At 48.7% G+C, this 70,553-nt stretch overlaps 3 protein-coding genes across 7 annotated transcripts; all 3 read right to left on the reverse strand.

The window, feature by feature from the left end:
- Positions 1-5,247: 5,247 nt before the first annotated feature.
- LOC114225770 (keratin, type II cytoskeletal 1) lies at positions 5,248-10,417 on the reverse strand. 5 transcript variants are annotated; one of them, XM_088025609.1, is made up of 11 exons: positions 10,138-10,417; positions 9,791-10,095; positions 8,529-8,743; positions 8,139-8,199; positions 7,628-7,723; positions 7,294-7,458; positions 7,036-7,161; positions 6,247-6,467; positions 5,752-5,786; positions 5,541-5,648; positions 5,248-5,471 (listed from the first exon to the last, which is right to left on the reverse strand). In XM_088025609.1, exons 1-11 carry the CDS (start codon positions 10,415-10,417, stop codon positions 5,248-5,250), a joined length of 1,836 nt encoding a protein of 611 aa, XP_087881735.1. The 5 variants fall into 5 exon arrangements, with proteins under 5 accessions (XP_087881735.1, XP_087881734.1, XP_027981322.1 ...); XM_088025608.1 differs by having other exon boundaries at positions 5,248-5,429; positions 5,490-5,648; positions 9,791-10,035; positions 10,081-10,417; XM_028125521.2 differs by having other exon boundaries at positions 5,248-5,648; positions 9,791-10,080; positions 10,123-10,417.
- A 9,667-nt stretch (positions 10,418-20,084) lies between these two features.
- On the reverse strand, positions 20,085-31,626 carry KRT77 (keratin 77). The gene is made up of 9 exons (XM_028125531.2): positions 31,063-31,626; positions 26,065-26,279; positions 24,998-25,058; positions 24,380-24,475; positions 23,255-23,419; positions 21,770-21,895; positions 21,430-21,650; positions 20,974-21,008; positions 20,085-20,395 (listed from the first exon to the last, which is right to left on the reverse strand). Exons 1-9 carry the CDS (start codon positions 31,624-31,626, stop codon positions 20,085-20,087), a joined length of 1,794 nt encoding a protein of 597 aa, XP_027981332.2.
- A 7,657-nt stretch (positions 31,627-39,283) lies between these two features.
- Positions 39,284-65,008, reverse strand: LOC114225723 (keratin, type II cytoskeletal 2 oral-like). The gene is given in 14 exon segments (XM_028125445.2): positions 39,284-39,378; positions 39,687-39,721; positions 40,405-40,520; positions 40,522-40,626; positions 41,250-41,375; positions 42,888-43,052; positions 43,297-43,389; positions 44,247-44,307; positions 45,358-45,581; positions 47,266-47,354; positions 47,357-47,668; positions 62,441-62,548; positions 63,657-63,864; positions 64,877-65,008. Coding segments are annotated over 14 exon segments (1,869 nt in total).
- Positions 65,009-70,553: the final 5,545 nt, after the last annotated feature.

Raw genomic sequence — 70,553 nt, forward strand, 5'->3', positions numbered from 1 at the left:
GCTAAAGGCTAAAATTGGTTCATAGGCTGTGGCATGTAGGCAGAAGCCACAGCCAGATTCCAAAAGGCTTATCTGCTGAAGAACATGCAGTTCAAATCCCAATGGAGACAGTCAAGTCTGGTGGCAGGCTTGGGGGAGGCTGGGGTGGCAAGACCTCTGAGAAAAGAGAATAAATATATAAGTGTATTTTTACTTGCATGTGCATATGCACATACCTTTGGAAGGATACCCAAGAAACTACAGTTGCCACAGAGAAAGGGAACTCAGTGGTAGGGGATGGGAGAATTTATATCATACGGTTTTACTTGTAGATTTCCACCCTTCTGAATATTATTATTTGGATAAGCACCAAGCCTCAAATTCACACTGGACTTACCCAAGGATGAAATAAGGGAATCTAAGGGACTCCTGAGTGGCTCAGTCTTTAAGCGTCTGCCTTTGGCTCAGGTCATGCATCCAGGGTCCTGGGATCGAGCCCCGCTGCCTGCCTCTCCCTTGCTTGTGTGCTCTCTCTCGCTCTCTCTCTCTCTCTCTCTCTCTGACAAATAAATAAAATCATAAAAAAAGAAAGAAATATGGGAGTCTAAGATTTTGAGAGGTTATCACTAGATCTGTGGGACCCCACTGTCTTGGCTGGAGAGCCCCCGAAGAATTGTGTCTGGTCTCATGGCCTTTAAATTTTCTCCTTTTGAGCAAGCTCCTTCCATGTCTGTTTTACTTTCCTACTGCGTGTTCTCTGCAATTCTCCCTCTACTCCTTCTTCCTGAGTTATCTCATAGTTTAACTTTCAGATTTTGATGAAGTTCAGTTTACACCTCTAGCCCCCATAATTATATGGATAGAATAGAGGCACCTCAAAAGACCTAACGCATCATTTCTCCACACTAGCCCTCTTGCTACATTATCTGTTATTACCCAAGCCAGAAACGTGGAGAATTCCTCAACTCTTCCCTTTGTGTCACCCATCCCCAACCCACATACCAATCCATCACAAAGTCCTGATAATTTGAATCCTAACTACCTGTGGAATGCAGATGTGCACCCTCATTTCTGGCCACCCACCCACCCCTAAGGACCTGAACTTAAGGTGTGAGACTTTATCGTCTTTGGCCTGCACCTTTGTGATTATTCCCTATCAAGTCTTCCCACTCCACTATGGTCCCCTCCAATCTAGCCTGAGTGATTCCTTTGAAACACCCATCTGACCATGCCAGTCTCCTATTAAATCCCTTCACTGGCTCCTTCTCACCTATAATAGCTGTTTTAGCCCCTAGATACCTGGGGTGGGGGGAGGCATTTCCATGAACAGATCTCCCATAAGTAGGCCAGATTTCTTATGGGATACTCATGTACAAGACAAACTGTGGTCCATGCTCAATTTTTATTCCACCAGCAGTAAAACAATGCCTTTGTCTTCCATTGTCCCAGTACATAGTAGGTTGCAATAAGCCCATAGGTCCAAAACCACACCTGAGAACTTCTGACCCACAAACTAGAGTCCAGACTCATTTGATGCCTACAAGGAAGGTCCTTTCTGAGTGGATCTAATGAACTCTTCACCCTTATTTCTTTTTTTCTGTTTTTATTTTATTTTATTATGTTATGTTAATCACCATACTTGACATCATTAGTTTTTGATGTAGTGTTCCACGATTCATTGTTTGCATATAACACCCAGTTGTCTATTCAATACGTGCCCTCCTTAATACCCATCACCAGGCTAACCCATCCTCCCACCCCTCTTCCCTCTAAAACCCCCAGTTTGTTTCTCAGAGTCCATAGTCTCTCATGGTTCTTCTCCCCCTCCGATTTCCCCCCTTCATTTTTCCCTTCCTACTATCTTCTTTTTTTTTTTAATGTATAATGTATTATTTGTTTCAGAGATACAGGTCTGTGATTCAACAGTCTTGCACAATTCACAGCACTCACCATAGCACATACCTTCCCCAATGTCTATCACCCAGCCACCCCATCCCTCCCACCTCCCACCACTCCAGCAACCCTCAGTTTGTTTCCTGAGATTAAGAATTCCTCATATCAGTGAGATCATATAATACTTGTCTTTCTCTGATTGACTTATTTCGCTCAGCATAATACCCTCTAGTTCCATCCGCGTCATTACAAATGGCAAGATTTCAGGGCTTTTTGATGGCTGCATAATATTCCATTGTGTGTGTGTGTGTGTGTGTGTGTGTGTGTGTGTGTGTGTGTGTGTGTGTATCTCACATCTTCTTTATGCATTCATCTGTCGATGGACATCTTGGCTCTTTCCATAGTTTGGCTATTGTGGACATTGCTGCTATAAACATCGTTCACCCTTATTTCTTGTCACTAACTTCATGCTCCTTCAGATGATCAAACACTTCATGTAATTTCATTCTTTCATGTCTTTACCCATATTATTCCTTCTGTCTGGAGTGTCCTTCTCTGCCTTGTATGCCCAACAAATTCCTGTTTATCCTCTAAAACCCTGCACGCATCCCTTTTGTATGTATCATTTCTACACCTTATGTGTGTGTTTATCATCGCCTGGGTTGGGTGCATTGTAACAGCACATTTGCCTACACCCCATCACCCAAGCCTCTGAGCTCTTTGACAGCAAGAGCCATGTCTTGCTCATCATAGTATCCCCGAACATGTGGACTTGTCCCTGACACATAGTATGTGTGCAGGAACTGTTTGTCGAACTGAATGGAATCCCAGATTTTTCCTCGCTGTCTCTCTAGTACTAATGCACTTCATATTAGTCAATTTAGTTCTTCAACTAATTATATACTGACCTACACATGGTTTTCATTTAGTCCTGTGACCTGACAGGTTTTGATAAGTTTCACTGTAAATTATAGGGTCTGTGTTTTATGTCTGACCTTACCAAGAAAACCCAAGTCCAAACAAGATGAACAAGGGTATCTCCAATGTAAAATATAACTAAAGAAAGTTGTAACGCAAGAAAGAAGTTAGAAAATGTGTGCCAGAGTACTAGAACATTCTCATTGGTTCATTCACTCAGTAGTATCCCAGGTGTCGTATCTAGTGGCCCCAGAAGTCTTCTCTCCCGTGGAGGAAAGTAAACCATCTCCCTCAAGGCCACTCAACTCCCATTGTTCTAAATCAACAATCACCATGCCACCTATTCTGACTAACTCAGTTTAGTCAGGTATCTTGCTAACAGGATGGGGAGCTCTGGTATTTCAGTCACTGAATATGTCATGAACTAATACATGGGCATTATGGTTCACACATCCATCACTTATGTGTTTAGTTCACAAATATTAGTCCTCAGGAGCAGATTTAAATTGGGTGCACTACCAAAATCAATTCTACATCACTACAGAGTTGTCTCTGGGCCACAGTGACCATGCCAAGGCACTTCCCTCCTCAGTGCCCTCGACAGCCAGCTGTCTTCTACTTCTTTGTCACTCCCTTTTAATTTCATGCAACTACTTCTGTATAACTTATTCACAATTCACAAAGCATTTCACATTATGTATTTTATCCTCTTGATGTCCAGAGGCAAATAGTCTCATCCCCATTTTATCTACAAGACAAGTGAAGCTCAGAAAGGCCAACTGATTTGTCTAAGGATCCACACATCCAGTGAGCTGTGGATTATTTTCCTTAGCCCGCCCCTTAAATACCACAGTAGCTTAAACCCAGTTTCTCTGAATTGAAGTTTGTTCTTTTTCACATCAGTCCAGACAGGATTGGAGAGGAGAGATATAGCTCACCAAGTTGTATGTACCTTATACTCTTGTTGATCTATACTCTCTTTATTCCCTTCAGTTCTGGTTGACACTAGAGCTAGGAAGACTTTTCCTAATTGGAGGTCATGAAAATTAATCTTCAGGAAAGTTGACTAACATTTTCATGGTCATAGAACCCCTTGGAAGCTGATGTTCATTGGTCTTTAGAGCAAGCATCTACTGAGCTGTCTAGAGACCAACAAGCAATGTTACAATAGCCAGATCAGCAGCAGCATTACTATCAAAAATGGCAATATCAAAAATACCAGTGTTAATCCTTACAATAATTCCCACAAGGAAGGCATGTTATTCCCATTTTAAAGATAATAAAACTGAGGTACAGAGAGGTCTGTAACTTGCGCATTATCACAGAGCTAGCAAATAGGGTAGTAAGATCCAAACCCAAGCATATCTGAGTTCAAATGCCCATGCTTCTGATCACTATGCTTTCCCGTTGAACTACTTCACAAGTAAGAGCTATATGTGCACAACTGAACTTCTTAGATTGAACAGAGCCTTGGGTAGGGGCCTGAAAGAGGGGAAATGGATACACTACCACTCTTGGTTCTTGAACTCCCAAGCCAAAGTCTGTATTCTGGCTGTAGCACCTGCAGTACCCATGCCCTTCTCATCACTGACTGTTCCACATGACCAATTACTATTCCACACCATACTTTGCTTTCTTCTCAATACCAAACTCCTCCTTCCCAAACTCCTTACTCACTGCCCTTTCCAAGAAAGACTTCTCAGACGAATAAAAGTTTCTCGGATGAATACTCCAGTCTCTCCATTTCTCCATGATATCTGCACACTCTGGGAAAGAGTGTGTTGTATTTAACTATTAAACGCTTAAAGATGAATGGTGCCTGACCAAGGTCCCCATCTTGCCCATCATTTTCATGTGTCCCAACTCCCCCATACGCCACATGGCTCCAAGGTCTTCTTTCCCTCCCACAAAGCACCCACGCAGGACAGAGAATGCCATGAGCAACGCAGATTGAGACTCAGAGAGAATTTTAAAATGCAGTTTATTGCAGCAATACAAGGAAGGGGGCAGTTTAAGACCTCTCCACAAAAGACAATCAACTTGCTCACACCTTATATACAAAATCAAAGCAGCACAGAGCTTGCTCCAAGAAAGAGGATATTAAGGAGTGTCCAGAGCACGTGCTCCATGCACAGCAAAGAAGCTGTGGTTCTAACCAGCCTTCATCTGGCTGACTTAAGGAAGTGCTTTGAAATGTAATGTGTGTAGTGGTCATTGCTGAACAGTTTCTTGGGTAAAGCACAAAGCAGGGTCATAGCCAGAGGGACTGAGAGTGCCACTGATCTAAAAGCTTCTTTGGGAAGCAGAGAAGATAGGAAAGAGCTGGGAAACTGGGGTGAACTGGTGTAACTAATGAAAGCTCTTTTCTCCAGTGAGGCTGGGGCAACTGACCTTGGTCTTGCCAAGCATATTTGGTAGTGATGGTGAGGGAGAGCTAACAGGATGGAGGACACCTCTTTATCTGACTGCTCTGGAATAGCTGGTGGAAACAAACTTCACGCTGGAACTGCCACTAGAGGTTTTGTTACCCCCAGAGCTGGATCCCCGGCCTCCGGAGCTCCCTCCGGAACCCCAGTTGCCCCCTCCAGAGCCGCCTCTGTGGCCCCCACTGCTGCTACCGGAGCCGTAGCCGCCGCCACCTCCAGAGCCGTAGCCGCCGCCACCTCCAGAGCCGTAGCCGCCTCCAGAGCCGTAGCTGCCGCCACCTCCAGAGCCGTAGCCGCCACTGCCCCCGCCTCCGGAGCCGTAACTGCCGCCTCCGGAACCATAGCCGCCGCCGCTGCCGCCGCCTCCGGAACCGAAACCCCCGCCTCCTCGGCCACCACCTCCACTGATGGTGGTGTGGCTGGTGTTCACAGCTGCAAGGGGACACTCAGTTATCGTCAGCCCACCTCCCTTTCCAGCCCAGCAAAACCTGCACGTGCCCCCCCCCCCCCCCCCGAGAAAGCGGCTTGTACTTACACACGCTCACGTTCGGGGTACACTCTCCAGACATCCTGTAGGAGGAAGAAAAGCAAATCCCTCTTGACTCTCCAGCTGCCGAGGCAGAGATTCTCCTCATTTGGGGCTCCTCCTACCCACTTGATCTGAAACCCGATCCAGTCCCCTCGGCCTCCCAAACTTCTTCTCAGTGCAAACACAGCGAGAAATCTCCATGGAAGATAGACAAGAGTCTTGAAGCGAGTGCCATTGACCTTTAGGCCAGCTGACATCTGAGCCAGCCCAGATGGAGGATAAATGATTCCTTCTCAAAGCACTTCATAGAGATGCGATAGCCCTCCAAACAAAGTTCGGGACCCAAAATGAGACCAAGTCTTTCCTCCTGCGCCCTGCACCTCTCCTCTCCCCCTTCCCAGGACAAGCTGCAGCCCCTTGGCTGCATGCTGGATAGCAGTCAGCCTACAAGGGAAGAAGCACCATAAGAAATGGCCAAACTGCCCAGGGTTCTGTCCTCACCTGCTTTCCTCTCCTTCCAGAAGGGTTCTGTAGGTGGCGATCTCCATGTCCAAGGCCAGTTTGGTGTTCATCAGCTCCTGGTAGTCACGCAGCAGGCGGGCCATGTCCTCCTTGGCCTTCTGCAGGGCATCCTCTAGCTCAGCCAGCTTGCCCTGGGCATCTTTGAGGGCATTCTCACCACGCTGCTCGGCATCACTGATGGACTGTTGCAGCGTGGAGATCTAAGAGAGGAGAAGCTCCTATGTTACACATTGTCCTATCGCCTAATCCACCCTTGCCTTCTTATCTCAGATTCCTCTGTCCACCTCAGTGAGGCTGCTACCCTGGGTCCAACAGAATCACAACAGTTTTAAGTCAACTCATGGCTCTGGATAGCACATCATTGCCTCTGGATAGCTCGTCACTGCGTTACTTCCTTAAAAGCCCTTAAAGGGAAGGCAACAGCCTCTCCTGGCCCTGACTTGAAGCTTCTCTACCCCTTACACACCTGACATTCTTCCAAACTCCTACCCTGAAACCTCCTGGCCGCCTTTCCTCTCATTCACCATGTCTTTGCATCATGAGCTAGATCACTCATGACCATCACATCCATTTCTCTGCCAGGTCATTTTCACAAGCTTCCCTAAAGAGAACCCAGCACAAAAGCTCAATTGTGGAAACCAGAATGATCACCAAAGGCTTGGAGTGGATTGCAAGATTCAACACTAGAAAAGTGTCCTCCAGTTACCTGAGCCTCCTTCCCCAATGCCATATAGCTATAGCTGAGCAGTAGAAGGAGGGAACAAGTACCTGCTTCTTGACACTATCAATTTCAGATCGCAGTCTCTGGGCCACCCGATTCAGCTCTGAAATCTCCATCTTTGTACTTTTCAGACTGTCCCCATGCTTGCCAGCGGTTATCTGGAGCTCTTCATACTAAAGATGGTGGATAAAGTCAATTAGATGTGGCAGAGCATACCGTGGCTCACACATACAAATATAAGAGAAAACACAGGACAGCAAGACAAGACATTTCAGGAAAACTGACTAGACATTTGGCTCATTCACCTTGGTCTGGTACAGCGCCTCAGCCTCAGCCTTGCTCTTCTGGGCGATCTCCTCATACTGAGCTTTGACCTCAGCGATGATGCTGTCCAGGTCCAGGCTGCGGTTGTTGTCCATGGACAGGATGACATTGGTTTCACTGATTTGAGTCTGCATCTGGGACAGCTCCTGCAAGACATAATAGTTCAGTGACTCTTACAGTGTTAAAATAAAACACAACTTAGACAGAGGGAGGAGTCAGGAGATGGAAGATATATCTTTGTTCTTCTGGATAGTGATGGGTGCAGGCTCAGAGGCTCTTCATTTGGGTAAACATGGTCGGAAGCAGAGGACTTACTGCCTGGTAGAGCACTGTGAGGAAATCAATTTCCTGCTGCAAGTTGTCAACTTTGGCCTGAAGGTCCACCTTAGTCATATAAGCAGCATCCACATCCTAGAGGAACAATGGACATCGTGAAGTCATGTTCTTCCCAGGGCAAGTCCTTCTCACTAGGTGCAAGGGGCCTCTCCAAGTAGAACAAGCATTTGGAGTCTCCTCCACACCTTCCTACTCCAGGCGGATCACAATCCCTAGACTGCCCCACCCCTTAGAATCACAATTACAGGACAGCTCGCCTGAGTCGCTGAGAACTTGCCTCCCTACCTCCTCCATGAAGGCCTGAGAGAGCTGGAGAAGCAAATAGCCTGGATAAGCCCAGGTCCATGATAATGTCAGGGGCAAACTCTATTCGGCTATTCATCAGGCCCCCACCAGGTTCTCCACATCATGACTTCCTTCTGCTTAGTAATTGGAGTCCCTCTTGCATTCTTTATTTCAGATGTGAGGTCCATTCTACAGATTTGCTCACCTTCTTGATGGTAACAAATTCATTTTCTGCATTTGTCCGCTTGTTGATCTCGTCCTCATACCTACAAGGAAATCAGAGGGATTTCGATATTTGGAGAAGGTGAGACCTGAAGTTCAGCTTCCCCCACTGAGATTGGTATTAGCTGTCATTGCCTCCCGTTATTAGCCTAGGACAGCTTGGCCACCCCTTCCTCCTGAGCAACAAAACTACTAAGCTGTTTCCAGCTTCTAAGAAGAGGAAGAATTCTGAAAATGCCAAATTAGTTGGCTTCTAACCTAAGAAAAGATATCACTACATATTGTCTTAGCTTAAGACTCATAACCTTAGCTTGCCACTTTCAGGAAATATTTTAGAACACAAGTCAGGGATTGCCTGGCCAGTCTTCCTTACTTGTGCCGGTAATCTTCCACCAGGTCTTGCATGTTCTTCAATTCCGAATCCATCCTAGACTGGTCATTCTTCAGTTGGTCCACTCTCCTTCTAAGATTGTTGATGTAGGACTCAAAGTAGGGTTCTAAGCTGTGGGTCCGAGTGGAGGTGTCTACCTGCTGCAGCAGCTCCCATTTTGTTTGCAGCACCTGGTTCTGCTGCTCCAAGAACCGCACCTGAGAACACAAGCCGCCATTACTGACTGATGCAGAAATGGAGTCCACTGGCCACTGAGTGCCATAAGCTACCCCACAGTGAGACCCATGCCTCATTTGGAAAAGAATTTGTTCCTTCAAGTCCTGTTTTCCTGGCCATGGCAGAGAAATAGGAAGATCAAGTTAGCATCATTTTTTTATAACAAAATCTAACTCACTATGAATTCACAGAAGCTTTAATTTCCTGAGAAGGGTAATTATTATACTGTTGCAGCTAGAACTTTCAAAGGAAGTAACTAGACAAATACCAAACAGCAAAGCCCTATATAAAATTACTGCAATTACACTTGAAGTGGTTACATGATACTTAAGAGATTTGCCTTTCAACCTTTTTTTTAGGTAGATTGCCATAAACATTGGTATGCATTCTGTAAGCATTCACACATTCAGAGGTATGTTGGGGAGATCCAAAATAGAATTTGAAATCTGTTGTGGATGACTTTGAGTTGACATTATTGATGATTAAGCAAAAAATAAGAAATGGTTTACATGTTTTTCCAGAGCAGATACTCAGAGTATAAGTATAAAAAAGAAACTTGTACCAAGGTAACATTTTCAGAGGGCAGAGCTCCTCTCCTGAAAGCAAAAGATGTTTGGTGCTGACTTACTACATCCTTTCCACTACAATATCACAGTGCACTCTATTCACCCTCAACTCCTTTTTTATGGTTAGGAAGACATTTCCAGAACTCTCATTTGCACCCTACAAAGCTGAGTTAGCCCTAGTTCTTTTGCCTTCATTCACCATATGTAAGTCCCAATTCAGCTCAAGAGCTGAATGAAAAGATACTTTAAGGTGATGTCACATTGACCCACACTTATGTAGCCCACGACCTCTTTGTTCAAGAGAGAGTTTAGTCATTAGAATCATTCACAAGAATACTTCTAACATATCTCCTAGAAGACAATTCCACAAAATATCCAAACAGAAACTTGAGGCTGAAACCCAAGCAATCTCAAATGGACCAAGAGCAGCCCTCCACGTGTGCCCTAGGCAGATAAACTCACCTTGTCAATGAAGGAGGCAAATTGGTTGTTCAGCGACTTGATTTGCTCCCTTTCTCGAGTCTTCACTTTTTGGATCTCAGGGTCAATCTCCACATTAAGGGGTTGCAGAAGGCTCTGGTTGATGGTGACTTCCTGTATGCCACCAGGGGGGCAGACAGGCCCAAAACTGCCTCCACCAAAACCGCCTCCACCAAAACCGCCTCCACCAAAACCGCCTCCACCAAAACCACCTCCACCAAAACCACCTCCTCCAAAACCACCTCCACCAAAACCACCTCCACCAAAACCACCTCCACTGCCAAAGCCTCCATAGCCACCACCACCAAAACCACCACCCCCAAAGCCACCACCACCACAACCACCACCAAAACCACCACGTCCACCTCCTCTGGCCACGCTTATGGAGATACTCTTACTGCCACCAAGATTGACAAGGCTTCGACTTCCAAAACCACCGCCACCGCCACCACCTCCACATCTTCCCCCTGAAAATCTCCCACCACCTCCCCCGCTGTGGCGCACAGAGCTGCTAGTGGTCCTGCGTTGGAAGCCGACCACTCCGGCAGAGCCAGAGCTGAAGCCCCCTCCGCTCCGGAACCCAGACCTAGAACTAAAGTTTCGATTCATGCTGCCTTGGAGAGAGTTGGAGCAAAGTCGGGAAAGGAAAGGAGCTCACACTCCTCTACCCCAAGCACAGAGACTGTCCCTTATATACAGGGAGTGCATTTGGGCTTGGTCCTCGAGTCAGCGGGACGCAGAGCCTGTCAAGGGTTTGGTTTGCCTGCAGCCATACAAGATTTTTACGAGCCTCAACAATACGATAAACACTACACACCTAACTCCCAGGATAGCTCTCAAAATTGCTGTGTGTGCAAGATTGATCGTGTGGTAATCGTTTTATCAGACAAAATCTCTCTTCAAGTGCTTGTGGCTTTGGGAAAATAGGACCCTGCATTTGCCACCTGGTGCTTCTTGGTAAGATTTCATAACCTCCTGTCACAGAGATATGTATGTCCCCATTCTTGCCTTGCCCTTGTAAGCTGCTAAGCGCACTGTCCCCTCAGGCCTGGCAGGGGCAACTCCTCATGCTCGAATCGGAGGAGGAACTCTCCGGCCCATTTCTGAGATTGCTCTCTAGAGCCCAGAGCTCACCAAGTCGTATCCCCTGACCTCGAATAAGACTTTAATAAGTGAAAAATTAAAAGAACTTATTTTTATTACATGTGCATTAATATTATAGGAAGAGACACTGGCAGAGAATATGATGGATGGGCAGGTGCTCTGGAAGGGTCTGAGGAAAAGACATGTTCTTTTCTAAGTTTGCTGGTTGTTCCTTTTCCTCAGAGACAGGCTGGGGCAGGAGATGGAGATGCCAGCAAAAGGAAAGTGGTGCAAATGGAGGGCATGCCAATGCCGGTGGGAAAAGCCAAGAGAGCTGGGAGGTAACGGGTAGAACCTAGTCCATACATTCTGTAAAGCAAAGGGATGGAAGTGAGGCTTCACAGGGGGCTTGGAGCCTGACACCAGATGACATGGAGAGACGACTGTAGATTTGGGGGGAGGACAATGATGCGAGTCTGGAAAGCCTGATCCGAGAAGTGAAAACTGTTTCCGGACAATAGTAACGGCAATAGTAACAGGTATGATAAATAGCTAAGACGTATGAAAAACTGGCGCAGTACTAGGCACTGTTCTACAGCTTTTATGTGTATTCCCCTATTTCATTTTCACAGCTCTGAGACAGATGCTATCGTGCTATCCGTTTTTAAAACAGGGAAACTGAGGCACCAAAGCTCCAATTTACAAAGGTGGTAAGGGGCATAGCGGGGAGTTGAACTGAAGATGCTGAGTGACAGTGTGCGGGATCCTAACCAGTGTGTTGTATGACACCACAGCAATGACTTTGGGGTGTGCTGGCCGTTGCGTGTAAAGCCAGGCGACACAGGCAGCTTCCTGCCACAGAGAGCTCCAAGGCAGGAGGCCCATCCTATCCCTTCGAATCCTTGGCCCCAGGCACACGCAAGCGCTTGCAAAGTGCCTCAACTCATTCACAGAAGGGGGGATTGCAGGCGCAGAGTTCAGTGGGGAGATTTCACTTCTATCCAGGTGCAAGGGTGTCCAAACTGCATAGCAGCTGGCCAGGAAGTCGCAGGGGCCCTCCTGGAGGAGCACCCCTTGATCAGTCTTAATGGACAGAAGCGGGGTTGAGATCTGGAATGACCTGAGCCCTCCATAGACTTCCGTTCTGAGACTCCTTCGAAGCCCAGCCTGCTCCCCACACTTGCACATGAACACAGAATTAATTGAAAGACTCGGTGAGAAGCCAGTGCGAAGTTCAGTGGGCTCTGCGCAGCTCTGAGTGGTAAATCACAGGCCTGTGTGGGAGGTCCCCACTGTGGGATACAAGACACAGGGGAGAAGACCCTCCGGCTGGGAGCCCTGTGCTCCTAAAGCAGCACAGCTGGATGTCAGCCCTTCCCAGCCCCACCTCACCGCTGAGCCTTGTCCCTTCCCTTCTCCCACAGGTTTTGCACACACCCTCCTCCAGAAAGTGCCCCTCACCTCTCCACTGTTCCCCCTCTCGCCCCTCATCTTTGTGATGCTGTTGTCTGGGACTCGGTTCTAACACTAACATCTGTGGGCTGCTAAACCCGTCATCTATCTGGGGAATGAGTAATTCAGATCTTGTTCCTAACTAGGAATAATGGGACCTGGGACGGTCTTGGCATGGTAATGACTGTTGCCTAATCACCTCCTGACGGGCAATCAAAATTCTTCTAGTTCAGCACACTCCCTTGTGAGACATGTCACTCTGCACATTGATTCCTTCTAGCAGTTTGGAGGGGTGTGCCCCTGTGTGTGCGTGTGTGTGTGTGTGTGTGTGTACATGTGTGTGTTTATCCTCTCGCCTCTGCCAGCCAGCAACAGATCTCTCGGGGACTCGTGCTTCCATCCCCAAACTGAGAAACTGACAGTAAAAGCCAAGAGGTGGACAGTCAGACAATTGATAGACAATTTACAGAGCTGCAAAACTTACTGTAGGGGCTACGGTGAGGAGGGAGAGTCAGAGGGAAAAGAAGAAACGAGAAGGTATAAAAATCACCATCAGCTGACATTTTGGGCACTTCACCTGACCGAGCGCATACACCAATACTATGCCCACGGGAACCACGAGAACGAAGCTGTCAGACTGTTTGGACCCATTTTACAAAGTGGAAAACCAAGGCGTAGGGAGATGAGGGGACTTGCTTAGACACTCCAGCCCAGAAAACACACATCTGGGACTAGAACCCGAGTTTCCTGGTTTCAGTTCAAGTGTTCTTCCTTCTAAACCTGAGAAGAGGCTCAAGGACAGGCAAGTGGAACAGGTTCCTGTACATGAGTGTCAGACGATGACAGAATATTCCCATCTACAGGGACTCAAAGACCACACCATCTAACCCGCCGATCAAACACGTGAGAAGGCAAACCCAACGAAGTCAAAACATGTGTCCAAGTCATGAGATCCATTCCTGGGGATCATCCAGTTTCTCAATCAAACTCCCATTCTGTTCCCACGGCTCACTTTTGCGGGAACCCAGTGGGTCTGGAAGCTGCGACGCCACCAGCCATCCCAGCTCATCCTTGCCTGCCATGTCCCCAGGACCACGGTCAGTGTGCAGTGATAGTAAAAGGCAAATGTGGGAGAAAGGTGTGGGCCCTGCACCCTTCCTCCTGGCTTCCTTGCGGGCCCTGCATTTATAAAATACAGAGAGCATGAAAGAGGAGAGAGGCAGCCACATCCACAGGCACCGACTATGAGCTAGGAGCCGCGTCTCATCTAAACATTACCCAAGGTCCTCACCATGGTCACTAGGATTAGCCCCATTTTAAAGAAGAGACAACTTAGGTCCATGGAGGTTAAAAGACATGCCCCCAGCCGGGAACTGACAAGTCAAGCCTGTCAAACTTCGAGAACATGCCTGCCTCTATCCCAAAGGGCTCCTCGTGTCATGGGCCTGCCCCTAGGGCCTACAGGTTTCCTGCCACCCACTCGCTGAGCCTCACATCTTGACCTTCCCACTCCCATGCTTTACCCAAACCATTCAACCCTCTCCCTCTTCCTCTCTTCCTCTCCATCTGACAACCCACTCACACTCTTCTCTCCCTGATGGGTCTTCCAGCCTGTCAGTGACCCACTTCAAACTTCTACTCATAGGCAAGCTCTGGGACCACCCACGACCTCCATTCCTGAGCACTTGGGCCTGAATCTGGATTTGTCCCTCAGGCCTTGAGAGCAAATGCCTACATCTCCCTGCTCCGCCAGGCAGTGGACAAGGCCCACTCTTCCAGGGAGTTTTCCTTGATTAAAGCCACTCGGCTGCTCCATTGGTTTCTTTTTCTAAGCTCAGTTGCTGCCAGATTCAAGTACATATTCACATGTGTGTGTGTGTGTGTGTTTGCTAGTCCCTCAATTGCTCTGGAAGACTTTTGAAAGCAACACTAAGTCCTCTGTGTCTTTGGATGCCCTCCTCGAATGCCAATTGCTCCAGCTTCCCACACAGTCCCCTGCACCTGAAGGGTACCCCCATTCGTGCTGGATATCAGAGTGCCAGAGCACTTCCAATCCCGAGGACCCACACACATACCCCGGAACCGATCACTGGGATGAAGCTGCCACAGGCAGACTGTGGGTGTGGGCAGGAGCAGGGGTGGTGATGTTTTGATAGCTTTTTGCAGGATGGGACTGAGTTGAAGAGAGACATGCAATGACAAGCCATCCAGCCCTGCAGGACTCCACCAGGGACAGGAGAAAGAAATTTCAGGGGAGTGGGGAAAGCTGAAGCCTGGGGGGCATAAAGGAGAGTCACAGACAATGGGGAGGCGGGGTGAGATGTGGAAAGCCTGCAGCCAGCAGAGGAGGGGCCGAGGCTTTTTATGCAGAAGGAAGAGGTCCCCAACTAGGGAAGCCTGCTCAGGACAGATAGAAGGGAAGGAGATCCCCAGTGGCTTGCTAGCAGTGCTGGAGCTGAATAGAGGCCAGGAAGGAGGAAGCCAAAGAGGAACATGTAGGAGAGGGGAGGTGGATGTTGTCTGAGCTATGGAGTCAGCCAGAGACCCACTCTTGACCCACTGCAAATTTCTAGCTGTGTGACTCTGGGTAGGTCACTTGCCCTCTCTGAGCCTGAGTTTCCTCATCTCAAAGAGGGGACTACATCTACCTTAGAGGGAAACCAAAGTGTAGTAGATGCTAGATAGAGGAAGAGGGAAGGATTCTCTCTTACTATTGCATTGGGAAGGATCCAGAAAATGATTTAACAATCAGGAAAAACTTTGGAACAAGACCCTGTTTCACTGGAAACTAAAAAGACCTGGAAAGGCAGCTTAAGTTTTTGCGATAAGGTCATCTTGTGTGGGTGAAAGCCTTGGGGGAGGAAAGGAGCATAAGTCTATAACAAGGAGGGTAAGGCCCATCACACACAGGAGGGAATGTTGAGTGCAACTGCAGCCCAAGGGGGCTAAGCTAGCTAGGAATTACTGTCACTGTGGAATACCTGTTCTGCAGGGTGGGGACAAATTCCCATGCTGAGCATGCTGGGACAGGTGTGGAAGCTGGAACACACCCTCAGAGCCCCCAGAAGCCCTTCCAGACGGACACTGGGACATTCAGAACCAGTCCTCCCAACATCCCAAGTTCCCAGCTCAGTCTTCAACAGAGTGTTGATCAACCTGAAGACACACGGTTTCCTGGACTGATCAGAAAGCTGATAAAACCAGGGCAGCAGGTCCAACCAAATGATGGGAGTTACACCAAGCTTGAAGAGGGCTCTCGGAGCACATGGCTCATGATTGGAAGATGCATCCTGGGCCAAAGGTCCAGTAATGGAGGGTGAAGCAACACTCTTCACAGGCTGCTTGATATCGAGGACTTTCCCAGCCCAGAAACGTACACCTTGTCCAAGGTCAGACAGAGTTAGAATTTTATTGAGCCAATGGTTGCTCCTCCTGTCACCATGTTCCTAGATAACAATCTATGTAAATGAGAAGCTGGTGGAATTAAATTTAGATTCCCAGAGCATGCTGCCCTGCCCCAGCCTCACGCTGGAGGAGCTGTGGGCAAACTCCCTGGGAGTGGCCTCCTGCCCTCCTCTGTGCTCCCTCCTGCCCGCCCCTCTGTTGTTTGGTGGATGGGCCTGCCTGCCTGCCCCTCTGTTGCTTGGTAGATGGGCCTGCTTGACTCTCCCTCGGAGTATCAGCGCCATGGGAATAGCACTGAACACAAGCAGGGATGGAATGCTTCCTAGCCCCTGGAAGGACCACAGGTGTTCCCCCAGCCCTCCCCCAGGGCCCGTGAGAACCGTATGAGATACCACATGTGGAAGCATTTTGTACATGGTTAGAGGGCTATGGGATGGCTCCTTGTTGTCACCGGGGTGAGCTACAGTGAGAGGCATTTGCTCCTGATGGGATCTCATTGTCTCTAACAGGAGTATTGTTTATACCAGGAAGCCTCCTCCCAGCATCTTTTAGTGCTAACAACGCCCTGGCTCAGGCCCGGAACAGGACATCAAGGCCTTTCCTTGGAGTCCTAGATCCTCCTTGGCTAACTCCTCTCTCCTTGCCCTACCTTTCTCATGCCCCTGCCCCGTGGAATCTCTGTTCCAATATTCTAGGATTCAGGCACGTGATTCCCTCCATCCGTCCCCTGGTTCTCCATAATTGAAAAGGTCAAGGCTTCTGAAGAGAAAAAGCAGAGTCATGTTTTTTGGGGCAATCCCAATTACTGCCCAGAAGGAGAAGGATGGGCAAGATGACCTCTGATCCACCTTGCCCTGTGTTTTCATCCAGAGCCAGCTTGGATTTCCTAAGCACATCATATGCGCATGCATGATCCCAGGGAGAATCCCATCCACACCCTGGACTAGGTCTGCGGTGTCAGAAAACTTGGGCTCATTTCACAATTCTTGGTCCTTGGGCCCTTGGCCTCTCCATGACTTGATCATTCCTTGGCATCTGACCTTAATTTTCCCCAATATAAAATAGAGAGTGAAACTCCTTTTTTCTCAGGCTCCATCACATGAACTCTTAGGCCAGCAAAGGGATGAATGGCTGCCATACACATATTCCCACATATCATTCAGTCCCTCCCTCAACCTCCTGCCAGATAGTTAGCCAACCTCTGCTTGAAATGTGCCAACTCCTCATGCCTCTTGTGTCTCAAGATCAATAAAAATTGCTTCTTACCCTGAGCCAAATGTGCTGCAGTTCCCACCTGTTCATCTGGGTCATCAGCCGGGGTCAACCCCTCTTTGCCAAGGAAACTCTTCAAATCTTTGCAGTTAACTGTCACATCTCCCCCCAAAGATGTCCAGGGCCTTCCAGCGTCCCCCTGTGGCCAGGTTTCTGATTGTCCACCCCCACTGTCCTGGCCACTGTCGTCTGAATGGACTCCTCTTTAGTAATGTCCTCAGAGTGGTCAGACTACAGAAGAGCCAAAGTAGACTTGGCACACTACTCTCTTCCTGGTCCCCACACCTGTCCCCACTGGCCACCAACTGCTGTTGGCTCATGCGCTGTCACCATCGGCAGCTGAATACTGTAAACCAAGTTTATACCCACTGCTGTTTTCTCTCTCCCCGTCCCTGTCCCCTGCTCTTGGATTTTTTTTTTTTACTTCAAGTGTGGCATGGCTTCTGTCTATGCCCTCTCTCCTTGCCTTCGGGCAGCCCCTCTGCCCACCTCTCCTTTCCCAGCCCATTCCCCCACAGGTCTGCTGCCAAGGTGAGATGGGGAGAAGCCTCTCAGAGAGAAGGTAGGGGCCTGCGTGGGAACACACTGTCTTATCAATATGGACTGCAATCATATTTGAATGAATCCCATACCCAACTGTCATCCGTACTCCTTCAGGGAAGGAGAAAGTAGGTCACATCTTTTATGCAACTCCTTTACAGACTCAGAAATATCACATAGGGTAAGGTGGTAGCTTAACTTGCTCCATTCTTTTTTTTTTTTTAAAGATTTTATTTATTCATTTGAGACACAGAGATACAGAGAGAGAGAGCATGAGCAGGGAGAGAGGCAGACAGAGAGGGAGAAGCAGGCTCCCCACTGAGCCAGGAGCCCGATGCGGGGCCCGATCCCAGGACCCTGGGATCATGACCTGAGCCGAAGGCAGATGCTCAACCATCTGAGCCACCCAGGCGCCCCAACTTGCTCCATTCTTGAATGTCTGCATCTATGCTTCCCCCAGAGGCATGGATTCCAGAAAACCCTGCCCAGGACCCCCACTGGGTGAATGGGCTCAGTCTCTTATCTTCTGAGCTCCTGTCTCCTGGGAGGCAGACCTCTCTGGAGAGTGAGAGACCTCACTCACACACATTCAGTCTCTCTTATCTTTGAGTCTATGGAAGACTAGCCCCCTGTCTGAAGGGCCCTCCCCTGAGGCCCTGCCCTCACCTACTTCTACTGTTTTCCCCAGACCCGTTCCACTTTCTAGCCCTCTAGGAGGGCCAAGCTTTGGGGTAAAGCTTCCCTTCCCCAGAATTGGCACCTACTGCAGGCCCCACAGCTCCTGCCATGGAGGGTCTGCCTGTGTCCACAGGACAGGCCTTGCGACCACCTTCAGGCTAAGAGGTCCACAGAGACTCATTGCTCTGATTTCTCCTTCCTCTGAACTTTCCCCTCTGCCATAATCTATCATTTGGGTTGTGAGTACCTGAAGATTCAGAAACGCGTTCAGTCAGCACTGCATTCCCAGGGCCGAGGCCACCTCCTGGCACACGGCTGGAGCGGAATGAATGCGTGCTGAACCAATGTGTAACGACTTCGGAACGAGCGGCCACTTTCAGCACTAGTAAGATCATGTCTGCAAGGTCTTTTAAGATCATGCAATAAAAAATAATAAAAACAATATTTCCCAGATATGAATAATAGCAGAGGCCTGCAGAAATTTAAGAAGAAATCACTTATCTCTGATTGAACAGCAGTTTGAGATCACAGAAAATTTTATTGTAGAAACACCAGAAATGTCCAGCCCTTCAAGGTACAATCTTCAACCAGGAAATGATGCGGTCACGGCACTCTGCAGGGGACCCTTACTGAGCCCGTCCGATGCCCCCAAGAGAATCAGGGACTTGGAGGTTGCGTTAGGACTCAGCGAGGAAGCGAAGGTGACTCCAGATCTTAGAAGCAACACCACCCTCCCCCTCTCCAGGCCTGCTAGTTGGTTGATAGTTTCCCCTTCCTGTCCCCTCCAGCGCATCTCAAACATTATCTCAAACATCCTGTGTAAGGCCTGAAAGGAAGGGTCAAATTCTCACGAAGTGCTCAGTCACAGAGAACAGGAGGCAGAGGGACTTTGAAAGCCCGGGAAAGGGCACCATGCTTCCTTACACATAACGGGCAGCTTCAGGACTGGTCAGAATTGAACCCTCCCAAGACCCATGCTTGATCTTCCAATTCCTCCGGGCCTGGCACCTGGACACAGCAGCTCTGGGTGGCATGTGCCCAGCCTCCTGGACAATTCTCAGGAGGGCCATTATGAAGCAGAGCTCAGGAAGGGCCAGGCTGCCGACGAATGGAGCTGTCAGGAGAGGCAGGACAGAAGAGAACTCCATGGCTTCCCCTTGACTCCTCTATTCGGGGATAATTCGTCCTCCCAGGGGACAAGGATGCATGCCCTCTGAAATACTCCCACCTTGAGCTGTTAGCCCAGAGAATAATGCTTCTTAAGATGGAGATGCGGAATCAGGACCAGACATACTTCAAGGTGCCTGATGAGGACAGCAAATCCATACTCTCCATCAACATGAAAGTATGAGGCTAACAGACCAACAGACAGGAATGGGTCCCCAGTACAGAGGTTCCTCTTGTCAAGCTACTCGCCCAAACGCTTCGTTCTGTGGGTCCCCTGAGGGAGAGATTATTGTTCACAGGGCAGCCCAGGTGCAGGAAAGGGAGCCTGGGGGTGAGAAACCTGGTGTCCTTGACATTAACTCTCCATTATCCGCTCTGTAGATACTCTACAGGCTCTTTTTCTCCAGTGCTAGACTGGGCCCCTGGGTGTCCCCAGGGGCAGGGGCAGGGCCAGCCGAGTGGAGTCTGAGTGGAGAGAGGCTGTGATTCTGACCACCAGCCAGCGCCCTCCAAAGACAGATCTGCTGTTTGGGGTTATCCGCCTGCTTCACCAGCTAGCGTGGAACGTGTTAGCAAAGCTGCTGAGACCCATGAGGGAAAGGTAAGTGAGAGGGGTTCAGGAAGGGCGCGCAGGAGGGGACAGGAGAGCGCCCTCCGGCGGGGCTGTGTGAGCCTCCCTCTACTCCACGATTCGCTTGTGGGAGGTGTTGGTGGAGGTCTGGATGATCTGCACGCGGGACGAGCCGCCGCCGCCTCTGCCCCCGTACTTGCTGCTGCTCCGGCTGCTCCCTCCGTAGCTCCCGCCGCCGCCACCGGCGTAACCACCTCCACTGGCCCCTCGGGAGCCCCCGCCGTAGCTGCCGCCGCCCCCACGGGAGCCGCCGCCGCCGGAGCCCCCGTAGCCTCCGCCTGAGCCTCCGCCGTAACTTCCGCCGGAGCCTCCAGAGCCTCGGCCGCCGCCGCTGATGGTGGTCTGGCTGCTCTGCACAGCTGTGGGGAGAGGGCAGCCCGAGCTGGGGTCAGAAGGGCTGGCCGGGGGACCCGCCTGCACCTCCCCTCTGCACCCCTCTGCACCCGCCCTGGGGCAGCCTCCTGCACCCTTAGTCGCAGGGAGCGTCTGACTTGCAAAACCATACAGGATGAAAATTTTCCCGTTTTCCAAGTATTCTTCACAGGACAAAGCACTGGGTGTTTTACGGAACTAATGAATTGTTGAACACTACATCAAAAATCAATGATGTACTATATGTTGGCTAATTGAACATAATAATAATTTAAAAAAAGACAAAGCATGTCAGGACCCGTTTTCATTAGCCAAATACCTTGACGAGCTCTAAGCTGCTACTGATTATGAGGTCTCATCAACATTAAGATACATAAGCACTAAAATCGTAACAATTTATTTCAGCGAATTTCTCCAGGCTCCCCAGTCTGTGGGCTCACTGTGGTTTTTCATGGTGCAGGACTAGAAACAAAATCGCTGACTGCCGGTCCCTGATGGCCTGCCCCTCCCCCGGCCCTCCCTCCAGCGGCCCCAAGCAGCCCCCAACCTGGACCCTGCTACTTACAGATGCTCACGTGGCTCTGCAGCTCCCCTGACATCCTGTAAAACCAAAGCACGCACATCGGTCAGACCAGCAAAGCCCTGGGGAAGGCAGGTGACAGACAGCCTGGAGACATCCAGAGCAGAGACAGTCCCATAAAGTGAAAAACTGTCCCCAAGCTTTAGGGAAAGGTGGGTGCACAGGCCAGGAGGTCAGGGAGTGAGGGGCTAGAAGGGGTTTTAAACAGTTTCTGGAAGCCATTTAGCACTGGCTGCAGTGGCTTAGGTTGGGGTATAGGGACATTCTGCTCAGAGGCAGGGGAATGATGACAATGACACATCCTCTGCTTCTGATTTGAATGTTTCTGCTCAGCCCGGGGCTACCAGTCTTTCCAGAAAACAAGGATTGTCTTCCCTCCAAATAGTCGGTCCCACCACTCAGGGAGGCAGCCTGCACGTAGGCCCCAGAAGCATGGTCCACCTGCTCTCCTCGCCCTCCAGCAGCTTGCGGTAGGTGGCGATCTCCACATCCAGGGACAGCTTGGCCCCCAGCAGCGCCTGGTAGTCTCGCAGCAGTCGGGCAAGCTCCTCCTTGGACTGCTGCAGGGCCTCCTCCATGTCCTGCAGCTTCTGCCGTGCATCCTGAAGGGCCTGCTCTCCTCTCTCCTCTGCATCCGAAATGGCCATATGCATCTGCTCAATCTGCTCAGGAGAAAGTCGCAAAGAAGAACTGAATGGGGGGTGAGTTTCAGGAGCCCCATCTGGCAGGGCCCTGTGGGAGGCGGCATGTCTGGTCAGCCCACCCTGAGCATCCTTCTCACTTGCTTCTTGATGTTGTTGATCTCTGCCTGCAACCTCTGGATAGTGCGGTGGAGCTCAGCGATCTCCATCTTGCTGTTCTTCAGCTCGTCTCCGTGTCTTCCCACTGAGATCTGGAGCTCCTGGTACTGAGGGTCAAAGGCAACATCGTGGTCAACCTGCTGCGCACCACGAGGCCTTCCACGAGGGAGTGAGTCTACCTTCCCAGGCCCTACCCAAAGCTGCTCTCCAGGGACAGTTCCCAGGTACGCCCCACCCCCAGAGCTGTGATACCCGCTATACACACTCCCGTACTAAAGCTCCCTCGTTTGAGTCAGGACACCACACACACACATACACACACACAGTGTTGTTCAAGCCTCCCTCCTTCTCATCAGTCTCTGGGCCAGACCCACATCCCAGACAGACAAAGCTACTCCTGGATGCCCTTTTCCACCTACTTGTTCCCCCATCTAAACCTTACTACAGGCCCTTACCCACACGGGGACCTCTTCCCCTTTGCCACCACACCCATATTCCTTCCTACCCTTTTCCAGGATGGTTTCCCTAGCAGCCATGACCTTATTTCCTCAGAGGCCATCAGCATGCCCCTTCTTGATTCCCATTCTCCTCTCTATGTCATTTCTGTATCTACATGGCCCCATCAGTAGGCTCCCATGGGCAGGGCTCTGGAGGAAGCAAGGGGCAGGGGGTTGCTGGTTCAAGGGAAGCTCTGCATTCTGATGCTTTCCCTGTTGACCATCCACCTCCCCGGTCTGATGCTGAAATCCATGCCACTCAGAACCCCTGCCTGCAGGGCAGTGAGACAGAGGCCCGCCAAAATTGGAGTTGAGAAAGCAGATCGCCAAGTGTCAGGAGTTCAGAATGTAGGGACCGGCCTTTGACCCTTAACTACAGTCTTCACCCTCCAAAAAGGTCCGAGTCCACTGATATTAAAGAAGTAATCAAAGATGTGCCTGAAGACTTAGCCACAGAGATGTTTATCTGATAAAGGTAAATTCTTACCACCGAGCATCATGCTGCTATTAAAAATGGCGTAGAACGTTTAATGTCACAGAACGGCATTCACAAGTAATAGGTGAAAGAGTAAAGTACAGAACTACAGCTTAAAAGATCTCATTATGAAAAAAGTAAGAATTAAAACATTATAGTGGTTTAGGGCATGGGTTTGTAGGCGGGACACCTAAATTTAAGTCCTGCCTGTGCCGCTTACCAGCCGTAAGACCCTAGGCAAACTAGGTGAGTTCATACTCTACTATCTTCAAAATAGGGGTAATCAACTCCTTACCTCGCAGGGTTGTTGTAAGGAGTAAATGAAATTTTATATATATGTATAAAATGTATATGTGTGTGTGTATATATATATATATATATGTGTGTATATATATATATAAAATAACTTCCAAAATAAGAGAAAGATGAGAGAAATTCTGAGGCCATGTCTGGTTTGGGGTACCAAGTCTGGGTGGAAGGATAGCAGTGCCCACCTTGGTCTGGTACAGCGCCTCGGCCTCATCCTTGCTCTTCTGTGCGATCAGCTCGTACTGGGTCCTCACTGCATCGATGATGCTGTCCAGGTCCAGGAAGCGGTTATTGTCCATAGACAAGATGACATTGGTGTCGCTGATGTGGGTTTGCATCTGGGACAGCTCCTGCAAGGCATAGACCACAGGCTGACTCCTTCCACTCTCCTCCTGGGGCCTCAGGTTCCCTCTACTGTCCCCTCAAGGCTCTTTGGGGAAACCAGAAGCCTGGGCCAGATGAGAGTCTTGGGGAAAGTTCTTTGAATAGTTGTTGTGCCCCAAGAGGTGTCTTAACTAAAGGTAAAGGCCGCCAGACCTAGCTTCTGGGGAGAAGAAAGGAGCGTGAATTCAGAGCTCCTGTAGGCACTACCTGCCCATCATGCCTCTCCTGTGTCCTCTCTCCCCGCCTTACTTGGCTTGGCTGCCATCTTGGGCCCTCTGACAGGCAGACTTGCTCCTTGAGAAATACATGAGCTCTCAGAGCCATAGAAAGGACTCTCCTTGCACAGCCACTCCCTCACTTTTGAGCCTGGGCTCTACCACCAACTAGATGAGTGACTGAGCTAGTGATTGAGTCTCTCAGTGCCTCAGCTCTCTCATCAGCAGAATGGAGACCAAGACGTGGCAAAGCTCCTTGCACAGCACCTGGCCCAAGGTAGACATGAGCAACAGTAGGGCCAGGGGTGGTAGAAGGGTATTATCCATCACCACTGTAGGCTTCGTCCCTTTAGGATACACACTGTCCTCTCCGACAGAATTCCCCAATAGCCCTATTGGATTCCCAGCACTGGTGAAGATTTCTGGTCGGTTTTGTCCCTGTATGTCCTGGATATTAACCTCATTTCCAGATAGAATCAAGAGCTGCTCCATCTTCTCCCTCAGGACACTCCCTGCCTCCCATCTCCAGCACGTGCACCCAGGAATCTGAGCACTGGGGGTTGGGAGGCTGACTCCAGTCCCAGAGTTGAGGTTACTGGAGAGAGGATTCCCTAGTGGGTCATGCTGGGTTTCATGCCTCCCCCTCCAACAGCCCATACCCTTTGTGACATGTGAGGAAAGAGAAGGGTTTCTCATGAGGACTGAACTCACCATCTCAAATAAATACTTCAGGAAACTGATCTCTCCAAAGAGAACATTCACCTTGGACTCCAGGTCTACCTTGCTCATGTAAGCAGCATCCACATCCTGAACGGCAAGCAAAAATATTCTGACTTTATTGTCCAAGTGTTGCCTGCCACCAGCTCGCTGGGTAACTCAGGCAAGTGGGAAAACCTCTCTGGGTTTATTTCCTTGCCTGAAAATTTCCTCACCTCACTCAGGTGAGGGACCTGCAAAAACTCTGGCTTTCCTGGCCAGGAAGAAATGTGACACCAAGGCCCTCATCCCAGTCAGTCACACAAAGCACCCAGGTCCCTCCCCAGGTCTCAAGGCTGCACATAACTGACACTCAACAGGTGTCAGTTGATTGAACTTCACATTCAGGACTGTGGAGAGATGAGCACTCAAGGAAGGCTCAAGATTCATATCAACATCACTTTCAGACTTAACCCCTTCAGTGCAGGGGCCCAGCCTTCAGGCCACACCCTCAACAAGCTGCCCCTAGCAGTCATCTGCCCACCCCTTGGTCACACAGCATCCTACAGGAGTTCTTCGCTCTGCTCAGTCCCCTGGACCCACAGTCCCCCTAGGACCTCCCCCATCCTTCACCTTCTTCAGGACGACAAAGTCATTTTCAGTGTTGGCCCTCCGGTTGATCTCTTCCTCGTATCTGTGGGAGGAGGTAAGAAACACAGATAGGCTGCTGAGGCTGACCTTGGCTCCTTGAGATTTCTCCTCACAGCAAGCAGCTTGGAATGTCCCAAATTTTTAGTGTTAGACTTTGGCTATCCCCTGCCAGCGGATAGCCATTTTTCGCAGTTGAGGACATAAATAGCCACTTTTACTAAATTGTTTTAAAAAGGAAAAGAATGTCACCTACAATGTTGCCCCCCAACACCTTCAGTGTGAATTTCATCTTTCCCTTTTTGAGTCACACACTCTTGACTCTCTGATTGGTGTGCCAGGTGATGTCAAGAGTAGCACCCTACACCCCTAGCATGGGGAGGGAGAAGCCACTCAGTTGCCTGCACAGTGCTGGAGCAGCCGATCTGGAATTAGACAAGTCCCAACCATTATGATTAATAATAGCTAGTGCTTAGTATGTGCAGGCACAGTCTAGGAACTTATTAAGCATAATGTCAAGCATAATGTCATCTAAATAAGTGGTTCTCAAAGTGTGCACCCCAGTCCACCAGCATCACGTGGAAGCATACTAGAAATGCAAACACTCTGGTCGCATTCCAGGCCTACTCAACCAGCTTGCTGCACACCAAAGCCTGAGAGCCCAGATCTGCCTGTCACAGCAACCCAACGGGGTGGGTGCTTACCATCCCCACTTTACTAAGGTAAAAACTAAAAGCTTAGAAAGACAGACTTGGCAAGCAGCTAGAAAGTGGCAAAACCCACCAGAACTTGGCTTATCTGGGTCCAGCACCCTGAAGATAGTCTGCCCTCACCCACCCAATACAATTGAGAGCTGACTGGTACCACCATCCTACCAGAGCTGCTATATGCAGGATGGTGCCCTCTGCGGTTGTGTGGTACAGAGCCGGGTGGCTGCACCTGGGGACCCGGGTCCACCCTTCACATATTAACACGAAAGCAGAATGTCTTGCCCCTGAATCAGTTCCCTGCCGTGCTTCCCTCTGACCCCTTTACCCTGCCTGGGCTCTCACTTGCTCTTGTAGTCCTCCACGACATCCTGCATGTTCCTAACTTCTGTGTTCTGGCGCATCTGCTCAGCACTGAGAAAATCCACCTGCCTCCGCAGCTCACTGATGTAGTTCTCCAAGATGGGCTCCAGGTTATTCGTCTGAGTAGAGGTGTTTACTTGCTGTAGCAGCTCCCACTTTGTTTGTAGCACCTGATTCTGCTGCTCCAGGAATCGCACCTAGGAGCAAGAGACTTCCAAATTCACCCCAGGCTGTGGGTCCAAGAAGCATCCCCCACGGGTGGGAAGACTGGCAACCACACAGCATATCTGGACCTCAGAGAATCAAGATGGCCCCTCTTGGGATCTGAGAGCTTCCCTTTCTGTGGGACCAGGACACACAGAACACAATGTGGTTTCTGATGGTTGACCAAGGGCTGTAAGCTCAACTTGCCTAAAATTAACACTAAGTTACTAAGCTAACTCTGGTTTTGAAGGCAAACCACCTCCATTGGAGTGCCTTCTTCCCTTCAGCTACAGCCACCTACACCACAGAGCTGTCACTCCCACGCTCCACACTCTGTGCCAACGTACAGAAACGGTGCTGCAGAGCATCTGAAACACTAACATCTCCAAGGCTCATTTCTCTTTGTGGCTGAAATGTTTTCTGTGATTGAGGAGAGGAGACAATAAGAGAGAAGAAACAATCTGACTTAGAAGATTATACTGATTTCTGAAAAAAAAACCAGCCCGGGTGCCCCCATCCTGCAGACCCCACCACGTCCGCTGTCTGCCAGTGTGTTTCAGGAAGGTCACCTCACTTAAATGTTAACTCAGAATTTAAAAAAAAATAAATGCTCCCACTTTTTATTTTTTTAAAAGGTCTTATTTACTCATTTGACAGAGAGATAGAGAGCACGAGCAGGGGAAGGGGCAGAGGGAGTGGGGAAGCAGACTCCCCGCTGAGCTGGAAGCCCGATGTGGGACTCAATCCCAGGACCCTGAGATCATAACCTGAGCTAAAGTCAGATGCTTAACTGACCAAGCCACCCAGGCGCCCCTGTTTCCACTTTCTAAAAATGTTGTGTGATGCATGCCCATGCCCCAAAGTAAGGACTTTGGGGGTGTCTAGTGTTTGGGAAATACTCATGTTGCTATTCTCTTCATTAACTTTCATTGATGCAGAAAATGGAGAGTGGACATCCTCCTATATTCTCTCTCTTTTCCCGAAACTGGGCACAAAGTTCAGGTATAGGGTCCAGAGAGCTGACTGGCTATGCTGACCAAGTACATGGATTGTGCTCCGCATGATCATGATCAACCCTCACCTTGCCTCTGCAGGTTGCCCTCAGATGGAGCCTCCCTTCCCACGCCTTAGGTGGAGATAAGGGATGCCTCTTAGGTGCGGACACACACACACGTGCACACACACACAACACACACACACACACACACATGCACACACATGCACACTCCAGGATCCTCCTGGGAGTTGTGTATGAGCACAAACCCATCGCTTTGTGCAGTCAAAACAGAACCCTAAAGACACTCCCCTACAATGGGGCACCAAGGAGGATGCCCCAAACCCCTGGCCCTTAGGACTGCCCTTCTGAGGGGCCGGCCTTTGTTAACTCCCTTTGGATTCTGACTCTAGGCTAGGAGACGTGCACAGTGAATGCTATTCCCCATGGCTCATTTTTGTTAGCTTCATCAAAGCAAGAGCTAAGGCAAGCAGATCTCACAGGTTGTCTCAGCTTGAAACCCACCCCGCCGTGGGAAATTCCTGCCACCTGGCCTCGTTTTGCTCTAGCGGCACTGCCAGAAGGTGGACAAATCAAACAGGGTTCTCAGCCCTGTGCTCAGTATTGTGGGAACTGAAGGGAACAAATCTCATGGGCCCACAATAGAATCTCCACATCAAATAAACAATGAGGGGCAGATTAGCCAGAGCACCTTCTCCCCCTGCACACGATACCTCGGAGCACATCAGCAAAAGAACCCAGGGTTCTCGTCAGGCCACCCAAACCGCAAAGGCAGAGACTGGCTGCAGGGAGCGCCAGACAATTTTAATAAGATTTAATCTCTAGAAAAATCACTGAAAGCCGTTGTGATTTTTCCCAGGCTCCCCAAAACACTCCTGGGCTGTGTCCCATCAGCACAGATGAAACTTAGCATCATACTGAGCTCACCTTCGTGCTGGAAAAAGCACACCCCTCTTGGCTTGTCATGACCCAGGGACCTCCTGCTGCCTCCAGCAGCCCAGATCTCCCCAGCTCTTTGCTTGGCTATGCCCTATTTACCCTTTGGTCTCAACTAAAGTGACATCCCCCTGGTGTCTCGCCTTCATAGCCCACGGTCCTTTGCCCGGAGCATCTGGCATGATTTGCTGTCACTTGGTGCTGTTTGAGCATATCCCTCCCCTGCTGGGGGAGCCTCAGGAAGGCAGGCCCATGTTGTCTTTGGTCTCCTATGGGCACAAGGTGCTCAGACCCATGGACACACAGCGACCCAACACAGAGAAGACAGTTCATAAGTATCATGGACTAATGAAATGCTAAGGGCTTTGGGATTGCCTCCAAGTGTAGACAGCTGTCCCTCTCAATAGACTGGAAACTCCTAGAAAGCAGGGGATTTTGTCTGTTTTGTTTGTAATTGAATCTCCCACACCCAGAATCGTCTGGAACATGATAATTACTCAATAAACATGTTGAACGACAAATCAAATCAGCCCTTCAGGTGTCAGGCCTGGACACTCAGAGAGTAGAAATGGACACAAAGGCTTTTATAGAACCAAAGACAAGGAAAAGGGACCTCAGGAAGGAAAGTGATGGGGTCCATCTCTTCCCATGGGGACACCGGCCTGGCTTTGTTCAGCTGAGGTTGACTCCTCTATGCCAGGTGGTGAGTGGCCTGGATAGTCTACACCCGGAGGCATGTGAAATATCTGGTGTGTCATATGGCCTTAGGGACAATGGAGAAAAGTAACACAGGGATGGGGGACAGGGATGCTGGTGTGAGGGTGCTATTTTGAAAAGGGAGATCAGGGAAGGCCCCGCTAGGATAGTGGCATCTGAGAAAAGACCTGAAGGAGATGAGGGAGCAAGCCAGACCACTCTTGGGAAGGAGGCGTTCAAAGCAGAGGGAATGGCAGGAGCAAAGGCCCTGGGGCAGGCGTGGGGTGCTGGAGGATGCAAGCATGCAATAGTGTCCTAGTAAGCAAGAGAGAAACAGGAGAGGAGCACGGAGGGACTGTAGGGTCACTGCAGACAATGACTCTGTACCGTGGGGAGCTAAACTCCTGCCCTCACTCTGTTCACTAGACCGTGCAGCTTGAGAGATGTTCCACCCAGTGGTGGTAATGTTGCCTAATTCTCACAAATGCAAGCCAGGGGTGAGCAGTAGCTGCAGGGTGGAGGCCAGATCACACAGGGCCTTATAGGATCTTGGCTTTTATTCCAAATGAGACTAACAGTCAATGGGGGATTCAAAAAGAGAAGTGATGCAATGTTTTTTAAAGAATGGCTCTCGTGTGGCTCTGGGGATGGACTATATCAGCTTAAGGGTGAAAGCAGAAAGACCAGGCCAGAAACTAGAGTCAGAATCCACTGCAGTAGAAGCCTTCTCCCTTCCAGACAGGCCAGAGTCCTGGGGGCTCTTTCCTCTTGGTCATGACAAGCCTTAGGGAAGGACAGGTTGCCACAGTCTCCTGCAACTCGGCCTCTGCCCATAGCCCCATACCATAAAATGCAAAAAATGTCCTATATTAATGGTGGGAACCACAGTCAAATGAGTCCCAGGAGATCAGTTACCAGTAGCCCATGGCCATTTCACTGACCTCCAGCCCTCTCTTTTCCTGTCTTCTCCCTTAGCTTAGTCCTGACTTCCAGTTGGGTCACCTCCTTACTCCAGTCAAGCTCTCCCAGTCCCTGCCCTTGCCTGAGGTATAATGACGGTCAGTCAGATTTCCCATCCAAGGTGATCAGAAGCAGCCAGAAGCACTGTGTTCTGTTGAGCTCCTGTTTGGCTATCTCTGGGCCTCAAGACTCTTACCCCTCCTCCCCCAGCCCACACACTCTGTCCTTTCCCAGCATCTACCCAGATATCGGAGACTGTATATACAGCCCAGTGGTTGACTTTAGCCGTGGTTAATCTGCAGTCAGACCACAGGTCAAGCTCTGGCCTCAACACTGAGTTCCTACGGGACTGACGGGAAGTCACTGAGTATCCATGGGCCTTGTGCCCCAGGGTGCTTCTCACCATATCCCCAAGAACAAAGAACACGCTGGGGAGCCTACAGGGGCTACTGTGCCTCCACCTCCGGACAAAAGAAAATGCTGGAGGAAGGTCTTTACCACAGGCCTCTACCAGCCTCTGCTTGCTGATCTGGGTCTGGACCAGCCCTAATCTGAGGTTTAATTAGGGAACTAAGGAGAGGGGCTACAATGGCTCCATCTGGCCCATTCTTGGCCTTGGATGAACTAAAACAAGGAACACTGATAGAATCCTACTTAGTCTGCTATTCACTTTAGCCCTCAGTGATAACCTCAGAGCATTCACTCGGGCTATGTCATGGCTCCTTGAAGACAGGACCTGTGTTCTAGTCTCTCTGTAGTACCTGGCACTGTATCTGACATATAGTAGCTGTTTAGTAAATGTTCGTGGGATGGATGGATGGATGGATGGATGGATGGATGGATGGATGGCTAGGATAAGTGCATATATGGAAACTGAATAATGATGAATGAGAATGAAGTCACTACACCATGTATTTTTTCTGTGGGGTATTTTCACACTTCTTACCTGCTTTCCTGCCAAAAAGAAAAGATAAAAATAAATCCCCTCAATAAGTCAAACTGAGGCCTAATGAGATAAGCGCTTTCTTAAGGTCCCAGAACATATGCTTCTGGAAGTGATTGTTACCACCAAACTGAGATAGTACAAGGTGGTAAGAGGTGGCAGGGCACAAGGCCCTCTCAGTTATTTGATCAGGGGCCAGAGACTCACCTGCCCTTGAGGTACTCACCTTGTCAATGAAGGAGGCAAACTTGTTGTTGAGGACCATAATCTGCTCCCGCTCCTGGGTCTTGACTCTCTGAATTTCAGGATCCACCTCCAAGTGAAGTGGCTGAAGGAGGCTCTGGTTAATAGTCACCTCTTGGATGCCCCCTGGGGGACAGGAAGGACCAAAGCCCCCAAGCCCAAAATTGCCACTCCCCAAACCACCTCCTCCATAGCCACCACCCCCAAAGCCACCACCTCCAAAACCACCTCCCCCAAAACTTCTGCCCCCTCCTCCAAATCTCCCTCCTGCTCCCCCACCCTGGCAGAAACCACTGGCACTTCTCCCCACTAAGCTAATGGAGATGCTTTTACTGCCTCCCAGATTGTAGAGGCTCCTAGAACCAAACCCCCTGGCATGGCTTCCATACCCACCACCACCACCACCACCACCACCACACCTGCCTCGGACCTGACACACAGACCCCACAGCTCGACTCCCCCCACCAGAGCCTGCAGAAGAACCAGTGCTGTAAAACCGCCTGCTCCTGGAGCTAAATGCTGACTGAGAGCTAAATTGGCGGCTCATGGTTACTAGAACATCCAGGGAAGTAGCCAAAAGAAAAGTCCCAGCTGGAAGGAGGCAGAGACCCAGGAGGGAAAAAGCTAGGACTCCTTTAACAAGAGATCTGGCTTAGTCCCTATATATACATGCATTTGCTGGGCTGGGCACCTTCCAAATTCTGGGAGGGGAATATTTATGTTTGGTTTGCCTGCCAGCAACATCTGTTTAAAACCTCACACCTATGAGTTGCAGAAATTGTACTGTAGATAAACTTCCCCAACTTGATCATTTATCATTCATCTCTTGCCATTTAGAGATCAGAATGCAATAACCTCTCAGGACCGAGTTGCTGGAAACTCCTATACGGTTTCCCCCAAATCATTAGCTGATACCTTCCTAAGAAACTCCACCATTGAATTGTTTGTCTTGGGGTGTGACCAGGAGATCTGGGGCAAAGCTAGGGGTTGTCTAGCTGCCTTGTGATCACAGCTGGGACAGGGGTGGAGACATCTGCTGCCATAGCATTACCCTGATCAGATGAAAGCTTTGTTCTGACCTCCCCTCCCCCTGCTTCTGCTCCCTGTTGTCATTTATCACCACGATGAACATCCCAAATTTTAATCACATGAAAACGGGGTATTGTGGTCATTGAGTGCAAGTGAAAGCCAGGAGACTCTGCCCAAGACTGTTCACATTTTGCTGGGTGCATCATGTGTTGCTCTATGTGCCTCAGGCTCCTCCTCTACAAAGCAGATGAGGTCCTATAGCGCTGAAGATCTGTGGTTGCAGGTGCATTGAGCGTCTACCAGGACTGAACATGGTCTTCTAGACCAAAAGACAAACTATCATGAAATCTCTTTTTTTTATTTCCAATGTATTTTAGACCAGTGCTTTTGTAAAATAAAATTTTAAAAGTTTCCCTTAAGAGGAGTTTTTTTTTTTAAGATATACAATATACGGGCCCCGATTTTTATTTTTAAATTCAATAGACATAAAATTGTTCTATTGTTAAATGGGAAAAAATTAACTTTCCAAATGGTTATTCTCAAATTCTATATTTGTCTCTTCTCAAAGCTGTAACAAAGTGCCCATGGAGCACTGGTGTATGGGCCCACATTCTGGAAAGCACTGCCAGCAAGCATGGAATGAAGCTCATTCATTGAGCATCAGCGTCAGCCAACAAAAATGTGTGTTTTCCCTCTGGACTCAAATGGATGGCGGCTTTCACCCAAAACTTAATAAAAACAATAATAATAAAACAACAACAATAATAATAATAATAATCTTAAATGTCCAGACTCCGAAAAGTGGCTAAATGATTGCTTGCCCATTTGGATACAATCATTTAAAATTATCTGCAAGGAGACTGAGTAGGAGCACTCTTGAAAATGCTTATGATACAACATTAAATGAAGAAAGCTAAATACACGAGGCTGTCTGAGCTATGAATTCATAAAAATTAAGAATGCACAGAAGGCAGGCTTAAAAAGTAACCCAAAAAAAGTACATCAACTTATTAAGAATTGTAGAAGCGTTTTTTTTCTAATATTTTAAACGTCGTTTTCCTTTGTATTTATGCAATAAGTAAATATTTTTGCAAAAGTTGGAACTGAAACCACAGCTGCCAGCAGCTACAGAGGTGGGAAAGACGGGTGGGGGGAAAGAACAAGAGAGGTGTCGGGGAGCCGCAGTGAGGAGAAGGCACCCTAGGCTGGGAGGGGCTCTGTGGGCAGCTTCAAGCATCCACACCTTATCTGCTCAGTTAACTGCTTTAGTGGACCATCTCCAGGAGACACTGTGGGAGACAGAGAGTGAGCCTGAAATTTACAGTCACAAAAACTGGTTTCAGCTCCCAGCCCTGCTTCTACTACCCTGTGATCTTAGGCAAGTCAGTTACACCAGAGCCTCAGATATTTAAAGGAATCAGAGCAGCTATTTCTCAAAGAAACTTCTCAAAGCTGTAAGGCATGTGAAAAAGCACAAAACACTTTAATACACTAAACAAGCATCGATATAGTTACTCTCGGAACCTAGTAAGATGGCCAAGGGTCCCACTTTGCCTGGACTTTCAGTGCATAAATCAGGATAGTCCCAGGCCAGTCAGGACAGCTGCCACCCTAGTTCTGGCATCTCAGATCTAGGTCTACCCAGCCCTCGTCCTGACCCTAACCCCTTTGGGGAGCTCTTGGTAGGAGAGGGAAGCCAAGGCTCAGCTCCCAGGCTTGGGAGACATAAGAAGAAAACCAGCAGAGCCAGAGGAAGGAAAGGGAAGTGGAGGTAAGAATTAGGATGGGTCATGTAAGGGAGGTACCTGAAGGCAAGGATTCTGAGTCAGGTAGAGGCAGAGAGAAGGAGCAGAGAGAGCAGAGGGTATATGGAGAAAGGATGTTAGGTCCCAGGCAGGAAGCAGCAGTGGTGTGGGGAAAAGATCCTCGGCTTCAGCGTCAAATCCTGGCTCCACCCTTCCCGGCCCCGCGGCTTGGACAAACTCTTACCTCCTTGAACCTCACTTTCCTGGGCTATAAAAAAAGAAGAAGAATGCCAGATTCACAGGGTGATTATGAGTAGCTGACACCAAACATGGAAGAGCACGTTGGAAATTCCAAAGAGTCATCCAAGGGGGGGTTCCTCATGCAGCCTTCCCTGAACACCCCAGAGCATGTGAGCCCACCCCTTGCTCACCTGCTACAGTGCTCTCTTTTGCCACTCACTTTCAACCCCTGCCATGAAGAATGCACATCATTAACCCCTTCACACGTCTCTCCTGCCGACTAAATAAATAGGAAGTTCACCAAGGTTTATATTTACCCTTATGCTGAATATGGGGAACTGCTAAATTATGATAAGAGAGGAAGTCCCAGACAGAATTTAGAAAGCTTCTTGGGTCTCTGGCTGTGACCAGCTACCAGGATCTAATGTCAACACCCCGGTCTATCTCCTGTCAGCTGGATGGCCCCCAGTGGACTGCTGTCACTCCTGCGAAGGCCTGGGGTTGGGGGACCCAGCACATACTACTCCTTGAGCCTTTGCTATAGGGTGACGGCTATTCTCTACTCCCTCAAAGTAGGAGAAAACCGGGTCAAGGTGAAGCATGAGAGATTTTTACTTGTCTCGAAGGACAGACTTGACCTCAGGTCAATAGTAAATGCTGGATGAGGATTCTGGGACAAATTGCTATCCCTAAAGGAAACCCCTCAACTGGCTGGACGACAAAGAGCAGTGCTTGCTAAACTTGCTACATGTCCGGATCCCCTGGAGAGCTTCAGCGACCGCTGGTGTCTGGCTTCCTCTAGCTTCCCTCACCCCAGACTGGGATTTCACCAGTCTGAAGTATAGTCTGGGCTCCGGAATTTTTTAAAGGTCCCAGAGGGTTTTAACGGGCAGACAAGTTTGGGAACCACTGGCTTGAAGGAAGCAGAAGAACCAATGAAATGGCCTCTTGAGATTCTATTCAGGCCGAGGACAAAAGAATAATAATGGGCATCATAATAATAGTTAACCTCTTATGGAGTGCTTTTTCAGTGGGCCATGCACCGTGCTAGGTCTAAAACATGGAGAGTCTCAATCTAAAAATCAACATGATAAGGAAGGCATTCTTATAATTGCACTCATTTTACAAGTGGGGAAAAGGAGACTTGGAGAGATCAAGTAACTTGTTCAAGAACACGCAGATGAAAGCGCTGGTATGGAGATTTGAACCCAAGCACTCCCACTCCAGAACCCACATGTATTGCAGAAGACGTGGTGGGGTCTCTGGTGAAAGAGGTGCCCCCTTCCTCCCATCCACGCTCTGCCCACCTGCCACCAGCACTCTCCTTAAAGGAAAGGGGCAAGTCAGTGGAAGGCTCCAACTTGCCCTGCTGGTCTCCCAGGTACTGAAACTCAGGGCTGCCAAGAGGGTGAGGCCCAGGGCACTTATCAGCCACCGGATCACAGTCTCGGGCAGCAGTGGGAGGCAGAGTTCAAGAGGAGTTGCTGGTGTGACTGGCAGGGGCAGCCCCTGCAGATCTGCTCCTCATCTCAGCCTGCATCTCCCAGGTCTGCAAGTGGCTCTCACCGAGTGGCACACACGTGTGGCAGGGGTGTGGGGACAAAAAAAGGGAGGGTGGAAGAATTTCAGTCACCAGCCCGCCCAGGAAGGAGGGGACAGCTGTAGGCCTGGTGTAGTTATGGAGGCCTTTAACCTCTTTCAAATGGGAGTTTTTGGACCCCTGGGCAGCAGAGGAAGGCAATGACGTGACAGGGATCAGGGAGAGCAGTGTCCTGGGACTGAATCAAAGCTCCTGGCCTTGGCCTCCACACCCTGAGACCACCATTCTCCCTACAGAAGAATGTCAGACCTGGACAGGTGACAGAGACCACCAGCCCAGAGCCTTCATTTTACAAGAAGGAAATAGCTACAAAGAGTGCAAGGACTTAGTCAAGGTTACAGGGAAAGTTGGTGGTGCAGAGAACTAGAGCTTGGGTACCGTCCCTCCCGATCCAAAAAGAACATGAGCCTTTGAAGAATTCCCACAGCCTCCATGCTCCTGTAGCCTCAGGGAGATGGACATGGGGGAGCCCCACCTCCAACCTCTAACAGGTTCTGCCTGCAGGGGTCAGAACCGGGTGCTGGGCACACAAGAACACCCCCGGGGAACCCTTCTCCTGATTTCTGGGTTATGGCGGGTGTTTGTAGCAACAACTAAGCCTTCAAGCTCCTCTTCGGGTTCCAAACCAGCCAGGACCCCCCTCCTTTGATATCCTTTTGACGAGTATCCCAGGGCCCACCTGGAAACTGTCGGGCAGCGTCTCTCTTTCTCCTAAAACCTAACAAGTGCCCTGGGGCCACAAGCCCTCCCAAGGTCTGAGAGCAGCCCTGCACATTCTCAGGGCCAAGGTCCAGAGATAATATTGTTCTAGGCGTATTGAGCTCTCCCTTCCAACATGCTTGAAGTCATGACTATTTATACACACATTTATAAAGCTGGCAACTCTCTCTTGTCTCTGAGGCAAAAGGAGCAGCTACACAGGTGTGGGCCCAAAGGAAAACAAGGTCAGACTGGGATTGACTTCCAAGAGAAACTTCGAGGCCCTGGTAGGGGACTGGGGTTGTCTGGCAGAGGATACTTTTATATGTTGGGTCAAAGAGGAAAATGGGAGAGACTCAAGGCTACAGGGCTAGTTAGTGGTGTGGTGGGGACCAGAATCACAAATCCAATGGGGGGGGGTGGAATATGAGACCTGTGGGAAACTCCCAGATCATGTCTCACCTTGCCCATGATGGGAGAGACACAAACGCAAGGAATTAACAATTTATCACCGTTCCTTCCTTTAAAGAATAGGTGGGTTCCTGAAATGTTGTCCATAAATAGTAATGACATTTTACTGAGCTCACAGTGTGCCAGGAGTTAAACAGATGACATCATTCAACCGGAACCACCGCATTTTATCGATGAGACTTAGCGCGGGAAGAATTGCCAAGCAACCTGCCCACAGTGACACTGCTTGCCAGCGGGAAGCCCGGATCACACCAGGGCGGCCTGCCTCCAAAGCCTGAGAGCTTCCCACTGTGCTGTATTACTTTCTGCTTTGCGAGGCAGTTTCAGGACACTTTGGAGTTTGGCTGCTGGAGCTTGAATCCTGGCTCCACCACTTAATCTCTCTGTGCCTCAGTTTCCTCATTTGTAAAATAGAGATAATAACAGAGCTGCCCACCTCTGTGAAGACTGAATGAGTTAATTCATAGAAAAAAGCCGTTCGCAGAGTGCCAGGCAAATCACAAGAAAGCATCAGTTTTGACAAAGATTATATTGCTGCACAATATACGCAAATTTCTATGAACCAAACTGTATTTCCATCCAGCTTCCCTTAACAAATCAGAATGGCATCATGAGCAAGAAAACATGGCCCTGTGATATTTTGTAAATCCTATGGAAGATGCGGAAAGCTTTCTTCTTTAATCATCCTACTTAAAGGAGTGGGGCAATTTCTTGTACATTTGAAACAAGCCATGAGGCTAAAAGGCACCTGTCTCCAGGCCGCATTCACCGGCCAGGGCGGGGGTATGGCCAACAGTGGGTTTGCTTTTGAGAGGTGAGGCTACAGCCTCTGTGAGGACCGGCTGCAATGGGACAGTCCCCACCCTTCCCTCCCTCTATGACTGTTCTGATTGTTCCAAGTAAACTTTTCACTCTAGAGCTAGAACATTCTCTGTCAAAGCCGCAGGTGTATGTTGTGTTTGTTTTTTTTTAGCCCAGTTGAGCATCTGGCTCTCTTGCAAGTGTGTGTTTACTTAGCTAAGAGTTTCCGTGATCACCATAAAGTGTGTCTTCTCTTTCTGTTTCTCTGACATCCTTTGTCAGTCCTCTTATGCTAACGAGGACCATGATTTATAAAGAAGGCACTCATGCACGTACTCATATGTTTGTTCACCTTTTATTTTGCTTCTCCCAACCCACATGTCCCTGGTTTGAGAGGGGCTCCCTGGCCCTGCACTGAACCTGTGTTCTGTCCAAGTACCCCTGGATCCGCCTTGATGGTGTGCTATGTCTGGGGTAGGGGTAGGAGTTGACCGGTCATGAGGCTATTCTAAGTTCTTTGTCAGCTCTCATAACTCTTCATATTGAAAGGTTTCACCCCACGTTATAGAAACATGAGAAAACATAGCCTCGGCATATATAATTTTTTGCTATAAAACATTTGGATTTTTATCATTGCTTTTTGAAAATATTTGCCTACCAGCAACTCATTCAATTACAATTAGCTGCAATTAATGGACAATTCCAGACCTACCTGGAATTACTGAAAAGGAAGAAAATGTAAACTACTTCTTTCAAACGTAATATAATTTCTATGAATTCAAAATCTTATCAATTAAGGAAGTCGGTCTGTATCATCCATAGTATCTGGTGGCTGAAAAATCATGCCTCTCCTGCCTGAGAACTCTAGAACTTCCTCCCTAGAGTCTCCCTCCAGTCTCAGGCCAGAACCCTCTGTGTGAAAGGGACTGCCATGACCCACCCGCATGGACATTAGAACCAGTGACCCTGCAAACCAGAATGAAAATTCTACCACCATGTCTGAAACACAATGCAGTTTATTGAAGATACAGAACAGAGAGTTCTTGGAGTCAAAAAGGGACAAGAACCACTCATGGGAAATCAAAGCACCAGTAGGAGGTGAGGACCAGGGGGGGCGGGGGTGGCTGGCTACAAGATGGGGAAAGTGGTGCATGCAGGGGCTGGTTGGGGCTTTCCCATAAGGCAGTGGGATGTGGGGCTACAGTGGGGGTACCTGTGGGGCAGAGGCGATGAACCGGCCTAGCTCCTGGGCCCTGCCCCTTAGCCTGACTCTGTGGGGCTAGACGGTTGCTCAACCCAATCAACCTTCCCAGCAAATTTTGGGCTACGACTCCAGTCGTCTGGAAAGGTGGGGCTCCGGGGCACAGGTCAGAAGATGCGTTGGGAAAGGGCCCCACGGGGGTGTGGAATAGCGCATGCAGAGCTGGGGTGTGCGGGCAGGTGAAGGGGTCCGGGGACACCTGGCGCGCCCCGTTCAGAATTTGTGGTGGGACCAATGGCTCTGGGAGGAGCTTTGCGAGATGCGGCCTGAGCTGTTGCTGCCACCCCCGCTGACGGCGCAGGAGCCCCCAGAACCAGAAAAGCCCCCACGCACCACCGAGCCCCAGCCCGAACCCAGGCTACCCCCCGCGGGCCCCAGCTCCACCTCCCAGCGCGCTGCCTCCCCGGGCAACGGCTCCCGGGGCTCCCCTGCCGCTGCTGTTGTGCACCATCTCTGCAAACAGCATTTGGGGTCAGGGAGCCTGTTGGGCGTCCTCCAGCCCCGGGGCCACCCCGACTCCCCTCCAGTCTTTCCCCAGGTCCTGCCCACTGAGACTTCTCGCAGGGTGGCAGGGCTAGCGGCCAGGAGGGGGAGGAGGGTGGCCCCTCTGGGACTCAGAGCCAGGGGATTACCCTGGCCACCACCCAAGAGCTCTTCCCAGCCTGCAGCTAGGATGATCTCTCACCAGCGCTGGCCCGCGATTTGAGAAACATGATTCCCAGCCGTCCAACCCCTTCCCAGAGAAAGCCCTGGGTCCTCACCGATGCTCACGGAACTCTGGCACTCTCCGGACATCCTGTGGGAGCACCAGACCCCAGTGTCAGTGACCTGTGCAGCTCCTCCCTTCCCCAGACGCACCTTGCCTAGGGCAACAGCAACTGATGCTGACAACAAGAAATAGGTTGGTAGGTGCTCGAAAAATCATGGCATGCATTCCTTTCTTCTACTGGGTCAGGTTGGACTTCAGTTCTTGCCCTTTCCACGAACACTCCACAGAGTAACGGCTGAGGAGCACTCCCTGGCCTACCCACCCTCTTCCCACTCCTCAGGATGCTCTTTATTCGGTAAATATTATGTGAATCCACATGGGCCAGGGTCTTGTACCCGAGGGCCAGGCTCCAGGAACCTACTCTACAGAAACCTACAATTAAGTCCATAATAAAGAAATGGCCTAGAAATAATCTTTCTGCCTATGACCGCTGTTTGCAGACCCATGTTTTACAGCTAAAACATCAGACAAGAAGGGCGGGGAAGCCTGTCCAAGATAAGGCTCTGGGGTGTCTATTGCCTAGGAATACAGCTCTCCTGGAGGTCTGGCAGCATCTTGCAGCCCCGAAAAGGAGGAGGCTGGGCCCGCCAAGGGCTTACCACCATCTCCAGTGGAGAGCACATGCACACACACGGTACCCAGTAGCAGGCTCAGGCCACAAAGCCACCAGGCCACTGGGCCTCTTGGGAACCAGAGGGACTCTCACTAACCTGCACTCCTCGCCCTCCAGGAGGGTCCAGTAGGTCGTGATCTCGATGTCCAGGGCCAGCTTGACATTCATCAGCTCCTGGTACTCACACAGCAGCCAGGCCAGGTCCTCCTTGGCCTTCTTGCAGGGCAGCCTTGAGGTCCTGAAGCTTGGCATTGGTGTCCTTGAGGGCCAGCTCCCCACGCTGCTCCGCATCAGTGATGGCCGTCTGTAGGTTGGCATTCTGGGTATGGGGTGCCAGGAGTTCAATTTAGATTCATCTTCTGAGGGCCTGCACTGTGTGCTTGGTACCTGCATATGGGTCCCCTCATGTAGGGCAAATGAGGAAGCCACAGCCCACAGAGGTTAAAGCCTGGGCCTCCATCTAAGCCCTAGCACATCAAGGAGGGGCATTATCGACACCTGGCCTCAAGGATCTAGCCCAGCTCATGAGGAGTCAGACTCTTCCTTTACCTTTCTCGCCTTTCATGGTAAGAGATTGAGCATCTTCCGAAGACCTCCCTCCTCCAAGAAGTCTTCCCGAATTATCAGAGAAACTTTCTCTCTGCCCTAGTGCATCTAGATGTGGCCATCCTAGGCTACTCTCCCAATTCGGTCTTCCCACAATCAGCTTCTTTCCCCCACCTTCCCAGTCTTGCCAGTATTCAGTATTGCTGGCCCACATCGGCCACCAGACTCCACAGGGACAGGACCTTTATTCAGCACCCAGCCCAGAACTGCACCTGGTCAATCTGAGCACGCGTGAGTCTAGGGCAGGATTTCACAGGAGTAAGTGCTGAGCCCTGAGTGTTATGGTGCAAGCATAAGCCCACAGTCTCAGACACATGTTCTTCCTTCTGTTTCTACTTGCTTCTTCACGCTCTCGATCTCAGCCCGCAGCTTCTGGATCAGCCTGTTGAGCTCTGAGATCTCATCCTTGGTGTTCTTCAGGTCATCCCCGTGTCTGCCGGCTGTGGTCTGCAGCTCACCCAACTGTGTCCAGGAAAGAGTCACCCTTTCAGAAAGCCAGCAGGGTCCTTACAGATCCCCTACCTCAACCCTTCATGCCACAAGCAGGAAAACCAAAACACAGACATGTGACTCGGGCAAGGTGCTCTCTCCCCTGCATCCAGGGACCTATTTTCTAGCGCGATAGCTGTGTTTGTGGAGCAGAGACTTTGCACCTGGCTCTGTGCTTTATCTCACTATACTTCACAACTACCTGATGAGAAAGGTATGATTATCTCTGTTTTATGAATGGGAAAACTGAGACACAGATTGCTTAATTCCCATGACCAACTCATCCAGCTATCGAGTGAAAGTGCTGAAACTTGAATGCAAACATTTCAGATGCTGGAACCATCTTCTTAACCAGCAGGCTGTCCCTCCTTGGGCAGAAAATCCAGAAGAGTCAGCAGTATATGGGCCAGCTTATGCCCCATTCAGATTTGGGATGGGGGAGGAGGACAGAACTTGTGTCTCGGGTCCCTTTGCTCAATCTCCCTCTTTCTCCCCCCACTTCTTTCCAGACACTGGCTTCAGCCCCTCAGTGTGATCGATTCAGAGCAAACAATATAAGGTCCAGATTGGTGGAGGAGAAACGGAAGTGTCTCCAACAATAAAGGGATGCAGCCAGAGGGATTAAGAATTTCTTGACCTTGGCACTACTGACATTTTGGGCAGGATAATTTTTTTGTTGAGGGGTGGGGTCATGCATTATGGGATGTTTAGCAGCATCCCTGGCCTCCACCCACTAGACCCCACTAGCAACCCCATCCCCACCCCGGGTGTGACAACCAAAACTATCTGCAGATTTTGCCATATGTTTCCTGGGAGAAAATCCTACCTTCACCTCCTGTTGAGAAGCACCAAGTTACAGCAAAGTCAGAGCTGTCTGGTTAGGAAGGGAGAGGCAGGGACACCTGGGTGGCTCAGTAGGTTAAGCGTCTGCCTTCAGCTCAAGTCATGATCCCGGGGTCCTGAGATCAAGTCCCACATGGGGGGGGTCCTTGATCAGCAGGGAGCCTGCTTCTCCCTCTGCCTGCCACTCCCCCTGCTTGTGCTCCCTATCTCTCTCTCACACACATAAATAAATAAAATCTTTTAAAAAGGGGGGGCACCTGGGTGGCTCAGTTGGTTAAGCGACTGCCTTTGGCTCAGGTCATGATCCTGGAGTCCTGGGATCGAGCCCCGCATCGGGCTCCCTGTTCGGCAGGGAGTCTGCTTCTCCCTCTCACCCTACCCCCTCTTGGGCCTCTCTCTCTCTCTTCTCTCTCTGTCTCAAATAAATAAAATAAAATCTTTTTTTTAAATAAATACATAAATAAAAATTAAAAAATTAAAAAATAAAAGGAAGGGAGATGCCTGTGGGTGAGGCCAGACCAGCGGGGCAAGGAGGGAACTGCCATACTGGAGATATAGAAGAGAATGACTCCAAGGTAAGGGCTGCCCAGGTAGCTTGATGGGGGAACCAGAGTCCCCAGAGTTACATGATGGTGTTACCACCTTGGTCTGGTACAGCACCTCGGCCTTGGCCTTGCTCTTCTGGGCAATCGCCTCGTACTGGGCGCGGACCTCAGCGATGATGCTGTCCAGGTCCAGGCAGCAGTTTTTGTCCATGGACAGGACCACGGACATGTCACTGGTGTCTGACTGCATCTGGGATAACTCCTGCAGAGCCAGGCAGACATGCCCATTCCTGAGCAGATCTAACACCAGGGCTCCCCAGAAGACCGGGAGCTGCCAGTTCAAGAGGGGTCAGGTCTGACTGGGCCGGGTGGGAAGGTACCACTTTTGTCAGAAGCACATATGTGACTCAGATGCCTCCTGGTAAAGGTCTGGTGAGCACTGCCTTCTCCAGGAGGTGGAAAGTAGGCGGGCCGGGGGCTTGCAGGTGAGGAGCAGACTTACGGGCATCGTAGAGGGCCTTCCGGAAGTTGATCTCATCTGTCACACTCTCCACCTTGGCCTCCAGTTCCACTTTGGTCATGTAGGTAGCATCGACATCCTGAGGGACAGTTCAGTCACTGTCCCCTCCAACCTGTAGACTGGCCCAGTCCTGGGCCCTGAGGAAGGGGCCACCAGAGCCTGCCCCCCGGGGGCTTCCACTCAGGGGAAATGAGGGCCAGGCAGACATCTCCTAACAGGACTAGACCACTGTCTGGCAGGCTGGCCTGGCGAATACCTGACAGAAAGGAGCAAAAGAGGCCAAGGGCTGAGAGGTGAGCAGGGCTGGGGCCACTACATTGGGCCCCTGGTGAGGACGGTTTGTGAGGAGGGCCTGAGGGAGAATCTGAATTTGCAACCTAGCTCCTGGGAATGTACTCCTGAAAAAAACAAAACCCTATTTCTTCTCTTTGTCCATTTTCTAATCAAAACTCAAGGCCTATTCAGATTCATAATCATAAACCCCACGGGCCCATCAGAAGGGGCATGGCCAGGGCCGCCTGGGTGGCTCAGTCGTTAAGCGTCTGCCTTCGGCTCAGGTCATGATCCCGGGGTCCTGGGATCGAGCCCCACATCGGGCTCCCTGCTCCGCGGGAAGCCTGCTTCTCCCTCTCCCACTCCCCCTGCTTGTGTTCCCTCTCTCGCTGTGTTTCTCTCTGTCAAATAAATAAAATCATTTAAAAAGAAGCAAAAAAAGGGGGGGCGTGGCCAAAGTCTGGTAGGCCCTTTAGAGCCTGCCACATAGAATCTTCAGGCACTGTTCGGTGGGCTCCCTCCCTGGCCTGGGCCCTCATCCACATGGCCTACAGGAGACCCTCTGTTTAGCAGGACTAAACTCGTGCTCCCCGTCAACCTTTAAACCACTCTGCTTTTTGAGGCTTTGGGCTGGGGCTTGGAGGGGGGGGGCGGATCCTTCACCTTCTTCAAAACTACGAAGTCATTCTCTGCAGCTGTGCGTTTGTTGATCTCCTCTTCATACCTTTGAGAAAAGAGTCCCTTTCTGATCCACCTTCTCTGGGATGTCCCCTTGGCCCCCGAGCACTCCTCATAAGTAACATGGACTCAGGGCCTCTGCCGATTTAGCTCAAGATGTTTGTCAGTGCAAAGCACAGCCTTCTGGATTCGGGTGAGAGTTTATCCAACAGACTTTACTGAGCATCTACTATGTGCCAGGTACCACTTAGTAACAATGATGGCAATTACTAGACACAGGAGTAGAAGCCTCTTCCGAGCAGGACCCTATTTTGATTAATCCCAGAAGGCTTCCTGGAGAACTTGAGATTTTTTGTTCTATGAGCTGTTATATGAGCAGAGGGAGATGACTGAGCTGCCAGGAGCTTTCAGGGGGAGGTGTGTGGTGCCAACTCTGTGCATAGCAAGTATGGTAGCCCCGTGGGCTCCCAGTAGATACTTCCTGAATTAATGAAAACCAAGAATGGGTCGCTAAGAATGTGCCAGATCCTGCTTCATGAATTATGTTTGTATTAACGCATTCAATCCTCATTACAGCAAATAGGGTCAATACTACCCCATCCCCATTTTACAGTGAGGAGACAGTAGCACATTGAAGCTGAGGCTCTTGCTCAAGATCCCAGAGCTCATAAGTGTCAGAGTGGGGCTTGACCAAGGCACAGCAAGTTGCTACTCACTGAGAGGCTTATTGACAGGGGAAATAAAATTCCTATTTGGAGGGGAACCTGAAGACTGTCTAGCCCAGGGAGGACATAGGATGTTTTCTGAGTCTGTTAGGTTCACGAATGAGCTTCAGGGTGTCTTGGAACGCCCTAAATTATATGTATGTACCCTTTCATTAAATTCTCAAAAGGATATCTTTCTCAAGCAAGCCAGGAGCCTCCCTTTTAAAGACTGGGATATCGAGAGAGGATGGGGTAAATTCCTGCAAGCTTGCAGCCAGCTGGAACAGAGCTAAGCCGGAGCCCAGGCCCCCTGCCATCCGCAGGATCCCCTTCTCCCGCTGTCCAACCCCACCCCCCCCACTGCCATACCCTGTGACTAGGGCAGGATGCACCTCTTCTTCAAGTCTTCCACAGTTTCCTCCACGCCCCTCAGCTCACCCTGCAGGTTGTCCTTCTCCAGGTGCAGCCCATCCAGGAAGGCCTTGAGGCTGCTGATGTAGTTCTCAAAAAAAGGCTCAAGGTTGTGGTTGTTGGTATTAGAACCGGAGCCCTGCTCCTCCTGCAGGAGGCTCCACTTGGTCTCCAGGACCTTGTTCTGCTGCTCCAGGAAGCGCACCTGCCACCCAATGAGAAGAGCATCAAGGAACTGTCTGGGGCCAGCTCCTGTCATGGCAGCTCATGACTTCCCCAAACAAAGTCCCGGGGGTCTCCTCGTCTCTCCTGCAGGGCTGCATTTTGAATGCTGTGATAGTTGAGTGCTAACCCCGTGTGGACAACAGTGTTGGTGTGATGTGGGAGAGGCAGAGCCCGACTGCGCAGGTATAAGGAAACTGAAGCCCAGAGATGAAAACAGTCACACAAGTCAGTAACAAAACAGAACTGAGGTTTCCCGATACTTACGCTTAATGATCTTCCTGCTATATCATTCATTCATTCATTCACTCATTCATTCATTCATTTCTTCCTCCATCATTCATTCCTCAATCATTTAGTATTCAACAAATAGCGGGAGAGTCCAACATCCTAGAGCAGACATAGACCCCAGGAGGAGGTTTGCGGTACAGGTGGGTACACTGCACGAAGATGGGAAAGAGCAAAAGCCATAGGGAAATGGCTTTCAGGCCACCCTTGTCCCAGGAAACAGGGTCCAGATGCACCCAGAGACAGCCCTCTCTGCCAAGCCTGGTTAAATGTAGGGCTCAGCTCCATTTAAACTGCACCATTAGCTAAAGATGTCTCAAACTTTCATTTGCTGCAAAACATTTCTGCACACAAGTTCAAGGCCAACTGCATAAACACATGCAATAAATATCAATCAACCGGCCATTCAACAAATATTTGCCAAGCACCAAGCTCGTGCCAGGCCCTATGCTGGACACTCAGGGCTCCAAGACCTGGGAATCCGCCTCGAAGGGTGATGAGAGCTGCTCCTGGGCCCCGCACTGGGAGACCAGCATGTCACATCACCTTCCACCTTTCTGTGAATACTCTATCGGGACACAGATACCAGGGGTATCTGCTGGGAACAAGCAGGTCACTTGACTTTGAAGAGTTTCACCTCTACAAAGTTCTGATATTTCAATGTTAAGACACTTTTCCTCCTTTGGCTTTGCCCAGGACACTGATGTAGGGTGAGGGGACCCCAAAGAGTCCCTATGAATCCTCTCTTTAAGGCCTAATATTGTCCCAGGATCACATCATACTCAACAGTATGGTTGAAACACTCAGCAGCCACCAAAAACCTAAATACCCTCTGGTGACCACAACAATTATCATAGTGTATACAAATATCAAATGGCCTCAACATTCACAGCTCCTCACCCTGAAGTCTTCCTGTGAGAACCACCGGGGAGGAGGTACCCCTCACCCCTACCCATCCCACCACCAAAAACCTCTCTGCATCCCTCTTCATAGGCTGATGGCAGATGAACTCCTCTCTCGAGCTTCGGCAGAGTCAGCCTCTCTTTCAAAGGGAAACAGCTCACAACTCCCCTGGCACAGAGAGGGAATTCTGTGCTTGGGTTTCAGAGAGCAACAGTGAGGGGACATCCATGATGGCAACAAACAATCCCCACAGTGCCTCTGACAAACCGCAGTGATGGGGCATGTGACGAGTGCAGTAACTCCATCCAATATTTCCATCATCTGCTGTTACACCACTTGCTGACATGCCACAGAGGACGTGAGGTGTAGGATGAACCCACAAGTTCTTCCTCAGATTCACAATGAGAAGAAGAAAAAGAGACCATCCCAGTTAAGCCAGGTTTCCTCACTGTCCAGCTATCCCAAGATGGGCTCACCTTATCGATGAAGGAGGCAAACTTGTTATTGAGGGTCTTGATCTGCTCCCACTCCTGGATCTTTACTTGCCCAATCTGGGGGTCGACCCAAAGCCACCAGGGCCACCAAAGCCACCAGCTCCTCCACCAAAACCCCCAGCCCTTCCACCAAAGCCCCCACTCATCCCTCTTCCACCACCTCCAAAACCGCTGCCTCTGCGGGCCCCCCCAAACTCTCCAGCCTGGGAGGTGCCTCCGGCCACGCTGGTGGAGCTCTTCTTGTTGCCCCCAAGGTCGTAGAGACTCCTGCTGCCAAAACCTCCTCCCATCATGGCACAGGCAGCAGACCCACCACCGCCCCTGCCTGAGTGGGATGTTGAGGAGGACCTGTTGAGGATGTTGAGGAGGTGGAGCTGACCCAGCTCTGGCCCGACACCACAGCTGAGTGGCCACTGAAGCCCTGGTGGCAGCCCCCTCTGGAAGATCTGCAAGATTGCTTAGAGCAGTTCCAAAACCCTTCAAACACACAAAGTCACAAAGACCCTCAAGGAAGGCAGGCTAAGAAAGTTTGGGCAAGTAGAGGTTCTGCCTGATCCAGCTCTCCCTCCCTCAGAACTCAGAGTCCTCAGACCACCAGACTTTCTACCTACAGAGAGAGAAGCAAAACACAACATGAATAGCATGCATTCCCACTAACACACACACATACAGACATACATACACACAAAACCACACGCTGTCATCACAGTGTCCTGCCCCGTGTGTGCTCTCTCTTTCCCTTTATGTCAGAGATGGGAACTGCCCTCCTTGCCGCCTTCAAAACCTAGGTGCCCGCCCCATTCCTCCAAGGCCCTGATTCTTGCTCAGAGCATCTGGCTAATCTGAGAATCCAAGACACAGCAACTGGGTCTGAATAGGGGCCCAGACTGAGAGCTCACAACGCAGGTGCTGTCTTGATGCAACCACCACCTGAGTCTTCTCCTTGTATGCAGCTTCCTCCTCTGCACAACTGGGGCTTCCAACTCGAGCAGGGGGCTCATGTTGGACCTACCTGGGGTTCAAAGGAGGTATGGGCATGGGAGAAAGGGGCCCCAGTGTCCTAGCCTCATTGCCTCCACCGCCTCAGCCTGCTGACATCTGTGATGCTGAGGACAGGGTCAGCCTGAGGAAAGCAGATGGAGGGTGGGTTGGTGACCAGGGGTTGTGGGGAGGGGACATTATAACAATGCATAAAGTCACTGTCTTTGCAGGCCTGTGAGGCTGGTCCTGACTCCCAAATGGTGTTTTTCCAATGTGGCCCATGCCTTCCTCAAAAGAGACCCAGGAGCAAATGAGGAAATGTCACACACTGTCTTCCTGCCCCCGCTTACCATTTTCTCCAATCCTTGCCATTAAGGGAAACACGGCAGAACAATTCAGTGATTTCCACCCCTTGATGGTTGCCAATGACCTGGACCAGTTTGAAAATGCTGAGAAGTCAGTTTGCATTTTAAACATCAAGAACAAATCCCAAAGAAATTAGGGTGGAAGTTTGAGGCTCTAATGAGGGCCCATCCCAAATCCCTTCTTCCTGGCAAAGCCCATGGCTAATCCCCCCACACCTGCAGACTATAAAGCCCAGCTGCTCTTCTCGGCTGCCTTCTAGGGAGAGGAACAGAGCATGCTGCTAACAAAATTAGCCCAGTTGGGCCTTTCCAGATGGGAGGGCACAGGGTCTTCCAGAGAGACACAGGGCCCTGCAGCCCCTCCTCTCCATGGCCATGGCTATGCCTCCCAGGCTGGTACCATGACCAAGGCCCCCTCTGCTCTAGGGAAGCTGGGCCAGCCTTGGGGGAATTAGGGAAGCAGAGGAGAAATTGCTCCTGACTGCAGGGAGCCCCGGCTTCTCTGGGGAAACAGGGCAGTCAGATGCAGGCGCTCAGGGTTAAAGAGAAGCTTAGTAACACATCTGATGGCAGCTGATGGCAGATGACATGGGCCGGGGACAGCAGGGGGTAAGTGGGGCTGGGAAGGAGTTGAGGAGGGAGAAGCATGCAGGTCTGTGTCAGGATGGGGGGCACTGGGTCGGGGGGTGAGGAACTGAGCTCTGGTGTCCTGTGGTCTGCGATCAGAGAGAACACAGCTCCATAAGGAACTGTTGTCCCATACCAGGTGAGCTCTGATCCAAGTCTCACTGAGGGACCAGCCTCACTGCATCTAGAACTCAGCAGCTGCAGCCCTGAGGGACAGGGCCCCTGATGGGTGGGTGGCCTCCTCAAAGTGCCCAGACCCTGCCACCCCAGGAGACCATCAGAGCTGTGCCATGGAAAGCAGCCTGCGGACGCTTGGGTGGCTCAGTCCGTTAAGCGTCTGCCTTCGGCTCAGGTCATGATCCCAGGGTCCCAGGATCAAGCCCCACATGGGGCTCCCTGCTCAGCAGGGAGTCTGCTTCTCCCTCTCCTCCCCACTCATGCTCTCTCTCGCTATCTCTGTCTCTCTCTCTCAAATAAATAAATAAAATCTTTTTTAAAAAAGCAGCCTGGACAGAAACAGGAAGTTCTGCTCTTAGGTTCCAGATCCCTCTGGGCCACCATGTAGCCAATCAGAATGGAGCTGAGAAATTCCTGCTCTGCCCATGGAGCAGAGCAGCTGCGAGTTGGGTGTTTAGGTCAGTGCAATAAAGGGCTTTATAAACAAAAGGACAGATGTGTTGTGTTAACAGAGGGACGGTAATAGTGGCAGAAAAGCAAGCGGTGTGGTGCTGGCCGAGTGCCGGGCTCAATGATTGACATTTACAGACCTCTTCCCTTCCACCCGCCCCGCAACCCTATAGGGAAGGGCACGGAGCTCCATTTCACAGAAGAGAAGAACTGGGACTCAGAAGTTAAATTGCTTGTCCGAGGGCCCACAGACAGGAAGTGGCCTCTGCTCCAGTTCTGTCCCAATCTGGAGCCCATGTTTGGGGAAGAGCCATGCAAGACTCAAGCCTCGGGAAAAGGCTCCCTGTGTGGGCCCCCCAGGGAACTCTGTGTTCCCACCCAGAGCTCAGCTCATGGAATAAGCCCTGACTCTGAACGATGGACTCAGATTTGATCAAGTTTGGGAAATGGTGGATGAAAACAGAGTACGGAACAGGGAGAAAAGGCACAAACAGGACCCTACTCTTGTCTAACCATGGTCCCCAGCAAGGGCACTTTGGGTTAGTTCCCCAGCAGAGGGGACAGTTTCTGCTGTCCCATCTCACTTTTTCCTAGTCAGGCTCACAGTCCCAATTTTGCAAGCCAATGGGCCACGGGCCAGAGCCATGCGCTACCCTGACACTGAGCAGTTCACAGCCAGTAGCCCAGCCTCTAAACGAAGCCCTAGGGTGAGGCTCTTCTGCCCTCCCCTTCACCGGCTCCCCAGCCACCCCTTCCTGAGCACCTTTCTGGGCTGGGCACTGTGCTGACCTCTTCTGACTGGTTCCTCCTCTGTCCTAGGGACCATGAAGGGTCCTCTGACTTAAAACCCACTTCCCCTTTTCTTTACACCTAAACTGACCCATAATTTAGGAACGAGCAAGCAGCCCAGCCCCACATCAATGTCTTGTATGATTAGCCTGGACCCTTGAGCTCTCCTAACAGTTCCGGGGACACTGTTGTCCCTACCAGGCCCAATGTCAAATGAGAATGTCTTTCCTCCCCATGGAGGGCAGGCCCCATACCTGGGACAGTCCCTGTACCCTCAGCGGCCGGCCAGCTTTGTACAACTTGAGAAGATCTTGTTTCCAAAAAATGCCAAGCCACAGCCTCATAAGTATAAGTGCCAACACTTAATAGCATCTGACATTTATAGAATATCTTCAACTTTTTAAAATCCTTTCATTTATCTGAACTGACAGGCATATGGGCAAACATGCCACACACAGACACACACCCTCTCATGACTCACACTCACAGACTCAAACAACCTGTAACCCTGAATGAAAACAACAAGAGCATTAAGCATGAACTAGGATTGAAGACTGATACAGTCAGAAGGCAAATGCTGTCCCAGCCTACCCTTTGACTCTGCTTTCTCCCAAGAGACTTGGAAACCAAAGCTGGGAGTGAGGATCAGGCACAATGCTCAGAGAAACCAGGCAGGAGTATCCAGCCCTCGTTTCCCCTAGGACTTCTTCCCCTCCAAGAGATACATCAAGGACCACCATCCTTTCAGTCTTCTCTCCAAACATCCACTCATTCACTCAGCAATCGTTTGTTAAGCACCTACTTGTATCAGGCACCAGGCTACCCAATGGGAACATGATGCTGCACAAGACAGGGCCCATGATCTGGAGAAGCTCACAGCTGTATTGAAGGAGTCAGTCATATAAACAATTCCTTATATCACATCGGGGTCAGCGTTTTTGACAGCAGTACTATGCGCATAAGGGGAAGAAAGGCTATGGAAGGCCATACAGAGGAGGTAATTTTGAATGGGGTATTGAGGGATGAGTAGGAGTGGGCCCAGTGGATGGACAATAAGAGAAAGACATCCCTGCTAGAGAGGAAAACATTTCATATACAGGTGAGGGGGAGTGTTGGTGAGAGATCACACATGCTTGCAGAATAGGGAGCATCGAAGAGGAGGACAAGTGATGCAGAAGGAGCTAAAGTTGTAGGCTGAAACTGATTATGATGGTCTCTCTGTGCCATGCTGCAGAATCGAGACTTCACCCTATCGGTAGTGGCCCTCAGTGCTGACTGCTCATCAGGACTTCTGGGCAGCTTTTAAGAATCCAGGTCCTCAAGCCTCACTCCTGACCTCCTGAATCAGAATCTTAGAGAATGTGGCCCAGGCACCGGTATTTTTTTAAAGCTCCAGTTTGCTTCAATTCTCTTGTACTAATTCCTATAACATAAGCAGCCATATTAAAGGAGGAAAACTTCCACATCTTTATGAAAGGCTGGGGAAGCAATAAGAGAGAGCCACCTGTCCTGTCCTCGGACTAGATAGAGATTTCTATCTAGTCCAAGAGGCCAGGCAGAGCAGCCAGCCTTTAGATGCAAGTGCACAAGCTGAAGAGTGTGAGGCACTACCAGAGTGCTGGAAAGGGGGCAGGGAGCTTCGAAACACATTGCCAAGAAAAGACCAGAAAAGGCAAACCACAGCCTGGGGCATACATATATCTGAAGGATCTCAAAAACATCACGATGAGGGAAAGAAGCCAGACACAGAAAGAATGTATTCTGTATGATTTCATTTATGTGAAATTCTAGAAGAGGCAAAACTAACCCATAGTGACAGGAAGCAAGCCTCAGCCTGGGCCTGAGGGCTGGCAGGTGATTGACAGCAAAGGGGCGTGGGAGAAAATTTTGGAAGATGTCTTATATTTTAATTGTGGTTGTACTTACATGGGGACATACTTTTGTAAAACTCATTGAAATGTACTCTGAAAGGGACGCCTCTGTGACTCAGTCGGTTAAGCGTCTGCCTTCGGCTCAGGTCATGATCCAAGGGTCCTGGGATCGAGTCCCGCATTGGGCTCCCTGCTCCAAGGGGAGCCTGCTTCTCCCTCTGCCTCTGCATCTCTCTCTCTGACTCTCATGAATGGATAAATAAAATCTTTAAAAAAAAAAAGAAAGAAATGTACTCTGAAAATGACTGCATTGTTATTTTATGCAAATTATCCCTCAATAAAGTTGATTTATAAAGGGGACAAGAAGAGGAGGAAGGAAAGACTGAACACGCATGTTGAAGAGAACATGAGCTCTGAGGTGTCCTTTGCAACAGCTACCCCAAGGACCTTTACTGCAATTCTTTGTCATCATATATACCAGACTATAAGTCCCTTAAGGGGATAGCCATATTATATTCATCTCTGTGGCCAGCAACCTCATGGTACATGGACCGGATTGGCACTTGATGAAATTTAAATAAATAGATGAATAGAATGGAAGTAGGCAAACTCACCCAGGAAGACCACGTAGCATGAAAAGAACAGTAGATCAAAGAGGGAACCCAGGGAAACATCTATGCTTAAATATTTTTCATTTTACTTTTAATTGTAAAATATTTCAATCATACAGAAAACAATACAGCAAACGTCTGTGTTTTTATCACCAAGATTAACCAGATAGACTTCTTTTAATAATTAAATGTTAAAGAACCTCCAATTTGATGTAAGTATGGGGGAAAAAAATACACAAGAATCAAGAGCAGATCTGAACATGAAAGGTAAAACAGTAAGCCTTTTGGAAGACCCCAGAGTGGGTCTTCATGACCTTAGAGTATAGAGCAGAGTATGGGACACAAAAAGCACCACACAAAAGAAAAATATGATGAATTTATAAAATCAAGTAACTCTGTTTATCAAAAAACTCCATTAAAGAGTGAAAAGGCAACCCACAGAGTGGGAAAAAATATTCATATATCTGACAAAGGACTCATATCCAGAACATATAAAGAACCCTTGTAAATTCACAAGAAAAATAGAAAAATGGGCAGAAGACTTGCATGAAAGAGGATACCCAAAATGGCCAGTTTATATATGAAAGGAGCTCAACATCCTTAGCCAGTAGGGGATGTGCAAATTAAAGTCACAAATATATATGATAGTACCCCCTCCAAAAAGGCTAAACTACCAAAGAAAGGAAATATTAAGTGTTTGGAGTATCTGCTATAGCTGAACATACTACACCCTATGGACCCAACAAGATGTACACAAACAATTGAGTGCATTCATGTATTCACCACAAGACATGTACTAGAATATTCATTGCAGGATTGTCCATAATATCTGAAAACTGGACTCGAACCCCATGTCCAACAGTAGTAGAGCATGTAAATAACCAGGTTTAGCCACACAGCAGCATACTAATGAGAAGGAATGATCTGCAACCACATAGCTGGTTTTGGAGGAATCTTGCCATATTGTGTTAGGCAAGAGTCCAGACACAAACTGTATGATTCTACTGATAAATGCTTATAAAATACAAAAACATTTAAAACTAAGCTATGCTGTGAGAAATCAGATTAGCCCTTTCAGGGGTGGGGACGGGGTGGGAGGGGTAGCTGGAAGAGAGGCCAGGGTGGGGACATCTGGGGGTAATGGGAGTGTTTGTTTCCTGCTCTAGGTACATGGATGGATGGAGAAGGTGGGGGTGTTCGGGGCTGAAGAGTGGGGAGTGAGAGACACACAGGAGTACTACAGGGTAGGTGGCCACAGCAGGTGGTGAGGAGTGAGCTCAGCTGTGGCAGAGGCAGACATAAGGAATAACAGCAGATGCATTCTTCTTTTCCTCCAGCCCCAAGAGGTGGGAATGTGGAAAACTCAATAATGCCTTTGTTATACAGAGACCTATTTTCCCTTTGTGAAAGTTTGAATCATTCTGCTTTATCCTAAGGGAAGTAGTTATGCAATCTCAGTAACAGTATTTAACCCAACCTCAAGGGAAAAAAATATGTAAGATACTTAGAGATGCACAGAGTTGTGACACGCCCCAGACATCCTGCTGTAGAAAGGAAAATAAAAACAAATTATAAGAACATAGAGCCACCTCCCACTCGAAGTGTTACTTAAGAAACACCTCAAAGATTAGAGACCTCCAAAGGTCTCTTTGTAAAGATAAGGACAATGAGGATCAAAGAGGAAATGGAAACTGTTCCAGTTACACAGTGAGGACAGATAAACCCCAAATGATCATCCAGCAATAGGTAGGGCGCCCATCCAGTGTTCTTCCCATTGCTCAATCCCCGAATATCGAGGCTTCTTTCTCTGGAGCCCCTCACTCAGTCTAGGCCCTACGCCCCAGTCACCATGCCTAACCTAAAGCCCAGCTCTGCTGCTGCTGCCTGCCGAGGCAGATCTGGTCCCCAGAGAGAGGGCTCTGTTGGAACCAGGGACCACGCACCACCCCCTCCAAAACCACCAGTTCTGCCTCCATTGCTAAAGGAGCCTCCTCCAGAGCTACCACTCCTGCCTCTTCCCCCAGCCCCACACAGCAACCCTACACTGAACCCCCAGCGTGGGCAGCACTGAACAAGATCTCCTTGCTCCCCCCAAGGCTGTACAGACTCTGGATGCCAAAGGTACCCCCTACCATGGCACAGGCTGTGAAGGCAGGTTAGATGAAGGTGCCCCCCCACAAAAAGATATAGTCCCAGGAGTACAGAATTTTGTTCTCAGACAATGAGAACTCTGAATCTCATCCCCCACCCCACTCTGCTGCTCAACCCTCAGCTAGAAGCTCTTTTTTTTTTAAGATTTTATTTATTTATTTATTTATTTATTTATTTATTTATTTGAAAGAGAGAGAGAGAACAAGTGGGGGAAGGGACAGAAGAGGAGGGAAAGGAAGAGAATCCCAAGCAGACTCCATACTGAGTGGGGAGCCCAACATGGGACTTGATCTCATGACCCTGAGATCATGACCCTAAGATCATGACCTGAGCTGAAACCAAGAGTCCAACACTTAACCGACTGAGCCACCCAGGCAGCCCCTCAGCTAGAAACTCTTTTCAGTAAAGCTAAATAAACACCTGCTACAGCTCTGTTGGAAATTCAAGTAAGAATGCTTGAGAAGTAGCACAACTTGTCTGTTGTAGGGAATTTAGTATAACCAGGTAGACTCTGCCTCCTAACTCTGCACCAACCACCAGGATTTGGCACTGACTTTGCAGGGCAGACCACTACTCACTAACAGTGTTACATTTCCTAAGGACAAGGTTATGTGGCATTGTGATCCAATAAAGAAGTCCATCTCATATCCTTTCCAGTTAGTTCGCTATCGGATAGTGGGTTGGGAGGTGATAAGATGCAGAAGTTGAGATGCAGCCTCCTTCACTGAGAACTTCCCATCTTGATGAAGGAAATGGGAGGCACACCTGGGTTGTTGAGAAGCCACAGCGACCCTGGAGCCAAGGCAGAGATGGGAGCCTCAGGACATGAGCTCAAGATAAATTTTGGGAGATCTTTACACACACACACACACACACACACACACACACACACACACACACACACCATGAGACCTCAGGGCCAGCACGGCTTTACTGACACATTATGACAGCCTAACTTTATCTCATTTTCAGTTGGGGCAGCTTGTCCAATAGGCCAGAGGATACTACAGGTGTAGGGAAACAGGGTCTCAGCATGATGCCAACTGGGTTGCTCATGAGGCAGATGGAGAAGAACCTGGAGGGAGCATAGCACCAGTGACACATCCATGCCCAGCTGAATCTCACTCCCCGATCTGGACAGTGCCCCCTGAACGGATGATCGATCCTCAGCCATCATTCATTTATCTAGTGTCTGCTCTGGGTCTAGGACTGCAGCCAGGTGCCACAGTCACAAAGAAAAAAAATGGCCATTGCCTGCTCTGTGTTCGCTCAGACTGCCGGGTCACAGTCCAGCAAGGGAGGCAGACAGGTCAATACAAAAGTACTGCAAAAGACAGAGGTCTGTTCAGGACCTGCTGGTGACACAGATGAGGGGCATACATGGAGATCTATCCAGAAGAGGAGATGTCAGAGATGAAGAAAGATGGGGTCTCAGAGAGTATTCTAGCCAAAAGGAAGCATGTACAAAGGACCCAAGGCTTGGGATAACTCAGAGTGTTTAAGAAAATGGAGACCTTTTGCTCTCTGGTACAGGTAGTACACAAAAAGTTATGGTATTCAGGGACAGTGTTGGAGAAATAAGCTGAGCCCCTTCAAGAAGTTCTGATATGTCATATGAAGATGTCAGATTGCACCCTCAGGCAGTGGGGAGCATTAATGGACTTGATGGGGGAATAGCATGGTAAGTTCTGTGCTTTAAATGTAATCCAGATGCCCTCAAAGTCCTCCAACCTCCTTTCCTTAAATAATCGACCAAATGTCCAACCCCCATTCAGTTCTGCAGGGAGTTCAGTACCTCCCCCTACTCCACACACCTGTAGAACCCTGAGCCAGATCTTCCCCAGTCAGTCTACCACACATCTTCCTCCTACCTGTTGCTCCCAGTCCCCAAGACCACTGTCCTGCCCCCAGTCCACTCTGGCCCACAGCTGCCCCCCAACCCTCTTCCTTTGCTGATGATGTGCAGTAATGAGAGATAAAATGGTACAGTCCAGGAATGACTCCACTTCCTCGTGTGAATTCCCTGTGATAGAAATGTCATCATCATCCCCTGGGAAATGTTTCCCTAACTGTGGTGCCCACATGTGACCTCCTAACATTATTGCAGGGGTCCCTGTTTCTCCCTGAGCCCTCCTCACCCTCCTCTTCTCTCCATGGTGCAGTTCTGGCCTTTTACCCTGGATCTCCCTTGAAAATTCAAAATCCTTCTAAGTTTGTATGCAGAGTAACAAATGCCTGTTTGTCTCATCTTCCCCAGACTTCCATGGGGGCAGAGGGAGGGAGAGGATCTCACCTTTCAAAAGCAAAGAATCAATATATTCTTCAAAGCAAAGAGCCATGCCACTACACATGTCTTAGAACAGATAGAGTTTAAGAATACTGACAACTTGCTCTGGTGGATGCAATTTAACTGCAATTCTCCTACAATGCAAAATGCCACAACCACTCTTAAAAACAGTTTGGCAATTTTTTTATAAAGTTAAACACACACCATATGACCAAAAATCCTACTGCTGGGTATTTACCCTATAGAAATAAAAGCTTACATTCACACGAAAATATGTACATGGATGCTTATAGCATCTCCATTTATAATCACAAAAATTGGTAACAACTCAAATGTCCCTCAAGAAGAGAGGAGATAAGCAAACCATAGTACATCAATTCCATGCAAGACTTGGCATTAAAAAGAAGCAAACTGTTGATACAACAAATTGGATGAATCTCAAAGGCATTATGCTGAGGGAAAGAAGTTAATCTCAAAAGGTTACCTACTGTGTGATTTGTTGAGACGAGATTCTCAGAAAGACTAAACTATGGTGACAGAGAACAAATCAGTGGTTGCCCATGGTTAGAGGTAGAGGGAGTATGTCACTATACAAAAATAACATGAGGGAGTTTTGGGGGGTGATGAAACTGTTCTGTACCCCAGTTGTGGTGGTGGCTTCACAAATCTATACATGCATAACTGTGTTAAAATTTACAGAATAGTTCACTCCAAAAGGTCCATTTTATTGTATGATCATTAAAAATAGAGACAAAGGAAAGAGGACCATGCTGAACAGTATCACAGCAGAGATGAGGAGGTGGGGGACCACCAACTTTGTAGGACACTAAATCCACAAGACAAATGGCCAAGTTTCTTCAACAAATAAATTACAAGGAATAAAAAAGGGAGATATGAACCAATTGCAATGCATGAACATGATTTAGAACCTGATTCAAACAAGTGATTTTAATGAAAACATTCACAAGATATTATGAGAAATGTGAACTTGGACAGGATTTTCTTTTAATTTTTATTAGAATAGAACTGACACACTGGACTGGATTTTTTTTATCATATTAAAGAATTAATGTTTATCCTGTTAAGGGTGATAATGTTAATATGGTTATATTATTTAAAGAGTCCTTATCTTTTAGAGAAACTTAAAAATTATGTAGGAATAAAATGGTATGCTGTTTGGGACTTGCTTCAACATAATCTGGAGGGGTGAAGGGAGTGGGGAGAATAGAAATGAAACAGGATAATGAGTTAATTGTCGAGCTGGGTGATGGATACAGAAGCAAGCATTCATTACACTATTCTCTCTATTTTTATATTTATTTGAAATTTTCTATAATAAAAAGGTTTTTAAAAAGCTACTTCCCTTAAGATTAAATATAACACCTTTCTCTTCTATTATAAATAGGTCATTTTTCCTTTATAGCAGTTTTTCTTTCCAGTACACCCAAGCAAGGACAGCTTTGCATATAGCTCACATTTACAACTGGCCTGAACATGGTCAGAGTAATAAGAAGCTGGATACCACGATCACAATCCAGAAATAATTTGACAGTTTAGAGCTTGAGCCAAATATAACAAGAAAGATTTAACAGAGACTAATGTAAAGTAAAACCCTACAGATGTCTTCAAGCAAGGCAGCTGTATGATTCAGCACGGGGAAACACAGTTTCTCAATGGCTTGTAGAAAATGGCACCAGCTCAGGATGAGTCAGTGACAGGAAGGAGCTGCCAAACTCACCTACAAAGTTGGAGGATACACAACAAGAAGCCCCATGCCCACTCTTTTCCTGGGCTAGTCAGGCCACTCTTGGAAGTCTGGGTTGGGTTCCAGAGGTCCAGAGGATGAAGTGTTTATGGGAGAGTGCCCAGGATGGCAGGGGTACCCCAAAGCAGAGTAGGAAATGGAAGTATTCCACCTGAAGAAAGAATCCAATGAAAGGAAAATCCATCCTCAAACATTTGTAGACTGTCATGCACAAGATAACTTAGGGTTGTTCCTATGGCCACTAAGGGGAAAAAAAACTTGGACCAATGAGTGGAATTTATAAGGTAGGACTCAGCCGAGCAACCTCTGTGAAAGAGAGGAGTTACCTTCCATAGGAAGGTGGACTGCTGATTGTGGAATGGTGTTTTAGAGAAGACTTCAGTGTCTAAATGGGAATTCCTTTTCAGGGCCTCTGAAGTCATTTCTAGCCTTGAGAGTCTGAATCTTCAGAAATTAATTGACAGTGGTAAACCTTGAAATAATAATGGTAATATCTCCCATTTATTGAGTACTTGTCTTATTCTAGGAGCTGTGCTCTAGCTCTGGCATGCATTATATTATTTAATCAGTCAACAAGTAAACATTTTCTGTCCAGTATTACATAACATACAAACAATATATGACATAGTCCCTCTCTTTAAAGGCTTATAATCTAGTTGCTAATCAAAATTTGCACACATGTAGTACAATATCTATATGAATATTTTCATTTTATAAAACACTTTCATTTGTATATTATTTCATGTATTCTTTGAAACATCCCTGAGAGGCAGATATTATTTTTATTACCACAATACTAACAGCTAATATTTTTAAATCACTCTCTTCCGTGAATGCCCCGTTTCCAATTTGCTCATTATGAGCTTAGCTACAATCAAGAGAAGACTACCTTCTCAATTTTCCTTTTTTTTTTTTTGTTTCCCTCTCATCCCAATAATAAGGGAGTTAAATAAAAAACAATAATCTAGGGCACCTGGGTAGCACAATCGGTTAAACTTCTGACCCTTGATTTCAGCTCAGTTCATGATCTCAGGGTCGTGGGATCAGGCCCCATGCTGGGCTTGGCACTGAGCATTGAGTTTGCTTGAAATTCTCTCTCTCCCTCTCTCTCTGTCCCTCCTACCCCCACCCTGCTCCCACATTCTCTCCCTCTAAAAATAATAATAATAATCCATGTTTTTAAAAAGGAAGCAAGTATTCTAATCATCCAATGAAAAATACTCCCCAGCAGCTGAGGAAAAAGGTAAACATGCTAAATTATGTAAGTTTTTATTATCCATAAAGACTGATAGTTTTTTGTTGTTCTTGGCTTTAAAAGGAACAAAACAAAATGGACAAGGTCTGGGTCTTATTTAAAGTTGAGTTTTGAAACAAATGGTTACTTGACCTTAAGCAGGAAATCTGTGAGCACATGCAAATAGTCAGAACTAAAGGTGAGGCTGAGAAGTCACGTTTGGAGGGAGTGATGACAAGTGTCAGCCTCTTGAAATAGAAAAGTCTCCCAGATAGCTGGACCAGATTTCAGAACCAAGGACAGAGCAGGGATCTGACTAAAGTAAGCACCTGCCTTCAAAGACCAAAGACATTCCACTGTCCAAATCTATCATGAAAAAAAACAAAACCACGCATATGATATTAGTATACAATGCAAGTTACAAGCATGGACTCTAGGGCCCAACTACTCATGTTCAAACCCTGGCTGTACCACTTGCTAACTGCAACCTTTGGCATAGAGTGATCTTTATGCCTCCGTTCTCCTTTTTCTCATCTGTAAGGTGAGGATAAACATGCCTACCTCATAGGATCATTGTGAAGATTAAATTATTTATGTGTGAAATTCTCAGACAATGTCTGAGCAGGTGGAAATTACTAAACAAAACTTGGTTTCATTTATTGATTTTTCCAGAGCCTTGAGATCTCAGGTTGTGGGAGGAAAAGGGAGGCAGAATGCGGCAGAGTCTTACTGGGAAAGGGGGAAACTACCATTGAATCATAAGGAATGAGGACATAGGGGGTGGCTCAGTTGGTTAGGCAACTGCCTTCGGCTCAGGTCATGATCCTGGAGTCCCGGGATCGAGTCCCGCATCGGGCTCCCTGCTCAGCAGGGAGTCTGCTTCTCCCTCTGACCCTCTTCCCTCTCGTGCTCTCTCTCTCTATCTCATTCTCTCTCTCAAATAAATAAATAAAATCTTTAAAAAAAAAAGGAATGAGGACATAGGAACAGCTTTTAACCACGTTCTCCCACCACTGTGGCCCAAAGTCCCCAAAGGAGGCAATAAAGAAAGGCTGCCCACTGAGGTGACCCAGGCTGGGCACTGCAGTTAGTCAGTTGGCTGTCACTGAGCCAATTGGAATTCTTGGCAAGGATCACTGGTGCCAGTATGAGAAGTGTTCCAGCCCCAGGGTGTGGCCTGCCCTGAGATAGATCCAGAAAGAGTGAAGCACAGCATCCAGTTGGGCAAATCGTAAACTCTGACCCAGTTGGCTTACCCCCAGGGACTCCCTCAGCACCCTCACCTTCTCCTCATCTCTCACTCATTCCATGCACAGCTGCTAGCATAACTTCCTGCAGGTCACATTTTGAGTGTGTTGCCCTCTGATTCAGAAAACATCATGGGTCCCTATTACTCTGAAAAACTCAGAGAGTCAAATCCATCATCATATATTGCAGTTTAATGAAGAAAAAGAAACAGAGCAGAGAGGAGGCAAGGCAGAGTTTATATACAAGGGGACAATAAGTGGTAGTGGGATGAGTGATGGGCTCAGGAACAAACTCCTAACTTGACAGTGTCTACCTGGGCCCCTTCTTGGTTTTGAGCCTCCAAGCAGATGAGAGTATAGTATCACCAACCCTGGGGAGAGAGGAGCAATTGTAGAGAGGTGTGGTTAAAGGCAGGGGAAATTTCTACAGTCGTGCATCAGGGCTCAGTCTCAGTATCTGATGCAGGAGCGCCTGTCATTGCTGGTGGTAGTCTGCACAATCCTAGCTGAGGAGGAGGAGGAGATGCCCAGTCTGGGACTATGATCTGTGGAGGTGCTTGTGCTTCTGGACTGGATGCCCTTCCCCATGCTGGTGGACTCACTGTCCCCTCGGATGCCCTGGTCACCTCTGTTGCCCCAGATGCCATTGCTGCTGCTGCTGCTGCCCCCAGTGCTAATGTTCTTGCTGCTGGGCATGTGGCTGACCACAACTGCAAAGAAAATGGGCCGCTCAGTGTCACCAGTCTGTCTAAATGCCCACTGCATGCATTCCTATCTAAGGAATGAGTGGCAGAGAAAAATCCAAAAAGAGGAGAGACCACCCTCCCATGGGAGGGAGTTCTGTGTCTGAAGGCAAATCCAGGACATGCACTGCACAGGACATTAGATAAGTCCTACCCAAATATGGCTCTCCCTTTGCCCCTCTCTTTCTTTTACTCCAGCAATCAGGCTATAGAAAAAGCAATCTGTGGGTAGAGGAGCTGAAGCAAAGTCATGAGAATTCATGTCAAACAATAGAAATGGAGTGCATAAGATACTCACGGATGCACACTGGGCTCTGACACTCCCCAGACATCCTGTTTAGGAAAACAAAATAAATATCATGGAAACCTCATCGTGGTTCCTCTCAGCATCTCTGTTCAGAATTATTATCCTCTGGGATACCAGAGTACAGTAATATGAGCTGCAGCATCAGGGATTTAAGTTAGACATGAGAAGGGCTTCCCTGGGGTTCTAGGATGGGGATACAGAGAAACAGAGATATAATGTGTCTCTGGATACTTGACTCTGCCAACACCTTGGCCTTGGTTCCCTCACTGGCAAAACTGGAATAATATACTTCTTCATCAGTTTGTTGAGAAGAGTAAATTAAGCCATAAAGAATGTCTAGCACAGTGCCTAGCCTATACCAAAAGTGATGCAACTCTTATCTGTGCCAGAAATGGAGAGGCAAAGAAGAGTGACTGATGTGGAGGGAAATGGAAACCAGTTTGGAGAATAGGAGAAGCAGGCTACTAGGACCACCTAGTACCCATCTGTATTCTCCCCCATATCAGGATTGGCTGGCATTGGCCTTTGGGGTGCACTACATGCCTGTTGGGAAGCTCTAAGCATTCAGGTCTAACAAATAAAGTTGGTGTCCCTGAGCCCAAAGACGAGAGTGCTAGGCAGTATAATTCAATTAATCAAGAATTTGTTGAGACACTCCTTTGTCCCCTGCCACTGTGTCTAACCAAGGACCATACGATCCTTTGAAACTTGATTCTCAAGTTGTCCTCCTTGCCTTGGCCAGAATCCCTACCCACCTGCACTCCTCACCATCCAGCATCTTCTTGTAGGTGGCGATCTCCACATTCAATGCCAACTTGATGTTCATCAGCTCCTGGTAGTCACACAGGAGATAGGCCAAGTTCTCCTGGGCCTGCTGCAGGGCCTTCTTGAGCTCTGCCAACGTGGCCTGAGCATCTTTGAGGATCCATTCACCCTGTTGTTCAGTGTCAGCAATTGTTGCCTGCAGGTTAGTATTCTGAAGGAGAAAGAAGAGAAGGATTGAATCTCTAAAATTACCTGGGCACATGGCAGGTGAGCACAGGTCTCCATCTGTCTTCTTAATGAAAACTTCTAACTTGCATGCTGTGTGGTTGACCGTGCTAACTTCTTCTTCCCATATCATTCATATCCATATAGCTACACTATGTTAGGAAATTCCAATGGTCATTTGAATCCTTACCCAGAGATATTGATCACCTGCTTCCCAATCTGTTAAAGAGGGATAATCCATGGTATGAGACCCCAGTAACTCAGTCCCACATATTTCATGAAGTCCTGGAGCCACAACCAATGACATGAGGGAAAATCATTCTATCTTGAAGACGGTGGGTGGGAGTAAAGGTAACATACATGAAGCCATCGCTCTGTATGGTATTACCTTGGAAGCTCCATTGTAGGTTCCAATAAGGACCTGAAAGGCTTTCCAGCCTGCTGGGTCCAGGTGCCCCTATGGCATCTCAGAGCACCACTGTCATCAGAGTTACCATCCCAGGCCTTGGGGAGTCACACTCACCTGCTTTTTGATGCTCTAATCTTGGCCCGCAGCCTCTGGACCACCCTGTTGAGCTCTGCAATCTCATTCTTGGTGCCCCTCAAGTCATTACCATACCTGCTAGCTGTAGTCTGCAGCTCCCCAAGCTGGAAGGTAATGAGCAGTTAGGGAAAAATTATCCCTAACTCTCAAATACATGTGTATGAAAAGAATAGAGGTGCAGTCAATCCAGAAAGTCCTAATATTACATGGAAGTCCACCAAGCATTTAGAATGGAAAGGATCACTTAACTAAAAATCACAGTTGCCTTTAAAGATATCAGGCAGTAGGATGAAAAACACTGCAAGTTATAGGTATTTGTGAAAGATATTTCGGTGGGTTTCCACTGAACAAAGTGTGCATTATCTGGGATGGTGCCAGGAGGGGCTGGAGGTAAAGGAGCAGGAGCCCTGGAAAAAGCTTGTGAGTCTAGACTGATGAAGGGACCCTTATTTACCTTAACCTGGTATAGCCCCTCAGCTTCTGCCTTGTTCCTCTGGGAGATCCCCACATACTGGGCCTTGACCTCGGTGATGATGCTGTCCAGGTCCAGATGCCAGTTGTTGTCCCTGGACAGGATGATGGACATATCACTGGATTCCAACAGAACCTGGTTGTACTCTTACATGCACACAGGAGCACACCATTGGGCAGTGTCACCAACTCTCTAGGATGCCCTGAACCTTCCAAGCACTGACTCAGGAATGTTGTGGGGTCTAGAAAACTGAATCTTACTGAAGGGAAAGGAAGGTGACAAGACAGTGATCCAGAAACCAGGCAGCAAGAAAATTCCAAGCAGGTGGTGAGGGATTGCCCTTAACTCTCCTTTTACACATTTCCCTTGGGAGTCTATGTACATGCAGATTCTAAAGGCATGGACTGCAGATTCTGAAAGCCTGAAGCCATGGGAAAGAGAAGAGGGAGAACATAAGCAATGTGATTAAGGAGTTGTAAAATTGAAGAAATGAAGAAGAAATAGGGATAAAGATGGGAAAGACTTTGCAAATGTTTGCTGCCAAATAGATTTCACAAAGGAAGCTGAATTCCCCAGAATCAAGCAAGATTTGATACCCCATGTCATGGCTTCCACCCTAGAAGAAAGTATAAAGGTCCTTACAATTTCTTTTTTTTTTTAAAGATTTTATTTATTTATTGAGAGAGAGAGAGAGAGAGAATGGTAGAGAGCATGAGAGAGAGGAAGGTCAGAGGGAGAAGCAGACCCCCTGCTGAGCAGGGAGCCCGATGCGGGACTCGATCCCGGGACTCCAGGATCATGACCTGAGCTGAAGGCAGTTGCTTAACCAACTGAACCACCCAGGCGCCCCGGTCCTTACAGTTTCAAAGAGGGCTCTCAGAAAGTTGACTTCACTGGTCAGACTCTCCATTTTTATTTCCAAGTCCACTTTTGTCATGTAGGATGCATCCACATCCTGAAAGTAAAAAACAAAGAATCCGCCTTCTTATCTTCAATATTACTCTCATTAGTTACCATTGCATTTAATAATATTGATATCATGTTTACATGTTTGAGGAAGCAAAAAACCACTTAAACCAGAACTTACACTTGCAGTAGAGAGTTTTGATAATTGAGCTCAGTGTTAGAAAAGATCATTATTATCAATTTTTGTAGCTTGGATAGTTAGGATGGTAGTTATTAATAGTTGGCAATAAACTGTAATGTGTAAGGACTGGCTCAAAGCAGTTTTGCACCTGTTGAGCCAAACACGCTTGAGACAAATCTTACCTACAGAAAAAAAAAGGCCTCAGGGCATAGGCTCAAACGCAAGGCTGGCACTGTCCTGGGTTCTGGCCATCAACAACAGGACAACACTTGGAATCCTGCTCTGGACAAAGTTCTATCCAGTCTGACACCCTGGGAAGATGCCACCATCCCCCTCTTCCCTTGTGCCATGGGAGGAGCCCTGTGCTGGCTTGTTCTTCCCCACTGGCCTGCTCACCTTCTTCAGAACCATGAAGTCATTCTCAGCCTCTGAGAGCTTGTTAAGCTCATTGTCATACCTACAAGAAAGGAGAGAGGTCATGTTCGAGGGTGGCTGAGCCAAGGGTATGTGCACCTGTGTCCAGGGAAAGGTGTTTATTCCAGGAGGTGGTATGTAACCTGGAGTAGAGCTGCAGGTGACTATTCCCTGGATAAGATCAGGCTAAAGCCAGTTGAGTAGCATGCTTTATTACAATTGTAAGGCCTTTAAGAGCACACTGGCACCCCATTTCTGACACTCCAGAATCCTGGAAATAGAAAACAAAACATGTGATGGAATTGGCACATAACCCCTCGTATCCTTGGGCAACACATTCATGCTGATCTCTGGATTCTCCACTGCAAGGAAATCAGCCTAGTCCTTATGAGCAAAAGCCTGTGGTCATTCCCAAGGCCCCCTCCCACCTACACCTGTTCAACTAGCTGCCCTGGTGGCCCCCACATCCCCTATTTCACTCCCACACCAGGTCTCTTCCCCTTTCAAATATGCCTCCTTGGTCCCCCTTCCAGGAAGCCTCCCCCTTTCAGGCTCCTATAGGTCCTACTGTCTGCATTCCCATCCTTCCTCTTCCCTGCATGAAGGCTGTAGCCCTGTCCCCTCGACAATAGGCACCATGGGGGCTGGATCTTATCTGTCTGGTCCAAGAGTGCCCCCATTGCCCTGCACAGTGCCTGGCCCATGGTGGGCTCATAGGTTTTGTAGAATGAATGGCTGCCCAACTTTTCCTACTTTTGGTGCTGCCCCTCTATGTGGGTCCCTGTATGTGTCCCACCTCTATTGTCACACTGGACAAGAAAGCCTTGTCCCTTAGGACATTCCTCCCATCCAGACCATCTCTTACCCCAAGCTCAGGACAGAGGCCTGTACCTGTGAGATCCAGATAGGGTTTTAAGACACAGACTGTTAAAGTAGCTGCCATTTGTGTGGATGGTTTTCCTCTCTGCTAAAAATGCCACCTGTGTATCAGCCCTATTTTAACTGTACAGGAAATGCAACCGGATAGCCCATGGGTGGGAGAAGGGACCCAACTGATCAGAACGCCTTGAACCTCCCTTAAACTCCCACACTCTCTTACCCCTTATAAGCCCCCGCACACCCCACCTTGGATGCTTGTGTGACAGCCTGACCCCCTCAGGGGCCTGGGAGAGAGGCTGCATTGTCCTCAAAATAAACAAAACACAGGTGATTTCATTAAGAACTCCACACTTGTGGTAATAGCAACAGCCATCCTAGCTACAAGGAGAGATCAGAATCTGGTTTCTGGTGAACACGGGCCAAGGAAAAGGACACAATACAGTGGGAGGGATAGGGAAGGCCTTCCTTAGAGAGAGGTTAAGAGAGCTGGAGCACTCCAGGCTGCTGTGGCATCACCTCTGGAAAGAAAGGAAGTCATGATTGGGTGTCAGACCTGAGTCCACTGCCATCTGACCCTGTGTGAGGGACTTGAGTACCTTCTAGTTACATGTGGTAGAAGAAGAAAGAAAGGGAAGGAGGGAGGGAGGGAGAGGGGAAGCAAGAGAGGGTTGGAGCGAGGGAGGGAGGGGAGGGGATGAAGAGAGGGAGGGAGGGCAGAGAGGGAGGCAGACAAGCCCAAGTGTACTAGAGTTTACAGAGTTCTTCTTGCCTCTAGTAGGAGCTTACACTGAGCTTGGAACACACATTGGTTCACACCTCAGCATCTGTGTGGACCCAACACCATGCCTTGCCTCTATAGACAGCACCATGGGAATAGCTCACAGGATGGCAAGTCAGTTCTCAAAGATTTGTGGGAAACATACTCATTGCAAGGCACACAAGACAGCATGAGAGTTAAAGTTTAAGAAAAAGCAGGTTTATTCCAGCATTTATTGAACATCTATTACATCATAGAACAAGGAGTTCAGAGGAAGGAGAAGATGTGTTCTATATACCTAGGAGGCAAACAGTCTGACACTCTCACTCAGAACACAAGACAAGCATGGACAGAGCCAGTGATAGCCACATGTCTACTGCAGTTACAGGAGAAGGAAATGGGAACTGTGGGGGGATGTTAGCCACGGAAGCCTTCCCCGAGGAAGCATCATGAGCCAATTTGATGAAGAAGACAGACAGCATCCCATGTTAGGATGAAGAGACTTGCAGGAACCAGTCTGTGCAGCAAACATTGTAGCTTCATTCGAAGCAGGATTGTCAGAAGCTACTGAAGGCAACGCAGGGGAGCATGATATATACACAGATGCAGGGGTGTGTACCAGCCTGACCCGTTGTGTGGGAAGAAATTATGCTGGTCATGGCAACCTGGCAAACTGTGGTGGGTCATAGAATTGGATGTGGTTCACTTCTCCCCCAAAGACCCACCCAGAGCCTTTAGTCTCTCCTTGCTCCCACCCACTCCTACATCGTTGCTAACATGATCTTATGCAAATACCACTTACAACATGTCACTCTCCTACCCAGAAAATGATGAGGCTTCCTGTTCTAGAAGAATGAGTTTCTCTCTTGACCTCTAATGCCCTTCCACTTCTGCCCCTTGCTCCTTCCTCCCTCCCCAGTGCCCCACTTTAATATTAAGGCCTTGCCACTCCCTCCAAACAAATTTCTTGCTATTGTTTAGTGGGAAGTTGGGCCAAACCACCTCTGAGGTTTCTCCCACCCTTGGGGTTCTGGGATCCCATGATGCTCCCCCACTTTTCCTCACCATCATCCGTGGAGAGTTCTGCCTCTGAGAGCATGACCCACCCCATATCCCAGCCTGGGGATTCCTTGGTCTTCTCCATTACACTCATCTTCCTCCTCCACCTCAGCCACACACTCAGGGCCATTCCATTGATCATCAAAAAACTGTTCCCTCTTGGAAGCTTAAACCCCAAATCCCCACTCTATGGCCACAACCTTTCATCCTTCAGCTTATTTTCACCTACCTCCCACCACACCTGCTCTTCATTCTTATAAATACTCCCATTGTCTTCATCTCTTCATTTTCTCCTAGTCTATTAGCCCTCTCCTGGCCTCTTTTTTTGTTCTTCCCAACCTAAGTATTACTCATTCATTCAACAAATACTTTTTGAGCATCTCTTATGTGCCAGGCACTGACCAGATGGTAGGGAATGGAGAACAAAATTAATGCTGTCCCATCCCTCATGGGACGAGTCTAGTGACCATCTGAACAACCTTCTCACCAGCATCCTCCATTTTCTTATGCCACTAACTCTTCCACCATCAGCCTAACAAAGTCCCATGTCTAGGACAAAGCTACAACCTTCCTTTCCCCTCCTATCACAAAAGCTGAGCATTGCTGGGGGAATCACACAAATATGGAATCTGGGGCACAACAGAGTCCTGATCTCCACTTTGGCTGGGTGCTCAACCCCTCCCTTGTCCTGTCAGCTTCTTGTTCATGGCCTTAACCTCTGCCCCAAACTTCCACTACTCTCCTCCAGTCTCTTCACAGTCCCCACCTCCTGCCTGCAGAAGATGACTTGGCTTTCTACTTCCCTGAGAAAATTCAGGTTGTCAGAAGTGATCTCCTTTTGGCATCTCTTCCATGCCTTCACTCTTACCTGCCTCCACACCCACTTTATTTTTCTTCCTCTTGTACAGGGCTATAAGAAGACTTCCTCTTGTACGGGGCTACAAGGAACCACCTCCTCTAGTTCTTCACTCATCAGTTACCATCCTTCCCAGCATATCCTCAATCTCTCCTCTATGCTCAAGTCTTTCCCATCTTTAAATTCCCTCTCTTGACCCCATGACACCGTCTTGCTATTATCCTGTTTGTCACTTCCCCTTCTCAGAAGGGTAATCCAAATTCACAGTGTCCATTTCCCCATCACTGGTCAACTCCTAAACCAATGAAATCTTGCTCTGCACATAATCCCTGCATCATGGGCACCACACTCCTGAGAGTACATTTCCTGCTGGCTTCCTAAAAGCCAAACCCAAGAGATACCCTTAGGCCCTCATCTCCCCAGATCTCTCTGTGTCTACAGTTGAAACACGGTATTAGTGTGTTGTTACATATAAACCATTGTTTTCAGTATCATTCCACTAACTTTATATTAAAGTTAATATGCATATAACATAATATATATAATATAGTAACTTTACATTAATATTTTTTTAATCTCTTCATTCCTTAAAGGGTTATAATCCACA

This window comes from Eumetopias jubatus, unplaced genomic scaffold (genome assembly GCF_037043125.1).
Source record: "Eumetopias jubatus isolate StellerSeaLion01/CBP00866 unplaced genomic scaffold, mEumJub1_p1.0 scaffold_8, whole genome shotgun sequence".
Taxonomy (NCBI): Eukaryota; Metazoa; Chordata; class Mammalia; order Carnivora; family Otariidae; genus Eumetopias; species Eumetopias jubatus.

What these genes read in the sequence shown, in the direction of transcription:
- LOC114225770 (XM_028125519.2), bottom strand. Translation starts at nt 10,417, where the DNA reads ATGAATCGAAACTTTAGTTCTAGGTCTGGGTTCCGGAGCGGAGGGGGC. An exon ending in TTGCCTCCTTCATTGACAAG is followed by an intron (nt 8,744 to 9,790) that starts GTGAGTTTATCT and finishes TTGTGTTCTCAG; the next exon opens with GTGCGGTTCTTGGAGCAGCA. An exon ending in AATTTGTTACCATCAAGAAG is followed by an intron (nt 7,724 to 8,138) that starts GTGAGCAAATCT and finishes TTGTTCCTCTAG; the next exon opens with GATGTGGATGCTGCTTATAT.
- KRT77 (XM_028125531.2), bottom strand. Translation starts at nt 31,626, where the DNA reads ATGAGCCGCCAATTTAGCTCTCAGTCAGCATTTAGCTCCAGGAGCAGG. An exon ending in TTGCCTCCTTCATTGACAAG is followed by an intron (nt 26,280 to 31,062) that starts GTGAGTACCTCA and finishes TCTTGCTCCTAG; the next exon opens with GTGCGATTCCTGGAGCAGCA. An exon ending in TGAAGTATTTATTTGAGATG is followed by an intron (nt 23,420 to 24,379) that starts GTGAGTTCAGTC and finishes TATGCCTTGCAG; the next exon opens with GAGCTGTCCCAGATGCAAAC.